Genomic DNA, 72,089 nt, shown 5'->3' with positions numbered 1-72,089 from the left:
AGTAGTTGGCGGGCTATGAGTTCTGACAAGCCAGCCGTCAACCGTTGGGCAAGAGGGTTATCCGGCGTCATCATTTTTTTACGCTCCAACATTAGGCCCACGGAAGCCTGCCTTTTTGCAGAAAAACGTGAGCTTGGCGTGATGGAAGGTGGAGTGGAGGACAATTGTGAGGAGAGAGGAGAAGGAGAAGTAGAAGACGAGGCTGGACGGTGAGAGCCTGGAGTGTGGCTTTGTGTGTTCCGTTGCTCCCACTCGGCTCGGTGATGGCTGCTCATGTGCCTTCTTAAGGCGGTCGTCCCTAGGTGAGTGTTGGGCTTACCGCGACTAATGCGTTGACTGCAAAGATTGCAGATGGCAACGCTATTGTCAGCAGCGGACGCGTTAAAAAAAGCCCACACTGCGGAGCCATGTGCCGGTGTCCTGGGAGTGCGAGATGTGACTGTACATGGTCGATGACTCGCTCCTGATACATTTGCAGTCTGCTTTGTCCCTCCTGTGCAATGTAAGTTATTCCTGCTTCTCCTCCCTATCTGCTGGTCCATATCTCCCTCTGAACTCCCCTCCTCTTCCTCTCTTGTGGGCACCCACGTGACTAGACACGTCATCATCAACATCATCTTCCCCACCGCTATAAGTAGAGATCTCGGAGTAGGCAGCAACACCGGGGACCAACCTCCTCCTTGGGCTGATCTGGGTACTGTCGTCAGACTGCTGAGTAGCGGTTGTTGCTGCCTCCTCTTCCTGATCCAATACCAAGAGTGGCTGCGCATCAGAAATGTCCTCTTGATATGGATCGGAAAATAATTCCTGTGACTCAAGCGGAAGGTTTGTGGTGGTGGCAGATCGAGAGGATGAGGAGGGTGCAGAAGAGTAAGGCTGAGCGAGCCATTCAACCAAGTCTGGTGCGTCCTTTAAAGTAATTGAACGCACCTTCTGCAACTTCCCACTTTGGCTCAAGCCTGTTGCTCCTGCCCTACCCCTACCACCCCTGCGGAAGAGCCTGCCTCTTCCTCTGCCTGTCATTTTTTAAATGACCCTGTGACAAAGCTCTCAGTCCCTATACTGATGAAGGACTGCTGCAGTATAGGGCAGCGGTCAGCAGTAGTGCACCTCAACCCTATGTATTGTGGACCGATACCAGTCCTTATAGAATAGCAGACTGTACCTCACTCAACCCTATGTACTGTAGCACCCTAGACCAAGTTACCAGTCCTTATAAGGACTTTTGTGGACCAAGTAGGTTGTGTGTGAGTGATTAGCAGACTGTACGTCAGTCCCTATACCAATGAAGGACTGCTGCAGTATAGGGCAGCGGTCAGCAGTAGTGCACCTCAACCCTATGTATTGTGGACCGATACCAGTCCTTATAGAATAGCAGACTGTACCTCACTCAACCCTATGTACTGTAGCACCCTAGACCAAGTTACCAGTCCTTATAAGGACTTTTGTGGACCAAGTAGGTTGTTTGTGAGTGATTAGCAGACGGTACGTCAGTCCCTATACCAATGAAGGACTGCTGCAGTATAGGACAGCGGCCAGCAGTAGTGCACCTCAATCCTATGTATTGTGGACCGATACCAGTCCTTATAGAATAGCAGACTGTACCTCACTCAACCCTATGTACTGTAGCACCCTAGACAGACCAAGTTACCAGTCCTTATAAGGACTTTTGTGGACCAAGTAGGTTGTGTGTGAGTGATTAGCAGACGGTACGTCAGTCCCTATACCAATGAAGGACTGCTGCAGTATAGGGCAGCGGTCAGTAGTAGTGCACCTCAACCCTATGTATTGGGGACCGATACCAGTCCTTATAGAATAGCAGACTGTACCTCACTCAACCCTATGTACTGTAGCACCCTAGACCAAGTTACCAGTCCTTATAAGGACTTTTGTGGACCAAGTAGGTTGTGTGAGTGATTAGCAGACTGTACGTCAGTCCCTATACCAGGGATCCTCAAACTACGGCCCTCCAACTGTTGCGAAACTACCCATCCCATGAGGCATTGTAAAACTCTGACATTCACAGACATGGCTAGGAATGATGGGAATTGTAGTTCCTGAACAACTGGAGGGCCGTAGTTTGAAGACCCATGCCCTATACCAATGAAGGACTGCTGCAGTATAGGGCAGCGGTCAGCAGTAGTGCACCTCAACCCTATGTATTGTGGACCGATACCAGTCCTTATAGAATAGCAGACTGTACCTCACTCAACCCTATGTACTGTAGCACCCTAGACAGACCAAGTTACCAGTACTTATAAGGACTTTTGTGGACCAAGTAGGTTGTGTGCGAGTGATTAGCAGACTGTACGTCAGTCCCTATACCGATGAAGGACTGCTGCAGTATAGGACAGCGGTCAGCAGTAGTGCACCTCAACCCTATGTATTGTGGACCGATACCAGTCCTTATAGAATAGCAGACAGTACCTCACTCAACCCTATGTACTGTAGCACCCTAGACCAAGCTTCAGGACATAACATCGAATTTGACTTGAACTGCTTTATCTCTAATTATTAGTTCGATTATTATCACCTGATGTTCCTCGATGTTTTTATACATTACCTTCCATAATTCTATATTTTTGATGATGGCAGTGTTTTAGATTTTGTTTTTTAAAAAATACAAATTTTTGTTATTTTGGCTATTAATATATGAGCCCTGTAGCCATCTCTGGGGGTATTTATATACATTTCCCCATTTTTTGATATATTTTAGATATTTTATATATAGTACTTTTATGTTCAAATAATTCTTCTAGATGCAGTCGATGAATAGATCTATTTATTAAGGGCCCACTGGATGGCGTTATTATTAGGCCCTTTTCTTTATTTTATATTTTTTATTGTTGAAATTCATTTTATGATTCACCCACGAGATGGCCACATTGAGCGCTCAGTTGGATTGTTAATTATTATTTTATATAGTTGTAATGCATTCTACATTTTATCCACAAGATGGCCACATCGAGTATTTATTTACCAAGTTACGTTTTTACATTTTAAACATGGCTAATTTTAATATTAAGTACAATGATATTATAATTTAATTTTTATGCCGAAATGGGTATCATAAATATAAGTTAAATAGAGAATGCCGAAAAGTATGTGATATGTGTATTGGGCCTGCTCCACTGCCGCATGATTAATGCGACAGCTGGGCGGACCATATAAAAGGAAGAGCGACACCTGACCCCTGGTATGTGACGCAACACGTCAGGGAGGAGCTAGGTGTCGATCGTCACTTCCGGCCGCGGCCGAGACCGGAAGTATCATTGTTTACATTTTGCAAATCACTGGATCTATATGTAGGTGTGGATATTTTTATTAATAAACATTTCTCGATTATACTACACATTGGAGGCCCCTTTATTCTCTTTCCCCATTATGATAAAACTCGGATTGGGAGTTGTGGAGATTTGAGTTGGTGTCCTGGAGGTTATATCTAAGAGGAGGTCGAAGATTACCAGCCCATTATCCCTGAAGTGCAATCCGGTCCTTAGGGACCTTATTTTGAGGTGAGAGGCTGGGGGAAACAAGGGGTGCACCTTAAGCACTGAAGTGTGGAGGAACGGAATAGTCTGCACCTTTATTCACTTGGCATGGTCATTATTATCCGTTGGACTTATTGCACAATTTGGATACATCTGAATGGACTGATTTGCCTTTGCACTTTACAGTTTTAGTTTGCTTGGAGCAACACGATTTTCTATATATGTTTTCTTTGATTGTTTGCTTTACGATTTGCACTTCTGCACATTTGCACATATTAATTTATTTATACATATTTATTTTTTTCTTTACGTTTGTGATACTGTGTATTTTTTATTGGGAGCAACACTATTTTCTGGTTTGATGGTGTGCTTTATGAATTACACCTTTGCACATATTGACTTATTTATACAATTCATTTTGAAGTTTGTGATATTGGTAACATTCCCTTTGCATTTTATACCTTTCTGAAAATTGATGCACTATATGAGGTTTTATATATAGATTAGGTTTATTTATGATAATTTATTTATTTCACTGAGAATTCACATTTATTAGAAACCATTATAGGATTTATTTATTTATTATCTAGGTAGCGCTACATAAACACTTTCTATACTCCTACTTCTAAACTTCTGATGCCTTGTACACACGGTCGGACATTCTGTCTACAAAATCCGTCTGATTTTTTCCGACGGATTTTGTCCAAAACTGGTGTTGCATACACACGGTCGGACAAAGTTATCGGAAAATCCAATAGTTCGGAACGTGGTGACGTCCAGTGCATACGACAGGACTATGTAGAGGCTAGTAGCCAATAGCTTTGGTCTCGTAATTTGATCTGAGCATGCGTGGCACTTTGTCCGTCGGAATTCTCTACAAACGATCGGACAAAAGTTCGATCGGGTTTTTTGGTCAGAAAATTTTAGAACCTGCTCTCAAATTTTTACCGTTGGATTTTCCGACGGAAAAAGTCCAATAAAGCCCACACACGATCGGATTTTCCGACAATATAATCCGATCAAACCTTTTCCGTCTGAATTTCCGACCGTGTGTATGGGACATTAGTCTAACCTATTCATTTGACCTGAAGCAATGGGTACAGGCTTCTACTCACTCTGATGGCAACACCCTTGACCTTGTATTCTCCTACCTATGCACTCCATGCAACTTCTCCAACAATCCTTTTCCTCTCTCCGATCATCACCTTATTAGTTTCTTGTTTCTAGTTTCTCCTTGTCTTCCACCACCTTTCCCTCCAATTGCCTAACCATCACCTGTAGAAACTTTCGCAACTTCAACCCTTCTCTCCTCAGTTCTGCTACTGACCACCTCTATGACAAAATCTCTGCCCTGTCCTGCCCCAACCAAGCCATTTCCATCTACAATAAATCTCTGTCCTCCACCCTAGACAAGCTTGCTCCCCTCACTACACGCAGAATCAGGCCCCGACCCCTACAACCCTGGCAAACAGATGACACTAAAATTCACAAAAAACTTAGTCGTGCTCTTGAGCGTCTGTGGCACAAGACCAAGTCTCTCAAAGACTTAAACAAATCTGCCCTCCAAAAATATTATTCTTTCCTCCACACTGTCAAGCAGACCTATTTTACAACTCTTATTAACACCTTGTCATACAGTCCCCGTAAACTTTTCTCTACCTTCAACTCTCTACTTCATCCTACACCGCCACCACCGACTGACTCACTCACTGCCCAGGAGATTGCCAATCACTTCAAAAACAAGATTGATACAATCCGTGATGAAATCTCCACTCTACAGGTATCTCCCCCAGTTAAGACCCCATGTCAACAGGTACAATTGACACTCCCCTTATTCAAATCTGCTACTACAGACGAAGTTGCTAAACTCCTTTCTAATGTCCACCTAACCACCTGACCCCTGGACCCTATTCCCTCTCAAATATTACGGTCGCCCTCTGACTCTATCCTACACTCTCTAACCCACATCTTCAATCTCTCCCTCACCTCTGGCATTTTCCCCAATGCTCTAAAACATGCACTGGTCAGCCCCATACTTAAAAAGCCATCCTTGGACCCTACCAATCTTAACAACCTACACCCCATCTCTTTGCTCCCCTTTTCCTCTAAACTCCTTAAACACCTGGTTTACAACCCACTGAGTGACCACCTCATTAAGAATTACCTTCTTGATCCCCTTCAATCTGGATTTCGCCCTCAATACTCCACAGAAACTGCTCTTTTAAAAATCACAAATGACCTACTAACTGCAAAAAACAACGGACACTATTCTGTACTCCTACTTCTGGACCTTTCAGCAGCCTTTGACACGGTTGACCACCCCCTCCTCCTCAAAAAACTTTACTCCCTCGGTCTTCATGACTGTGCTCTTCAGTGGCTCTCATCTTATCTATCCCAACGCACCTTCAGTGTCACTTACAAGTCTACTTCCTCCACTCCTCTTCCCTTCTCTGTTGGAGTCCCCCAAGGTTCTGTTCTTGGACCTCTTTTATTTTCAATCTACACCTCTTCCTTGGGTCAGCTGATAGCCTCTCACAGCTTTTAATATAATTTCCATGCCGACGACACACAAATCTATCTCTCCACCCCTCAACTCACTCCATCAGTCTCCTCACACATCACCAACTTACTAACAGACATATCTGTATGGATGTCACAACACTTCCTCAAACTCAACTTGTCCAAAACCGAGCTTATAATATTTCCTCCCCCACGCACCTCTTCCCCTGACTTCTCTGTCAAGAGTCATGGCACAACCATCCACCCATCCCCACATGTTAGGGTACTCAGTGTTATCCTGGACTCTGAACTCTCCTTTCGGCCCCACATCCAAATACTTTCCAAAGCTTGCCGCCTCAACCTCCGAAACACCTCCAAACTACGTCCCTTTCTAACCAATGAAACCACAAAGCTCCTGATTCACTCCCTGGTTATCTCTCGCCTTGACTACTACAATTCCCTCCTCATTGGCTCACCTTTATATAGACTATCCCCCCTTCAGTCCATCATGAATGCTGCTGCCAGACTCATCCACCTTACAAACCGCACAGTGTCTGCTACCCCTCTCTGCCAATTCTTCGATTGGCTGCCACTTGCCCAACAAATTAAATTCAAAATACAAACACTCAAAAAGCCATCCACAATTCTGCCCCCAGCTACATCACTAGCCTAGTCTCAAAATACCAACCTACTCACCCTCTTTGTTCCTCCCAAGACCTCCTGCTCTCTAGCTCCCTCATCACCTCCTCCCATATCCGCCTCCAGGACTTCTACCAAGCCTCGCCCATCCTCTGGAATTCACTACCCCAATCTGTCAGAATGTCTCCAAATTTATCCACTTTTAGGCGATCCCTGAAAACTTTCTTCTTCAGAGAAGCCTATCCTGCCTCCATCTAACAACTGCACTATTTTCTCCATTAGCTCATCCCCCACAGCTATTACCCTTTTGTATAACTTGATCCTCCCTCCTAGATTGTAAGCTCTAACGATCAGGGCCTTCTGATTCCCCCTGTCTTGAATTGTATTGTAATGTCTGCCCTAATGTTGTAAAGCACTGCGGAAACTGTTATATAAATCCTGTATAATAATAATAATAATTTAAATTGTTTTCTAACTGATTTTTGATTTTACTACACATTACCATGTTAAGAATCTTTAGACATTCACTTTTTGAATTTTATATATAACTTGTTTTATTTGGAATTCATTTTTATATATGACCTGTTCTAATTGGAATGAGTATGGATATAAGAATGTGGATGGTCCTTTTAGTGAGCAGACATGCATGTGTTTATAACCCATGATATGTCTGGGCTCCAATACCTATATGCATACAGGTTTATGTGTTCTTGCAATATGTAATGGCACCACTAGATGGTACTGCTGTATAGCAGGCTCATGGATGACATTTATAACAGCCTTATGACTAAAGACTCTGTACATATTGCTTACAATCTGTGTCTAATTAGTTCGATTATATGGATTAGGTATAATCGATATGAGAACCATGAGTTTATTATCATCTAATAGACTCAACATTAGCAATTTTTTCTGGTTCCTGATTTCTCAACCACGTAGTAGGGTTCATATTCATGCCGTTTTTTTTTGTATTTTTATTTGCTTTTTATATTTGCATTTTCATTTTTAACATTAAAAGTTATTTGTTATCATATGGTTTTAATTGTGAGGCCAGTACGGATGAGACAGAGGCCTGTCCTTTTATGTATTTGGAATCTCTACGAAAATTTCTATTCTACCCCATGTGATCGCCACTGACCAATGGCATTGTATTGTGTGGCATTTGAGCTCCAGTATCATGGTGGCGGCTCCATTTTCCTGATGACGCACGCCTGAGCACGAAATGCATTGAAAACGAGTCTTGAGATGCTTGATACAGGAGTTTTTACTTCCACGCCGCGCTTCCTGCTTCACACACCGAGTGACCGACCGGCTGCTGCCTCATCCCTCAGCTGTGCTGCTATCCACTGCACCTTATATAGGCATGCAAGTTCTTTTTAATAAAGACAGTATTACACTATATTGCCTCTTTGTGGCTCGTTTATGGGGGAGCCAATTTCCACAGATTTAAGGAGAAGGAACGTTGGATTTATACTTCAGAGTGTAATATTTTGAGGCATTACCATTCACCATCTATGATTGAATAAAGTTTGATCGATACTGGAAACAGTCGATTGGAGCTACATGTGGCTTGGAAGATCCTAGCTAACTGAGGAAGGTTTCTCTCTGCTATATGCCTGGTGGTCACTAGTGATGGACGAACTTCCGACGGGACGTTTCGCGAAAGCGAAATGCGAACGGACCCAAACGTTCGCGAAACCGAACGTTCGCCGCGGGCCCCATTGACTTCAATGGGAGGCGAACTTTGCAAACCTTCATGTCGAATTTGCGGCCACGTGGTAATTATTAGGGGGTAAAACGTAGTCCCACCATCTGGACAATGACATAATACATGTATGAGGTGAATTTGGGATCGATAACTACAAGCATTTTTATTTTATTTGGGAAATTGTTCTAACAATTCAGGACTATGGAGCTAATGAAGGCAATGGAGGAGAGGGAAGGTCAGGGACCAGGGTAGGCAAAGAAGAGGGTGCAGGAGATGATCACCAGCAGCGTGACATACCGGAATGACACATGCACCGTGATAGAGGCATCTGACAGCAGCACCGTAATACAGAGCACTGACAGCAGCACCGTGACATACAGCGCTGACAGCAGCACCGTGACATACAGCGCTGACAGCAGCACCGTGACATACAGCGCTGACAGCAGCACCGTGACATACAGCGCTGACAGCAGCACCGTGACATACAGCGCTGACAGCAGCACCGTGACATACAGCGCTGACAGCAGCACCGTGACATACAGCGCTGACAGCAGCACCGTGACATACAGCGCTGACAGCAGCACCGTGACATACAGCACTGACAGCAGCACCGTAAGCAGCCCCAGGAGGAAGTCAGCACAGCACAGGGATGGTGTGATCCCCTCATAATAAGAACCCCCAGGAGGAAGTCAGCACAGCACAGGGATAGTGTGATCCCTTCATAATAAGAACCCCCAGGAGGAAGTCAGCACAGCACAGGGATATCATAAGCAGCCCCAGTAGAAATATGACACCGCTCAACCTCTTCAAAGAGGAGGGTAGGGGCATATAGTACGGTGTGCTTTTTTGGGTCAAGGAAGTGAGCCAAATGAATTAAGAAGGTCTGTGTGCTTGATTAAAAAAATTGTTTATAGACATATACATGGTCTACTGGTCACATGTGTTGAATTCCTCCGAGATCCATGCCTCATTCATTTTTAGAAATGTGAGGTAGTTAACACTGTCGTGAGCTAGGCGAGTACGCTTATCGGTCACAATCCCCCCTGCTGCGCTGAACGTCCTTTCGGACAGGACACTGGATGAGGGGCAAGCCAACAGTTCGATTGCAAATTGGGCAAGCTCTGGCCAGAGGTCAAGCCTGCCCACCCAGTAGTCTAGGGGTTCATCACTCCTCAGAGCGTCCACATCGGCCGTTAACCCAATGTAGTCGGACACCTGACGGTCTAGGCGTTCCCTGATGCTGGATCCGGATGACACCTGTCGATGGGTCGGCTGAAAGAATGACCTCATATCCGAAGTCACCAACACATCTTCAAACCGGCCTCTTCTTGCAGGCGCTGTTGGATTGGTACCCGCAAATCCTTCTCTGGGAGTGGGAATTGCTCCTCTGCCAGCGCACGCAAAAGCAGAATGCAGCATTTCTCGAAGCAAGGCCTGGAAGTGCTGCATTCTGACAGCCCTCTGCGACGGCGGTAACATTTCCGCCATTTTGTGTTTGTACCGGGGGTCTAAGTACGTTGCCACCCAGTACTGGTCCTTGACCCTCATGCTTTTTATACGGGGGTCCCTATTAAAACACTGGAGCATGAAGGCCCCCATTTGCACTAAAGTGGAAGCGGTGTGGTGGCCTGGCTCCTGCTCATCATCCAGGATAATGTCGTCCTCTTCATTCTCCTCTCCCCATCCTCGCACAACAGGGATCCCAGAAAGGTTTAAAGCATGCTCTTCTTGCTCCTGCTCATCCGCCCCGGCACCATCCTCCTCTGACTCCTCATCAGACTCCTGTTGTTGACTTGTCTCAGATAGAGTAGCCCCCCCTGGGAATTCATCCAGCATTGCGACTTCCTCATCTTCCCGCTCCTGCTCCTCCACAGCCTGATCAATGACACGACGCAATGCACGCTCCAGAAAGAAGGCATAAGGTACCATGTCACTGATGGCGCCATGGCTGCGACTGACCAGTTTGGTGATCTCCTCAAATGGCCGCAGAAGTCTGCATGTGTCGCGCATGAGCAGCCACTGGCGCGGTGAAAAAAAACCCAGCTCCCCAGAACCGTTTCTTTCGCAGAGTTCATACAGGTAGACGTTAACTGCACGTTTCTGCTGGAGCAGCCTATCAAGCATATAGAAGGTTGAGTTCCATCGCGTCGGGCAATCGCAAATAAGACGTCTGACCGGCAGATGGTGTCGCCGCTGAATGTCAGCAAGGCGAGCCATGGCCGTGTAAGATCTTCTGAAATGGGCCGAGATTTTCCTTGCCTGCCGCAAGATGTCCTGGACCCCAGGGTATTTGACAAGGAATCGCTGCACGACCAAGTTTAAGACGTGTGCCATGCACGGCACGTGCGTGATTTTGCCCTGTTTCAATGCGCTAAGCAGATTGGCACCGTTGTCACACACCACTTTACCAACTGTCAAATTGAGCGGTGTTAGCCACTCATCTGCCTGTGAACGCAAAGCTGAAAGGAGTGCCGGGCCAGTGTGGCTCTTTGCTTCCAGGCACAACAGACGCAGCACGGCATGGCAACGTCTCACCTGGCATGTGGAATAGGTTCTGGGGAGCTTGGGCGGTGCAGCGGAAGAGACGCTAGCAGCGGAAAAGGAGGAGGCAGCTGAGGAGGAGAGGGAGGAGGATGGAGTAGGAGGAGGAGAAGAAGAGTCAGGCCTGCATGCAATCCGTGGCGGTAAAACCAAATCTACACGGGTGCCACGGGTTACATGCTTGACGGCCGTCAGAAGGTTCACCCAGTGGGCAGTAAAACTGATATACCTTCCCTGCCCGTGTTTGCTAGACCACGTGTCTGTGGTCAGATGTATCTTGGCACCGACACTGTGTGCCAGAGATACATTCACTTGCCGCTGAACATGGCCATATAGCTCTGGGATGCCCTTCTCTGAGAAATACTTCCTTCCTGGGACCTTCCATTGTGGTGTTCCAATGGCCACAAATTTGCGAAAGGCCTCCGAGTCCACCAGTTTATATGGCAGTAGTTGGCGGGCTATGAGTTCTGACAAGCCAGCCGCCAACCGTTGGGCAAGAGGGTTATCCGGCGTCATCATTTTTTTACGCTCAAACATTAGGCCCACGGAAGCCTGCCTTTTTGCAGAAAAATGTGAGCTTGGCGTGATGGAAGGTGGAGTGGAGGACAATTGTGAGGAGAGAGGAGAAGGAGAAGTAGAAGACGAGGCTGGACGGTGAGAGCCTGCAGTGTGGCTTTGTGTGTTCCGTTGCTCCCACTGGGCTCGGTGATGGCTGCTCATGTGCCTTCTTAAGGCGGTCGTCCCTAGGTGAGTATTGGGCTTACCGCGACTAACGCGTTGACTGCAAAGATTGCAGATGGCAACGCTATTGTCAGCAGCGGACACGTTAAAAAAAGCCCACACTGCGGAGCCATGTGCCGGTGTCCTGGGAGCGCCAGATGTGACCGTACATGGTCGATGACTCGCTCCTGATACATTTGCAGTCTGCTTTGTCCCTGCTGTGCAATGTAAGTCATTGCTGCTTCTCCTCCCTATCTGCTGGTCCATATCTCCCTCTGAACTCCCCTCCTCTTCCTCTCTTGTGGGCACCCACGTGACATCACTAGACACGTCATCATCAACGTCACCTTCCCCACCGCTATAAGTAGAGATCTCGGAGTAGGCAGCAACACCGGGGACCAACCTCCTCCTTGGGCTGATCTGGGTACTGTCGTCAGACTGCTGAGTAGCGCTTGTTGCTACCTCCTCTTCCTGATCCAATACCAAGAGTGGCTGCGCATCAGAAATGTCCTCTTGATATGGATCGGAAAATAATTCCAGTGACTCAAGCGGAAGGTATGTGGTGGTGGTGGTGGTGGTCGTGTTGTTGGTGGTAGTGTCTTTGGGGGTGCACATAGCAGAGAGTGAAGAAGAGGGTGCAGATCGAGAGGATGAGGAGGGTGCAGAAGAGTAAGGCTGAGCGAGCCACTCAACCAAGTCTGGTGCATCCTTTAAAGTAATTGAACGCACCTTCTGCAACTTCCCACTTTGGCTCAAGCCTGTTGCTCCTGCCCTACCCCTACCACCCCTGCGGAAGGGCCTGCCTCTTCCTCTGCCTGTCATTTTTTAAATGACCCTGTGACAAAACTCTTAGTCCCTATACCGATGAAGGACTGCTGCAGTATAGGGCAGCAGTCAGCAGTGGTGCACGTCAACCCTATCTATTGTGGACCGATAGCGGTCCTTACAGAACAGCAGACTGTACCGCACTCAAGCCTATGTACCGTAGCACCCTATACCAAGTTACCAGTCCTTATAAGAACTTTTGTGGACCAAGCAGGTTGTGTATTAGTGTTTAGCAGACTGTACGTCAGTCCCTATACCGCTGAAGGACTGCTGCAGTATAGGGCAGCGGTCAGCAGTGGTGCACGTCAACCCTATCTATTGTGGACCGATAGCGGTCCTTACAGAACAGCAGACTGTACCGCACTCAAGCCTATGTACCGTAGCACCCTATACCAAGTTACCAGTCCTTATAAGAACTTTTGTGGAACAAGCAGGTTGTGTGTTAGTGATTAGCAGACTGTACGTCAGTCCCTATACCGCTGAAGGACTGCTGCAGTATAGGTGAGCGGTCAGCAGTGGTGCACGTCAACCCTATCTATTGTGGACCTATAGCGGTCCTTACAGAACAGCAGACTGTACCGCACTCAAGCCTATGTACCGTAGCACCCTATACCAAGTTACCAGTCCTTATAAGAACTTTTGTGGACCAAGCAGGTTGTGTATTAGTGTTTAGCAGACTGTACGTCAGTCCCTATACCGCTGAAGGACTGCTGCAGTATAGGGCAGCGGTCAGCAGTGGTGCACGTCAACCCTATCTATTGTGGACCTATAGCGGTCCTTACAGAACAGCAGACTGTACCGCACTCAAGCCTATGTACCGTAGCACCCTATACCAAGTTACCAGTCCTTATAAGAACTTTTGTGGACCAAGCAGGTTGTGTATTAGTGTTTAGCAGACTGTACGTCAGTCCCTATACCGCTGAAGGACTGCTGCAGTATAGGGCAGCGGTCAGCAGTGGTGCACGTCAACCCTATCTATTGTGGACCGATAGCGGTCCTTACAGAACAGCAGACTGTACCGCACTCAAGCCTATGTACCGTAGCACCCTATACCAAGTTACCAGTCCTTATAAGAACTTTTGTGGACCAAGCAGGTTGTGTATTAGTGTTTAGCAGACTGTACGTCAGTCCCTATACCGCTGAAGGACTGCTGCAGTATAGGGCAGCGGTCAGCAGTGGTGCACGTCAACCCTATCTATTGTGGACCGATAGCGGTCCTTACAGAACAGCAGACTGTACCGCACTCAAGCCTATGTACCGTAGCACCCTATACCAAGTTACCAGTCCTTATAAGAACTTTTGTGGAACAAGCAGGTTGTGTGTTAGTGATTAGCAGACTGCACGTCAGTCCCTATACCGCTGAAGGACTGCTGCAGTATAGGGCAGCGGTCAGCAGTGGTGCACGTCAACCCTATCTATTGTGGACCGATAGCGGTCCTTACAGAACAGCAGACTGTACCGCACTCAAGCCTATGTACCGTAGCACCCTATACCAAGTTACCAGTCCTTATAAGAACTTTTGTGGAACAAGTGAGTTGTGAATGTTTAGCAGACTGCAGCAGAAGGGCAGCAGTCAAGTATAATATCCTTTCTATATTTGGAAGAAAGAATATTATACATGTACAAGCCTATTACTGTACCACTGATACCAGTCCTGAAAAGAACCTTTGTGGAACTAATAATAACAGCAAGTCTTTAAAATTACCCTCACTGCCTGACAACACTGCTTCCTTCCTGTCCCTATACAAATTGGCAAAAAAAGAGAACGATTAGTGGTTACTGGAACAGCTCTTTTGTGGACCTTGATAGTAACAGCTAATGATGATGATGATGATGATGATGATGAAAGACTAATCTGGCTGTCCCTGTAGCATACACCGTCCTTTCCCTTTCTCTAAACTAACAAAAGACACTCGGGCTGCTGCAAGAATCAGCAGCACAGCAAACCTATCAACACCTAACACCTATACCAGTCCTGAAAAGAACTTTTGTGTACCAAATAGCTAGTGGTTTATCTCTCCCTACTCCACACAGGAACCTGTCCCTATCGTAACAGAAGAAAGAATGTAAAATGGCCACCGGATCGGGTGTATTTATAGGTTAGGGGGAATGTCCAAGTGTCCATGTGCTGTCATGTCTCAATTGGCTGTCCTGTATCACATGATAAACGTGTCACCAAAGGTTAAAGTTCTTGTATACATTAAACACGTAAGTCCGCCGCGGCGAACGACGGAAAAAGGCGTTCGAACGTGCGGACCGCGAATGTCGGAAATTCGCCGCGAAACGACCGCCGGGCGAAACGTTCGTCCATCACTAGTGGTCACTTAGTGGCCAGAGATATCTGGTGAGCAGATTTATATGACACTTCCGGTGAAGCAACATCTTGTTTTTTGCAAGATTCAAGCACACTGCACTTTAGGAAGGCACGGTGTTGAAAATATAATACACACAGAAGAATTGAACTAACATATAGTTTTATTCATATCTATATTTATGTTGGACTGGTTTGACAACTATATTTACGGTATATTTGCTGCTACATATGTTACACTCACCTAGGTTTGGGTGTTTTTGATATATATGTAGCACTAACCCCCGAAGGAGCTGCTGGTTATTTCTGGGCTTACGGTTATCATCTGTTCTCCTTACGGCTCGTCTAGGGGATGTCCCGTGGTAGATGGCCCAGTAACTTGAGACTGACAATACATCCACTTGAATGGATTTTATTTGCAAAACTCAAACCATTGAACAGTCTTTCAACTTGGGATCAGAGGGTTGGAAAAGGAAGTTCAGGTACTCTCAATGTCAAAGTTCAAAAAACGCTAAAGAACTTGCCTACTTTGACTGCATCCAGAGAATAGCCATTCGCAGTTGGATGATCACTCAGGTTGGACAGTCCCTCTCTCACAAGGCCTAGCAGCCAACAAGGTGCTTACTCAGGAACAAAGTTTTTGTCACAGACGTTGCAGAACACATAGGAAACTAAGCTGTAGAAGACTTGTAGGATACCTGGATCTTTCAGCCCACTTGGCAATATCCACAAGACCGGATTCTCTCGGTTACTTCAGCCCTTCCAGGCTCTTGTTGAGAAACCAACCCGTACGTGGTGTTCTTCTAAAGAGTCCTCCCCTGGAATGCTTGAAGTACACTGGGTCTCTGGTGAACCGGAGATGACACTCATCCACCTCAGAATCCTCCTTTAGTTTCCTAGCCTCGGGCTAGCCAGCCCCGAGACATTAAAGTCAGGTGGATCCGCACCCCAGGCCATAGCTTTCCTGGGGGCTGGTCAGGAGGACCAAAGACCATGAAGTCAGCACCTCATACTGGACTGGAACCCCGAACCCCAGAGGGCACAGCGAGAGGGCCACTCCCACTGACCTGACTCCGAAAGAGAGTAACTTAAGCACCCGACCAGACCATAGTTCCACGCCTGCCACAAGAGACAGTGCCCCCTGTGGCCAGGCTGAACATCTCACAGTCCAGTCAGACTGAATGCCGAAGCCCAATTTAGTCAAATATACCCAAACCAAACTGCAGTTTGGGCAAAGTTTAATTTTGAAAAACGCATAGCACATGCTTTTCAGGAGCCCGCCGCTACACACACACACACACACATATATATATGTGTGTGTGTTTGTTTTGTGCCCAATCTCTCATTACTTTATGCTTTATTCGTTTTTACAAATTTTTTGGTGCGGCATCACAATATTGTTTGTAATTTACTTTGGTGCCATTTTTCATTTCATATTTTGACAGGTGGTCACTGACTCAAACTTTGGCAATTGGCGTCGTGTATAGAGACATAATCGAATTAAACATCTGGTTTCAAATACTGATGTGCCATAAGACTGCTCCCAGATAGTCCCAGGCTAGCCTGTGGAATGCCTTCTCTGCATCCAATGAAAGGAAGAATCCTTTGAGTTTATGGGTAGTCAACCAGTGATGGATGTTTAAGGCTTTAATGGTGTTATCCCTTGCCTCTCGCCCTGGAATGACACCAACTTGGTCTTTCATTATTAAGGAAGGCAAAAGTGGGAGCATGTGATTTGCTACGACTTTGGCCAAGGGTTTCACATCAACGTTCAATAGGGAAATCGGCCTGTAATTACCAACGGATGTAGCATCCTTACCTTCCTTCGGTATGACCAAATTTTGACAGGTGGTCATTGAAAAGAACTTTGGCAGTTGCCATCGTGTATAGAGACATAATCAAATTAAAAATCTGGTTTCAAATACCGATGTGCCATAAGACTGCTCCCAGATAGTCCCAGGCTAGCCTGTGGAACGCATTCTCTGCATCCAATGATAGGAAGAATCCTTTGAGTTTACGGGTAGTCAACCAGTGATGGATGTTTAAGGCTTTAATCGTCTTATCCCTTGCCTCCCACCCTGGAATAAAACCAATTTGCTCTTTCCTTATTAAGGAAGGCAAAAGCGGGAGCATGCGATTTGCTACTATTTTGTCGAAGAGTTTCACATCAACGTTCAATAGGGAAATCGGCCTGTAATTACCAACAGATGTAGCATCCTTACCTTCCTTCGCTATGACCGTGATGTGTGCTTCTAGTAGTCTGTGGAAGGGAAGGGTGTTTTAAATGCAACTTTTTGGCAAAAGGGACACTTTCATGAATTTAAAAAAAAAGGAAACAGTAAAATTAGCCCAATTTTTTGCAGAATATGAAAGATAAAGTTACATCGAGTAAATAGATACCAAACATGTCACACTTTATAATTACACGCACTCGAGGAATGATGACAAACTACGGTACCTAAAAATCTCAATAGGTGATGCTTTAAAAAAAAATTCCGGTTACCAGCTTAGGCCGCGTACACACGCGCGGACTGTTCGCCCAACCTTGTTCGGCAAACAGTTTGTCAAACAGTCCGCTCAAAATTTGCATGAGCGGACTTGCCCACACACGAGCGGACTGTTTGACGAACAAGGTTGGGCAAACAGTTCGCTCAACTTTTGAAATGAACGGACTCGCCCACGTAAGGCGGAGGCAAGTCCGCCCATTTCGAGCGCGTGTACAGGTAGGCGGGGCCCGCGAAGGAGACGTCGCGGGCTCCGCCGCCTGGAATGGGCTTAAAGGGGAACCCCAACGCCGAAAAAAATCGGCGTGGGGGTTCCCCCCAAGTCCACACCAGACCCTTGTCCGAGCACGCTACCCGGCCGGCCAGGAAAGGGGGGCGAGCGAGCGCGCCCCCCCTCCTGAGCCGTACCAGGCCGCGTGCCCTCAACATGGGGGGGTGCCTTGGGGAAGGGGGGGGCCGCACGGCCCCCCCACCCCAAAGCACCTTGTCCCCATGTTGATGAGGACAAGGGCCTCTTCCCGACAACCCTGGCCGTTGGTTGTCGGGGTCTGCGGGCGGGGGGCTTATCGGAATCCGGGAGCCCCCTTTAAGAAGGGGGCCCCCGGATACCGGCCCCCCACCCTATGTGAATGAGTATGGGGTACAATGTACCCCTACCCATTCACCTGTGAAATAAAGTACAAATAAAAACACAACACAGGGGGAAAAAATATTTTATTGCACAGCCGGGGGTCTTCCGTCTTCGGGGGTCTTCTCGCCGGACTCCTCCGCTATGTGTGTGTAGCTCTTTTGCCAGCGGAGGAGTCCGGCTTTCTTCCTCCCCGCCGCCGGCCTCTTCTCCCGACTTCGGGGGTCTTGTCCCCCTCTTCGGTTCTTCTGCCGGGCCACCGCGCCTGGTCCGGTGGCCCGGTCTTCTGTCGCCGTCTTCCGTTCTTCTGTCGCCGCCTTCGGTTCTTCTGCCGGGCCACCGCGCCTTCTTGTAGCTCTTTTACAGGCGGTGGCCCGGTCTTCTGTCGCCGTCGCCGCCTTCCGTTCGTGTTCTTCTTCTTGTTCTTCTTGTTCTTCTCCTGGAGATGTTGACTCGACGAGCTCTCCGGCCGGAATGCCGGGGACGCGCTGTGCGGTCACTTATATAGTGACAATGGGGCGGGGTCACATGGTATATGTCACATGGGTTGGTCACATGGGTTGATGTCACATGGGGACTATGACATCGTAAGGGGGCGGGGTCACCATGTGACATCAACCCATGTGACATATACCATGTGACACCGCCCCATTGTCACTATATAAGTCACAGCGCAGGGCGGCTCTGGCATTCCGGCCGGAGGGAGCGACGTGTCAACATCGCCTGGAGAAGAACAAGAAGAACAAGAAGAAGAACACGAACGGAAGGCGGCGACGGCGACAGAAGACCGGGCCACCGCCTGTAAAAGAGCTACAAGAAGGCGCGGTGGCCCGGCAGAAGAACCGAAGGCGGCGACAGAAGAACGGAAGACGGCGACAGAAGACCGGGCCACCGGACCAGGCGCGGTGGCCCGGCAGAAGAACCGAAGAGGGGGACAAGACCCCCGAAGTCGGGAGAAGAGGCCGGCGGCGGGGAGGAAGAAAGCCGGACTCCTCCGCTGGCAAAAGAGCTACACACACATAGCGGAGGAGTCCGGCGAGAAGACCCCCGAAGACGGAAGACCCCCGGCTGTGCAATAAAATATTTTTTCCCCCTGTGTTGTGTTTTTATTTGTACTTTATTTCACAGGTGAATGGGTAGGGGTACATTGTACCCCATACTCATTCACATAGGGTGGGGGGCCGGTATCCGGGGGCCCCCTTCTTAAAGGGGGCTCCCGGATTCCGATAAGCCCCCCGCCCGCAGACCCCGACAACCAACGGCCAGGGTTGTCGGGAAGAGGCCCTTGTCCTCATCAACATGGGGACAAGGTGCTTTGGGGTGGGGGGGCCGCGCGGCCCCCCCCTTCCCCAAGGCACCCCCCCATGTTGAGGGCACGCGGCCTGGTACGGCTCAGGAGGGGGGGCGCGCTCGCTCGCCCCCCTTTCCTGGCCGGCCGGGTAGCGTGCTCGGACAAGGGTCTGGTGTGGACTTGGGGGGAACCCCCACGCCGATTTTTTTCGGCGTTGGTGTTCCCCTTTAAGCCCATTCCAGGCGGCGGAGCCCGCGACGTATCCTTCGCGGGCCCCGCCTACCTGTACACGCGCTCGAAATGGGCGGACTTTCCGAGCGGGAACAGTCCGCTCATTTCGAAAGTACAGCGGACAGGCCCACACACGGGCGGACTGTTCGCTCAAACACAGTTTCAGCGGACAGTTTTTCGGAATTTCCGAAAGACTTTGTCCGTCCAACTGTCCGCTGAAACTGTCCGCTGAAAGCCCACACACGAGCGGACTGTCCGCCCAAACACTGTTCAGCGGACAAGGTTGGGCGAACAGTCCGCCCGTGTGTACGCGGCCTTAGAGTTACAGAGGAGGTCTAGTGGTAGAATTATAGCTCTTGCTCCGACGATCGCGGCGATACCTCACATGTGTGATTTGAACACCGTTTACATATGCGAGCGTGACTTCCGAATGCGTTTTCTTTGCTGCACGAGCTCACGGGGATGGGGGGGGGGGGCACTTTAAAAAAAATAAATATTTTATTTATTTTAAAATTTAATAAATTGTTTAAAAAAAAAAAAAAAGATCACTTTTATTATTATTATTGTATTATGTATTGTATTATTATTGAATCCCTCCTTTACACTTCAAAGTATTCAGATCGCCGTTTTCGGCGATTCTGAATACTGTATATATTTTTAAATCCAGCGCCATTGGCAGCCGAATAAACCGGAAGTGATGTCATGGAGTCGCTTCCGTGTTTACAATTAGGAGACTGGAATGAAGCCACTTACGGCTTCATTCCAGTCCCTCCCTAGCCACCAGAAGGGGCGGATTGTGCATCGGTGCTCCCGATTGAACGGAAGCCCCGGTAAGAGCGACGGGAGGCAGCAGGAGGGGAGGACGTCCCCTCCCGCTCCTCCGGCATAACAGCCGAGCAGCTTTTAGTGGCATCGGTTGTTATGGCTGGAAAGCCAATCGCCCGCTCTAAAAATCAGTACCAGGATGATGCCTGCAGGTGCGGGCATCATCCCGGTATAACCCCCGGAAGCCAAGTACGCACATCTGTGTATGCTCGGCGGGAAGGGGTTAATTGTGATTGATCCGGTGCACTTGTGTAGATTATTGATGCAATTGTCCAAGTTTCCAGCTGTAAACGTGAAGTCACACTCTTGCTCCCGTTTATGTATATAGGGGAGTTTGTTTTGTTTTATGTTATTAATAAGATTAGACTATATTTTTGATATCAGTCCTGTTCTTGGTGATTTTAGACAAATGCTTTTGAAGGATGATGGTGGATGTGAGTTTGTTGTTTGGAAATGTGCTAAAAAAAAGTGTGTCATTTGGAGGAATTTATTAAATTCAGTATTGGGAAACTGATGCCTCGATTTTAGTGAAGAGAATGAGGCAAAATTGTGTTCTATAAAATTAGAGATGTATGTCAGGTTGTTATTTATCCACCATTGAGAAGTCTCCAGTATTATGTGTATTTAGGGGGAATTTTGGATCTCCAACAAAAGAAGCATGTGGGGGGTTTGTATTTTTTGTTTTGTAGTTTCCATAATTGGTATGATTGTGCGACTAGTTGGTTGAGAGTGTCTAAAGCAGGCTTTCTCAATCTTTTAACCCCAGAGGAACCACAAAAATAATTAATTAATTAATTAATTATCAAGTCTTGAGGAACCCTTACTAAAAACAATTCATCAGGGGTCAATAGAACAATGCCCCTTATACTGGTGGCCAATAGGAAGAATGTTCCCCTTAAAATGGTGCTCAGAATGCCACCCTTAAAGACAGCTAAAAATATATTTTGTGTCATGCTGCTGGCTTTGCTAAGTGATGCTGAACCTTGAACTCTGTAGGCACCATCAAAAAGGTGGTTCATCAGCCACAGCTGAAGGAACCCCTAGCAACCTCTGGAGGAAACCCAGGGTTCCACAGAACCCTGGTTGAGAATGGCTGGTCTAAAGTATGAATTGAAATCTTATTTCCCCATAATATTCCAGAGACAGACTCAATTCTACCATATTCTATCTCAAACCTAACCCATGGGACCATGGAGTTGGGAATATGCCATTGTGCAATTTGTGACTATCTGGCAGCTAAGTAATATAACAAAAAATCTGGAAGGCCAAGTCCTCCGTACTTTTGTGATTTATATATGTAGCCCCCTGTTCTTAAAATTGGGGCAATAGTGTAAATGTAGTTTTCAGCTGAGCTGTAAACAGCTCAGATTGATTGTACATAGTTTATTTGGTTCCGTTCTAAACTTGGCTGTGTTGTGCATTTCCCGCTGTTTCCAGTAGGTGTCACTGGTACCACAGGACAGTGTGAGAATTACAACTAGGTTCAGCTGTAATGAATATTCTTTTTCCGGAAACAGCCCAATAGGAAGTTCTTTGGCGCTGTGCATTCTGGGAGGGGGTATTTATAGGACAAAGGCCATGTGCTCTAGTCAGTCCTCACCTCGTGGCCCTTCTGGCCAGAGGCTACGTTGCTGCAAGCTCTGCAAGTAGGCCCAGAAGCCTGTCTGGGGCCTACTAATCCTGGGATGGTCTTAGGCTGTCTTGCCTGTTTGGAAGAAGGCGAGCCAAGCTGAGGAGATCCAGGGGAGGACCCTTGCTGGAGAGAGCCAGGATAAAGGTTGGTCTCTCGGAAGGACCTGGTAGCTCACTTGAAGGACGCACTTGTATCTGACTACCCTTAGAGTACTGCTGGATTGGCTTAAAGGTTCTGGTACTGTCAATCTGCTCTACCATCTAATCAAGGTAATACACTCCTGGCTGCTAAGTTTGTGAGAGGCTTATCCAGACATCTTACTGGTTGCTAGGTCTATATGAGAGACTTAACCAGGTATTCAAGATCTGCTGAAAGAAAGTTGTTTGTCCTTTGATTCAAGGAATCTGTAATGGATCTGCTAAAAAGGGTATGTGAAAACTTCCCTCGACCTCTTTGCTACAACCTTTATCAAGTTATAATTAAAGCATTGAACAAAAACCTAAAGTGACTGGCGCCCACATTTCTGCTAACTTCCCATTTAAGCCCTGAACTCAGCCCTGGGGTGAATGTAAGCCCGCTCCCTGTCTCTGGAGGTACCTCTTTGCTCCCAGCAGTAGTGTATTTAGTTTTTGTGCTGCCTTAGGCCTGACTAAACTTATGCACCCCCTAATTTATATATCACCCACCTGTGATGGAACCGACCCCACACTCCAATTGAGTGCTTCCGTCAGTATATTCCGCTTCCTCCAATCTGACTCCAATCAGATATTCCAACCGCTTACAAGCCCAAAACAAGGCGACACTTGCTTAGCTGGTCAACATGGAATGCTTTATTAGAACCAAAAAGACAAGTATTTATAGTCCAGTAGAAGACTAAAACCTAACCTAATTAACATGAGCTAATTATCTAATCATGGACCCAGACTAGTTGTGTGAGAGATAGGACTTTTCATGGTAAGACTTTGTCTCCTAGCTCACTGATTGACTATTCAACACACATTACCATAAACATAAACACAGGGTTAATTAGCACAACCAACAATGTGTGAAATATTCTTACAAGCCAGGCTAGACTAATTTACACAACAGACAGGTGGCTGGAGTTGATGACATTAGCATCTAACAGTTTGTGTCCAAACAGTGTGATTCAGTCTATTGCTAATATGGCAAATACATATCCAGAGTCTGTGTCTTGGGGGGGACATGGATCTGAATCCAAGTAACACCACCTCAGGGGTCCCAAGGCATACAGCTCACAAAGAGCACCGTTCCCCCAAATGCCAGGACCCATAATCGCAAGGCAAGAGGCTTGCATTCTGTCCCCTCCAACAGATTCTGTCCCGACTAGGTCTGTCACACAGGTGTATAATGCGCTGGAGGCAAACAACACCCACTAACTCCTGCAGATGGCTCAATTAGAGAACAGCAATATAGGTAGATACAGGTCTATACTGTGCTGGAAGCACACAACACCCACTAACTCCTGCAGATGGTTCAATTAGAGAACAGCAATATAGGTAGCTAAAGGTGTATACTGCGCTGGAGGCACACAACACCAACTAACTCCTGCAGATGGCTGTATTAGAGAACACCAGCAATAAAGGGTAGATACAGGTCTATATTGTGCTGTGCTGGAAGCACGCAACACCTACTAACTCCTGCAGATGGCTCTTTTTGAGAACTTCAATAAAGGGTAGATACAGGTGTATACTGCGCTGGAGGTACACAACACCCACAAACTCCTGCAGATGGCTGTATTAGAGAAAACCAGCAATAAAGGGTAGATACAGGTGTATATTGTGCTGTGCTGGAGGCACACAACACCCACTAACTCCTGCAGATGGCTGTATTAGAGAACAGCAGTATAGGTAGATGCAGGTGTATACTGCGCTGGAGGCACACAATACCCACTAACTCCTGCAGAAGGCTGAATTAGAGAACAGTAATATAGGTAGATACAGGTGTATACTGCGCTGGAAGCACACAACACCCACTAACTCCTGCAGATGGCTCAATTAGAGAACAGCAATATAGGTATCTATAGGTGTATACTGCGCTGGAGGCACACAACACCAACAAACTCCTGCAGATTGCTCAATTAGAGAACAGCAATATAGGTAGATACAGGTGTAAACTGCGCTGGAAGCACACAATGCCCACTAACTCCAATAGGTGGCTCAATTAGAGAACAGCAATATAGGTAGATACAGGTGTATACTGCGCTGGAAGCACACAACAACCACTAACTCCTGCAGATGGCTCAATTAGAGAAAAGCAATATAGGTAGGTACAGGTGTATGCTGCGCTGGAAGCAAACAACACCCACTAACTCCTTTAGATGGCTCAATTAGAGAACAGCAATATAGGTAGCTACAGGTTTATACTGCGCTGGAGGCACACAACACCAACTAACTCCTGCAGATGGCTCAATTAGACAACAGCAATAAAGGGTAGATACAGGTGTATACTGCGCTGGAAGCACACAACAACCACTAACTCCTGCAGATGGCTCAATTAGAGAACAGGAAAATAGGTAGATACAGGTGTATACTGCGCTGGAAGTACACAACACTCACTAACTCCAGCAGATGGCTCAATTAGAGAACAGCAATTATATGTAGCTACAGGTGTATACTGCGCTGGAGGCACACAACACCCACTAACTCCTGCAGATGGCTCAATTAGAGAACAGAAATATGGGTAGATACAGGTGTATACTGCGCTGGGAGCACACAACACCCACTAACTCCTGCAGATTACTCATTTAGAGAACAGCAATATAGGTATCTACAGGTGTATACTGTGCTGGAGGCACACAACACCAACAAACTCCTGCAGATTGCTCAATTAGAGAACAGCAATATAGGTAGATACAGGTGTAAACTGTGCTGGAAGCACACAATGCCCACTAACTCCAATAGGTGGCTCAATTAGAGAACAGCAATATAGGTAGATACAGGTGTATACTGCGCTGGAAGCACACAACAACCACTAACTCCTGCAGATGGCTCAATTAAAGAAAAGCAATATAGGTAGATAGAGGTGTATATTGTGCTGGAAGCACACAACACCCACTAATTCCCTCAGATGGCTCAATTAGAGAACAACAATATAGGTAGATACAGGTGTATACTGCGCTGGAAGCGCACAACAACCACTAACTCCTGCAGATGGCTCAATTAGAGAAAAGCAATATAGGTAGATAGAGGTGTATACTGTGCTGGAAGCACACAACACCCACTAATTCCCTCAGATGTATCAATTAGAGAACAACAATATAGGTAGCTACAGGTGTTGTCATGGTTGTCCCGGTAATCCTGTGGTATATGGGATACCTGCCCGCAGAATCCCCATGCTAAGAACTAACCGGTATCCAAGGGTGCGCGTTAGTGCGAACGGGCGCACGCGGGTGCGCGATGACACGAATGGGCGCACGCGGGTACGCAAGGTCACGAACGAGCGCACGGTTACACGCGGGTGCGCGCAGACGCGCCTTGCGACCGTTTTTGGCACCCAGAAGGCTACTTAAGGGAATCTGTCACTGTGCCTCCTTGCTGTCCAGTCTACAGCGTGCCCTGTGATCCTGCTATCTGCTAACTAGTTGACCTTGATTCCTGTTTACCCGGCCTGTTCCTGACGACGTCTGTTTGCTGCCTGCCTCCAACCCTCGGCTTGTCTGACTATGCTTTTGCCTCTTCCTTGGGACTGTTGCTGCCCGTCTGTTACTGACCCGGCTTGTACCTCAACTACCCTTCTGCCACCTGCTGTTCCAGCCTGACTGCTGAGTGCCTTCTGCCATCTGCTGTTCCAGCCCTCTGCCGTACTAAAGGACACCTCCTCGCTGTCAGCTGCTCCAGTGTCCCTGACAAGTTCCGTGCATCACCTGCTGCCTGCTGATCCTGCGCTCCTGTGGTACTTCTGTTTCTCCAAAGGTCCGGACCAGTCCTACACTTGCTTGGCACTTGTGCCCTCTGAACTCTTGAGTCCCTGTCTCCACTACCAGGGGTTCTCGAGCCAGAGGCTTACGAGAGGCCGCTCCCTGCATTCTGGGCTCCTATACCAGGTACGTGACAGTACTGGACAGCCATGTCTGAGCCCACGCAGGGAGCCTCTCCTATGGACGAGCTCTGCCGCCACCTTGCTGGACTTACTCAGGCGGTGAAGAGCCTGCAGGAGGGCTATAGCCAGCTGGAGGAACGTGTCCAAGCCCTGTCTGCATCTACACCTGCTGTTTCCGGGACTACTACTGCACCTTCGGTGGTGATGTTGCCGCCAGAACCCAGGGTTCCCACACCTGAAAGATTCTCTGGCAACCGGGGTAAATTCAGGGCATTCTGCAATTCCTGTGAACTTTTCTTTGCCTTGCAACCAAGGACCCTTTCTCTTGAAGCTACCAAGGTGGGATTTGTCATTTCTCTGCTGGCAGGTAAACCCCAGGCCTGGGCTCATCGTCTCCTGGAAAAGAAGGATCCCTCTCTGGATACCTTGAGCACCTTCTTTCAGTCTGTCCCGGTTGTATGAGGATCCACAGCTAACCGCCACCGCAGAGGCAGCTTTGCACACGCTGCAGCAAGGCCGCAGACCCATGGAGGACTACGTGTCGGAATTCAGACGCTGGAGTTCCGACACAAACTGGAATAATGCTGCTTTACGGTACCAGTTTCGTATGGGTCTTTCGGAGTCCTTGAAAGATGAACTGGCCCGAGTGGGCACCCCTGAGACTTTGGAAGCCCTCGTTGACCTGTCCATTCAGATAGACAGACACCTAAGAGAGCGTTGCATGGAACGTTCCTCTGCAACCTCTTGTCCTGTCTGGATGTTGCCACGAGTGCCTAGTTCCCCCCATTCTGCCTCTTCTGCTCCCGCTACAGCCGCCCTGGATACTCCAGAACCTATGCAGCTGGGTTTGCTTCGACCTTCTTTGACACCTGAAGAATGCCAACGCCGTCGGGCTGGTAACCTTTGCCTGTATTATGGAGAACCGGGACATTTTGTGCGCACTTGCCCTGCAAAGCTTCGTAAGTGCTTTTCCATTTCTCCTGCTCTTACTCCCGTTTTGCCAAACAGTGTTACTCATCTGGCTGTTCCTATTCTCTTGCAGCTCCCAGGAGGGAATATTTGAACCAACGCAATAATTGACTCAGGGAGTTGTAGTGGCTTCATGGACTTGTCCTTTGCTTTAAAATATGACATTCCCCTTCGTCCCAGGGCAAAAGGACTTTCTGTGTATTTGGCCGATGGCTCTACCCTTAAATCTGGGCCGGTAACTCAGGAGACTTTACCTCTGCTTACCACCATTGCCGGGACTCACCAGGAGTTACTGTGCTTAGATGTCATCAAGTCTCCTCTATTTCCGATCATATTAGGCATGCCCTGGCTGAGAGCTCATAATCCACGAATCGATTGGATTTCGGGGAAGATGGAATTTATCTCACCTTACTGTCTTCAGCATTGTCTACCGGGAGTCAATGAAGCCCCTTCTTCTCTACTTTGCCTGGAAGTAGATGCTGAGATCTGTCAAGCTGTACCCGAAGTCTATCACAGCTTCCTGGATGTTTTTAGTAAAAAGGCTGCAGAAACCCTACCTCCACATAGACCGTTCGACTGCCCGATAGAACTGCTTCCCAGAGCGGAGATTCCTTTTGGAAGAATTTTTCCATTGCCGGAAAGGGAATTAGGGACCTTGAGGACTTATCTGGATGACAACCTAGAAAAGGGATTCATCTGACCCTCCACCTCCCTGGCGGGTGCGGGAATCTTCTTTGTAGAGAAGAAAGATCACTCCCTACTTCCTTGTGTTGATTATCGGGCACTTAATAAGATCACCATCAAGAACCGATATCCTCTGCCTTTAGTGCCCGAATTGTTCCAAAGACTGGGATCAGCAGTAGTGTTCTCCAAGTTGGATCTTCGGGGTGCCTACAATCTCGTTCGCATTCGGAGTGGAGATGAGTGGAAGACCGCCTTTCGCACACGTTTCGGCCATTTTGAATATTTGGTTATGCCTTTTGGTCTTTGCAATGCCCCTGTCACATTCCAACACTTCGTGAACGACATTTTCAGAGACTATCTTTATTTATTAGTAATTATCTACCTGGATGATATTCTGATCTTTTTCTCCTCCCTAGCTGAACATCGGGAACACGTTAGAAACGTTTTATCGCGACTCCGACTTCACGGTTTATACGCCAAACCAGAAAAGTGTATCTTCGAGCAATGAAGCATCCAGTTCCTTGGTCTGATCATCTCAGTGGAAGGCATTAAAATTGACCCCCAGAAGGTTTCTGCCATCCGGGACTGGCCCGCTCCTACTGACAGGAAGGGTATCCAATGGTTTGTGGGCTTCGCAAACTTTTACAGGAAGTTCATAAGGGGGTTTTCCACCATCATTTCCCCCATCACAGGATTAACCAAGCAGGGCCTAAAGTTCCAGTGGACTCCAGAAGCTCAAGCGGCCTTTACAACTTTGGAAGACTTGTTTATCTCAGCTTCAGTTCTAAAGCACCCTGCCATACATCTTGGAAGTAGATGCCTCAGAGAAAGAGGTTGGGGCAGTGCTTTCTCAGAGACAAGGACCTAAGGTCCCTTCTGCACCCGGTCGCGTTCTTTTCTCCTAAGTTATCCGAGGCAGAGAGGAACTACAACGTTGGTGATCGTGAACTATTGGCAATCAAGGCGGCAATCGAAGAATGGCGCTATCTTCTGGAAGGAGCAGCTCACCCGATCCTTGTTTATACTGATCATAAGAATCTGGAGTACCTGAAGACTGCCAAGAGACTGAGACCACGACAGGCCAGGTGGGCACTTTTCTTCACCAGATTCTCGTTCCATATAACCTATCGCCCCGGGTCGAAGAACACCAAGCCTGACGCCTTGTCACGAATTTACAGTGAACCTGAAGCTCCTTTGTCCCCAAACACCATCCTGTCTTCAGGAAACTTCCTCCTGCTCCAAGGGGACTTACTGTCCCAAATCAAGCAAGCTTCCACTAGTGCTGTTTTCCTGCCTGATACCACTCTACTGGCCAGGGACGACCTTCTATGGTATAAGGACAAGATTTACGTCCCCCAGGAAGTGCGAGTTTCAGTCCTTAGTTCTTGTCACGACCACTTGCTGGCTGGCCATTTTGGGGTGCATAAGACCTCTGAACTGCTTCAACGTACGTTCTGGTGGCCACAGTTAAAGAGGGAATGTAAGGAGTATGTGGAGGCATGTGTTACCTGCATCCAGAACAAGGGCAGCAAGTCTAAGGCATGGGGTCTGTTGAAGCCGTTACCCATCCCGGAGAGACCATGGAGGATGATCTCCATGGACTTCATTGTCGAGCTGCCACCCTGGGAAAATTATTCTACAATCTTTGTGGTGGTGGACAGATTATTTAAAATGGCCCGCTTTCTGCCAATGAAGGGCACTCCCTCTGCCGCGGAGATGGCCAAGACGTTCATCAAGGAAATAGTGAAAATCCATGGCATCCCCGCAAATATCATGTCGGATCGAGGAGTGCAATTCGCTTCCAAGTTCTGAAGGGCACTTTGTGGGACCCTGAAATTAGACCTCTGCTTCTCCTCTGCCTATCACCCCCAAACCAATGGCCAAACTGAGAGAACGAATCAGGCGCTGGAACAGTATTTGCGCTGCTTTTCCTCGTTCTCTCAGGATGATTGGGCCCCTCTTCTACCCCTTGCCGAATTTGCATATAACAATTCTGTTCATTCTGCCACGAAACAATCCCCGTTTTTTGCAAATTACGGTTTCCATCCTCTGTTCCTGTCCAACAATCTCCCAGAATGTCTGGTACCAGCTGTCCAAGAAAACCTCAACTTCAAGTCAAAAAATAAGCTTCTGCAGGAGACCATGACAAGGACTCAGAACTAAAATAAAGAGGTGTTTGACAGAAAAAGAAGGGGGGAACTTGATCTCAAGGTCGGGGATCAGGTCTGGCTATCCACCTTGAACTTGAAACTGGCTTGCCCGTCCAAGAAATTGGGTCCAAAATTTGTGGGTCCCTTTCTGGTTGTAAGGAAGGTTAATAGTGTGGCGTATGAGCTGAAGTTACTAGTGATGGACGAACTTTCGACGAGACGTTTCGCGAACACGGACCGCGAACGCGACCGATAGTTCACGAACCGGAGCACCGCGATAGAGTCATCTGACACCAGCATCGTGATAGAGAGCACTGACATAAGCAGCGTGACATAAAGCACTAACACCAGCACAGTGATATACAGCACTGACAGCAGCACCGTGATAGAGAGCACTGACATCAGCAGCGTGACATACAGCAATAACACCTGCACCGTGATAGAGTCATCTGACACCAGCACCGTGATAGAGAGCACTGACATCAGCAGCGTGACATAAAGCACTAACATCAGCACCGTGATATACAGCACTGACACCTGCACCGTAAGCAGCCCCAGGAGGAAGTCAGCATAGCACAGGGATGGTGGGAGCCCCTCATAATGAGCATAGCACAGGGATGGTGGGAGTCCCTCATAATGAGCATAGCACAGGGATGGTGGGAGCCCCTCCATAATGAGCATAGCACAGGGATGGTGGGAGCCCCTCATAATATGCACAGCAGAGGTACAGCGCCAGGAGGAAGTCAGAACAGCACAGGGATGGTGGGAGCCCCTCATAATATGCAGCCCCAGGAGGATGTCAGCATAGCACAGGGATGGTGGGAGCCCCTCATAATAAGCAGCCCCAGGAGGATGTCAGCATAGCACAGGGATGGTGGGAGCCCCTCATAATAAGCAGCCCCAGGAGGAAGTCAGCACAGCACAGGGATGGTGGGAGCCCCTCATAATAAGCAGCCCCAGGAGGAAGTCAGCACAGCACAGGGATGGTGGGAGCCCCTCATAATAAGCATAGCACAGGGATGGTGGGAGCCCCTCATAATATGCACAGCAGAGGTACAGCCCCAGGAGGAAGTCAGCACAGCACAGGGATGGTGGGAGCCCCTCATAATAAGCAGCCCCAGGAGGAAGTCAGCACAGCACAGGGATGGTGGGAGCCCCTCATAATAAGCATAGCACAGGGATGGTGGGAGCCCCTCATAATATGCACAGCAGAGGTACAGCCCCAGGAGGAAGTCAGCACAGCACAGGAATGGTGGGAGCCCTTCATAATAAGCAGCCTCAGGAGGAAGTCAGCACAGGGATGGTGGGAGCCCCTCATAATAAGCAGCCACAGTAGAAATATGACACCGCTCAACCTCTTCAAAGAGGAGGGTACGGGCATATAGTACGGTTTGCTTTTTTTGGACAAGGAAGTGAGCCAAATGAAGAAATTCTGTGTGCTCGATTAAAAAAATTGTTTATAGACATATACATGGTCTACTGGTCACATGTGTTGAATTCCTCTGAGATCCATGCCTCATTCATTTTTAGAAATGTGAGGTAGTTAACACTGTCGTGAGCTAGGCGAGTACGCTTATCGGTCACGATCCCCCCTGCTGCGCTGAACGTCCTTTCGGACAGGACACTGGACGAGGGGCAAGCCAACAGTTCGATTGCAAATTGGGCAAGATCTGGCCAGAGGTCAAGCCTGCCCACCCAGTAGTCCAGGGGTTCATCACTCCTCAGAGCGTCCACATCGGCCGTTAACCCGATGTAGTCGGACACCTGACGGTCTAGGCGTTCCCTGATGCTGGATCCGGATGACACCTGTTGATGGGTCAGCTGAAAGAATGACCTCATATCCAAAGTCACCAACACATCTTCTTGCATGCGCTGTTGGATTGGTACCCGCAACTCCTTCTCTGGGAGTGGAAATTCCTCCTCTGCCAGCACACGCAAAAGCAGAATGCAGCATTTCTCGAAGCAAGGCCTGGAAGTGCTGCATTCTGACAGCCCTCTGTGACGGCGGTAGCATTTCCACCATTTTGTGTTTGTACCGGGGGTCTAAGTACATTGCCACCCAGTACTGGTCCTTGACCCTTATGCTTTTTATACGGGGGTCCCTATTAAAACACTGGAGCATGAAGGCCCCTATTTTCACTCAACTGGAAGCGGTGTGGTGGCCTGGTTCCTGCTCATCATCCAGGATAATGTCGTCCTCTTCATTCTCCTCTCCCCATCCACGCACAACAACAGGGGTCCCAGAAAGGTTTAAAGCATGCTCTTCTTGCTCCTCCTCATCCGCCCCAACACCATCCTCCTCTGATTCCTCTTCAGACTCCTGTTGTTGACTTGTCTCAGATAGAGTAGCCCCCCCTGGGAATTCATCCAGCATTGCGACTTCCTCATCTTCCCGCTCCTGCTCCTCCACAGCTTGATCAATGACACGCTGCAAAGCACGTTCCATAAAGAAGGCATAAGGTACCATGTCACTGATGGCGCCATGGCTGCAACTGACCAGTTTGGTGATCTCCTCAAATGGCCGCAGAAGTCTGCATGCGTCGCGCCTGAGCAGCCACTGGCGCGGTGAAAAAACCCCAGCTCCCCAGAACCTGTTCTGCCGCAGAGTTCATACAGGTAGACGTTAACTCCACGTTTCTGCTGGAGCAGCCTATCAAGCATATAGAAGGTTGAGTTCCATCGCGTCGGGCAATCGCAAATAAGACGTCTGACCGGCAGATTGTGTCGCCACTGAATGTCAGCAAGGGGAGCCATGGCCATGTAAGATCTTCTGAAATGAGCCGAGATTTTCCTTGCCTGCCGCAAGATGTCCTGGACCCCAGGGTATTTGACAAGGAATCGCTGCACGACCAAGTTTAAGACGTGTGCCATGCATGGCACGTGCGTGATTTTGCCCTGTTTCAATGCGCTAAGCAGATTGGCACCGTTGTCACACACCACTTTACCAACTGTCAAATTGAGCGGTGTTAGCCACTGATCTGCCTGTGAACGCAAAGCTGAAAGGAGTGCCGGGCCAGTGTGGCTCTTGGCTTCTAGGCACAACAGACGCAGCACGGCATGGCAACGTCTCACCTGGCATGTCGAATAGGTTCTGGGGAGCTTGGGCGGCGCAGCGGAAGAGACGCTAGCAGCGTAAAAGGAGGAGTCAGCCGAGGAGGAGAGGGAGGAGGATGGAGTAGGAGGAGAAGAAGAGCCAGGCCTGCATGCAATCCATGGCGGTAAACCAAATCTACACGGGTGCCATGGGTTACATGCTTGACAGCCGTCAGAAGGTTCACCCAGTGGGCAGTAAAAGTGATAAACCTTCCCTGCCCGTGTTTGCTAGACCACGTGTCTGTGGTCAGATGTATCTTGGCACCGACACTGTGTGCCAGAGATACATTCACTTGCCGCTGAACATGGCCATATAGCTCTGGGATGCCCTTCTGTGAGAAATACTTCCTTCCTGGGACCTTCCATTGTGCTGTTCCAATGGCCACAAATTTTCGAAAGGCCTCCGAGTCCACCAGTTAATATGGCAGTAGTTGGCGGGCTATCAGTTCTGACAAGCCAGCTGTCAACCGTTGGGCAAGAGGGTTATCTGGCGTCATCATTTTTTTACGCTCGAACATTAGGCCCACGGAAGCCTGCCTTTTTGCAGAAAAACGTGAGCTTGGCGTGATGGAAGGTGGAGTGGAGGACAATTGTGAGGAGAGAGGAGAAGGAGAAGTAGAAGACGAGGCTGGACGGTGAGAGCCTGGAGTGTGGCTTTGTGTGTTCCGTTGCTCCCACTCGGCTCGGTGATGGCTGCCCATGTGCCTTCTTAAGGCGGTCGTCCCTAGGTGAGTGTTGGGCTTACCGCGACTAATGCGTTGACTGCAAAGATTGCAGATGGCAACGCTATTGTCAGCAGTGGACACGTTAAAAAAAGCCCACACTGTGGAGCCATGTGCCTGTGTCCTGGGAGCGCCAGGTGTGACCGTGCATGGTCGATGACTCGCTCCTGATACATTTGCAGTCTGCTTTGTCCCTCCTGTGCAATGTAAGTTATTCCTGCTTCTCCTCCCTATCTGCTGGTCCATATCTCCCTCTGAACTCCCCTCCTCTTCCTCTCTTCTGGGCACCCACGTGACATCACTAGACACGTCATCATCGACGTCACCTTCCGCACCGCTATAAGTAGAGATCTCGGAGTAGGCAGCAACACCGGGGACCAACCTCCTCCTTGGGCTGATCTGGGTACTGTCGTCAGACTGCTGAGTAGCGGTTGTTGCTACTTCCTCTTCCTGATCCAATACCAAGAGTGGCTGCGCATCAGAAATGTCTTGATATGGATCGGAAAATAATTCCTGTGACTCAAGCGGAAGGTATGTGGTGGTGGTGATGTTGTTGGTGGTAGTGTCTTTGGGGGTGCACATAGCAGAGAGTGAAGAAGTGGGTGCAGATCGAGAGGATGAGGAGGGTGCAGAAGAGTAAGGCTGAGTGAGCCACTCAACCAAGTCTGGTGCGTCCTTTAAATGAATTGAATGCACCTTCTGCAACTTCCCACTTTGGCTCAAGCCTGTTGCTCCTGCCCTACCCCTACCACCCCTGCGGAAGGGCCTGCCTCTTCCTCTGCCTGTCATTTTTTTAAATGACCCTGTGACAAAACTCTCAGTCCCTATACTGATAAAGGACTGCTGCAGTATAGGGCAGCGGTCAGCAGTAGTGCACCTCAACCCTATGTATTGTGGACCTATACCAGTCCTTATGGAATAGCAGACTGTACCTCACTCAACCCTATGTACTGTAGAACCCTAGACCTTACCAGTCCTTATAAGGACCTTTGTGGAACAAGTAGGTTGTGACTGATTAGCAGACTGTACCTCAGTCTCTATACTGATGAAGGACTGCTGCAGTATAGGGCAGCGGTCAGCAGTAGTGCACCTCAACCCTATGTATTGTGGACCTATACCAGTCCTTATGGAATAGCAGACTGTACCTCACTCAACCCTATGTACTGTAGCACCCTAGACCAGTGATGGCGAACCTTGGCACCCCAGATGTTTTGGAACTACATTTCCCATGATGCTTCACTACACTGAAGAGTGCATGAGCATCATGGGAAATGTAGTTCCAAAAGATCTGGGGTGCCAAGGTTCGCCATCACTGCCCTAGACCAAGTTACCAGTCCTTATAAGGACCTTTGTGGAACAAGTAGGTTGTGACTGATTAGCAGACTGTACGTCAGTCCCTATACTGATGGACTGCTGCAGTATTGGGCAGCGGTCAGCAGTAGTGCACCTCAACCCTATGTATTGTGGACCTATACCAGTCCTTATGGAATAGCAGACTGTACCTCACTCAACCCTATGTACTGTAGAACCCTAGACCTTACCAGTCCTTATAAGGACCTTTGTGGAACAAGTAGGTTGTGACTGATTAGCAGACTGTACCTCAGTCCCTATACTGATGAAGGACTGCTGCAGTATAGGGCAGCGGTCAGCAGTAGTGCACCTCAACCCTATGTATTGTGGACCTATACCAGTCCTTATGGAATAGCAGACTGTACCTCACTCAACCCTATGTACTGTAGCACCCTAGACCAAGTTACCAGTCCTTATAAGGACCTTTGTGGAACAAGTAGGTTGTGACCGATTAGCAGACTGTACGTCAGTCCCTATACTGATGAAGGACTGCTGCAGTATAGGGCAGCAGTCAGCAGTAGTGCACCTCAACCCTATGTATTGTGGACCTATACCAGTCCTTATGGAATAGCAGACTGTACCTCACTCAACCCTATGTACTGTAGCACCCTAGACTAAGTTACCAGTCCTTATAAGGACCTTTGTGGAACAAGTAGGTTGTTAATGATTAGCAGACTGCAGCAGAAGGTCAGCATTTAAGTATAATGTTCTTTCTATATTTGGAAGAAAGAATATTATACGTGTACATGCCTATTACCATACCAGTCCTGAAAAGAACCTTTGTGGACCTAATAGTAACAGCTACTGATTAAACTGACCCTCACTGCCTCACACAGCTTCCTGCCTGTCCCTATATAAACTGACAAAACAGGGGCTGCTGGAACAATAAATTGAATAGCACTTTTGTGGACCTAATAGTAACAGCTAATGATTAAACTGACTGTCCCTGCAGCACACAGCGTCCTGTACCTTTCAATAAATTGAATAGCACTTTTGTGGACCTAATAGTAACAGCTAATGATTAAACTGACTGTCCCTGCAGCACACAGCGTACCTGTACCTCAATCAGTAGCACAGCACTTCCTCAAACCTATATCATGAACTACACCTAACACCTATACCAGTCCTGAAAAAAACTTTTGTGTACCAAATAGCTAGCGATTTGGGTCACTGTAATCTCTCCCTGCTCCACACAGCAACCTCTCCCTATAGTGACAGAAGAAAGAATGTAAAATGGCCGCCGGATCGGGTCTATTTATAAGTTAGGGGGAATGTCCAAGTGTCCATGTGCTGTAATGTCTCAATTGGCTGTCCTGTACCCCATGATGGATGTGTCATCATAGGTCAAAGTTCTTTTACACAGTAAACACGGAAGTGCGCCGGGCGAACGGCGGCAATAGTCCACGGATCGGGCGGACCGCGAACAGCCAAAATTCGCTGCGAAACGACCGCCGGGCGAACCGTTCGGCCATCTTTAGTCTTATTGTATAGTCCAGTAATTCCAGGGTTCTGTGGAACCCTAGGGTTCCTCCAGAGGTTTCAAGGGTTCTTTCAGCATTGGGCCATTTCTGCCTCTTGGGATAAGTTCCCACCGACACCATTGATCTTTTTAGCTCTCTGTAAGGAGGTAATTATTCCCACTGACCATCACTCTAAAGTATCATGAGTTGTAGACTTTTAGCAGGGGTTCCTCAAGACTGGAGAACTAATTCAAAGGTTCCTCTGTTGAAAAAGATGGCTACCAAGGTTGCTCAAATCATGGGGATTCACCATACCCTGACCTATCAGATGTGCCTTTTTGCAGAACTCCCAGAGGCCCCCCCCCCTCCAGCACAGAAACTCGCCCACACACTCTTCAGTGCAGTACACTGGGCAATAGCACTACACTTGCGTTGGTCAAGTGTTAAGATGCATGGAAGTGTTCTCTTATGGAAAGTCCACCACACTTTGATGGACACTATACTGGTATTCAAAAGAAAGTGGGCCCCTTGGTCATTATATGGTCTATAAGTTCACGGCAATAGTCCGCCGATTGGGCGGACGGCGAACGGCCGAAAACCGCCGGGCGAACCGTTCGCCCATCACTAGTAGTGAGGGGGCCCAGGCCAGAAAAGAGGGAAGATCTGCCCCGCTGCTCTAACAAGGTAACAGATATTTTCTTAAAAAGGGGAACATTTTTCAGTTATGTAAGGGGGAGGAACCAGGATAAATTAGTTGGGGGCTCAGATAGTTTAGGGTTAGGATTTGCACTTTTAGAGGGACATTGATGCATAAGGCGACGTTACATGCATTTGTAGATGTAATAAACAAAAGACTGTTTTTATTTTCAAATATTTTATTGTATTTCTCAGTTTTTATTACAATGATGGAGATATAACATTGAACAAGATTTTACAAATAGGACAATTATCAATGTAGTGTTCAGGTTTAAAGTCAGGAGTCCTCAGTCCATAAAATCGCTGTGCGTTGTCAGCCAAAAGCATTTCTGGCAGATCAGATTTTTAGCTACTTTCGGATCCTTTAAAGCGGTATTGAACCCAAAAGCAAACATTTACTATATTGCAGCTGCATTTATTTTCCTTTTTTTTGGTTTTCTTTCTTTTATTTTCTTCTTGTGATCTGGCCAGTAAGTCTGTTGTTTTTGAACAGAACAAGCTGTCCTGAAAACGTATCAGTTTGAGTGTTGAGCCAAACCATTTAAGGCTCGGTTCACACTAGCCCGCCCCCCAAGGTCACGACTTTCAGAGCACCTTTGGAGTCTGACTTTGATAGGACTTTGATGTGACTATTTTACACTCCGTGGCACTGAAGTTGTATCAAAGTCGGACCAAAGTAGTGCAGGAACTTCTTCTAAAGTCGGACGGACTTGTGTAGTGTCCGTTAAAGGGGTTGTAAACCCTTAAGGTGAAAAAACTCCTGTGATTCGGCTGCCCCCCAGAGCCCCTCTTTTACTTACCTGAACCCGGTGCCGGTGACGCGCACACCAGCTCCAGCTGGTTTCTCGGGTCCCGATTCGATAGATTTATAGCAACGCAGCCATTGGCTCCTGCAGCTGACAATCAAATCCAATGGTGAGCCGGAGGCCAAGTCCTGCTGTCTCTGTCAATAGGCACAGCAGCAGGACACGGGAGCACACCCGCACGAGTGCCCCCGAGGGAGAGTGGCTCTCCAACAGGGCACTCGGAAAGAGGAGGGGCCAGAAGTGCAACTAAGGGACCCCAGAAGAGGAGGATCGGGGCCGCTATGTGCAAAACCAACTGCACCGAGGAGGTAAGTATAACATTTTTGTTTAAAAAACAAACAAACACCTTTACATATCCTTTAAGATGGTTCTCATAAGGAAACATTGAATTTCACATGTCATCTGACTTGGAGTCTTACAAGACAGATCCTATGTTGCATCGGTGTGAACTGAGCCTTCAACTGACAAGGGGTACTTACAATGATAAGATTTTATTTATTCATGTACATTCCAAAAGAAAAAAAAAAACAGTTTGCCGTATCTGCTCATGTAACAGCCATGTTAGCTGGAGTTTGGCTTATTTTTTCCTGTGTATCCAAAGCTGCCAGTACATCCAACACTCCCCTGCCCCTAGATGGACAATGCTGCTGTCCAGAGGTGCCTCCTGTGCTCCTTCTTCCTGTGATACAGGAGGTGTGTTGCTGGCCAGATCACCAGGTGAAAACAGACGGGGAAAAAAAGCCTAAAAAAAGAAAACGAATGCAGCTTTTTTTTTCAGAAAATAGGTGCAGGAACTCAATAAAGACCCTCCACAACTCATCACATAGTGGGTTAATAGCGTGGTTAAACTTCACTAATGCCCTGTACACACGGTCGGACATTCCAACAACAAAATCCTTTGGATTTTTTCCGACGGATTTCGGCCCAAACTCGTCTTGCGTACACACGGTCGCACAAAGTTGTCAGAAAATCCGATCATTCAGAATGAGGTGACGTACAACACGTACGACAGGACTATAAAGAGGCCAGTAGCCAATAGCTTTCATCTCGTAATTTATTTTGAGCATGCATAGCACTTTGTGCATCTGAATTGTCTACACACGATCGGAATGAAAACGATCAGATTTTGTTGTCGGAAAATTTTAGATCCAGCTCTCAAACTTTGTGTGTTGGAAATTCCGAAGGAAAAAGTCAGATGGAGCCCACACATGATCAGAATTTCTGACAACACAGTCCGATCGCACATTTTCCGTTGTAAAGTCTGACCGTGTGTACAGGACATAACAGTGGGAGGATCTTAAGGGGCATTAAACACCAGGAGTGCATTACATACAGAGTGCAGAGTTTGGGGGTGCACTACAAAGAGAGTGCAGAGTTCAGCCTTCTTCCACAGCCACTTACCTCTGCATCCTACTTTCACCTATCTTCAGCTCTGACCCCTCTATGCCACCCCCTTCCTTAAAAGCTCCACCATCGTCCACATATCTTACTTTTGTTGCTGTATTAAGCTGAAGCACCCAGCTGGCCCTAGTGCCTCCACTGTAGGTGACTTCTGTGTTGACAGGTGATAGAGGTAGGCAGAGAGCCTGAGCCAGAGGTGGTGGAACTGAGCTCCACCAAGTTCCAGCTGGAAAAAGAGGAAGCATTAAACCTCCTTTTTATAGTGCCATCATACGTGTTGTACGTCGCCGCTTATTGGCTGTTGGAATTTGGTGTGACCGTGTGTATGCAAGACAGTTTGAGCTGAATTCCATTGAAAAAAACCTTCGGACTTAATTTCCAATGGCAAAACCGGTCGTGTGTACACAGCAAAGCACGTAATGGGTTGAGTTGAATACTGCATTAACCCCTTGTTGCTGGCTGCTGCTGGCCCTTTAAGGCATTTGATGGGAGGTGGAGTTCCTACTAATGCGACCCAGTGATTGGCTGTTGCAGCAGTCACATGATCATAAGCGCCACCCACCAGCTCTCTTTCATTAACAGTGAGGGGGAGTTGTTGGTGGAGAGCCGTTCTGCATAGAATGTTGGAGGCGACCGACAGATTTATACAATCAGCGTTAGGACCCATCCGCTGTGTGGTCACATATGTGCATTATACCAGCGGGAAGAGGTTATAGAGATAAACATATGGAATGCATGTATTGTAGAGATGTGATGTATACTTTATTCTCCATGACATATCATATAATTAGGAATTTTGTGATGACTGACTAAAAAGTGAATTGGGGAATATTTGTCCTATGAGGATTCTTCATCTTCATTCTCTGGTGTCATTCGCATCTCCCTTTTTGATAATCAACGGCTTCTCATATATTTTCTCAGCCGGCAGAATTTTCTCCAAAATTGGTTCCGGATCCGGAACTGCATACACAGGTAGGATCACGTAAAGGCAGATATTAGTGGACTCTCCAATGTCAACCTGAAAAGATGAAGAAAGTTCAGAAAACAATTCCACCATTTTAATTGTGTATTTTTACTGATATTCTACTTATATTGGTAAGTATTGGTAAGCGTTCTATCAGGAATAACTTTTCTGAGATACTATGGGGACCACTTTAAATTGCAAACTCATGAGAAGCCCCTATAAAAATCATTAGTAAGATCTCATCTGGAATATGTAGTTCAGTTTTGGGCTCCGGTTCTCAAAAAAGATATCAGGGAACTGGAGAAAGTGCAGAGAAGGGCAAACAAACTGATAAGAAGCATGGAGGAGCTCAGCTATGAGGAAAGATTAGAGGAACTGAATTTATTCTCTCTTAAGAAGAGGAGATTAAGGGAGCATATGATCACCATGTATAAATACATAAGGGGGATATGATATATATGATGTGTAAATACATAAGGGGGATAGGATATCCATGTATAAATATTTAAGGGGGATATGATCTCCATGTATAAATATTTAAGGGGGATATGATATCCATGTATAAATATATAAGGGGGATATGATCGCCATGTATAAATGCATAAGGGAGGGATATGATCACCATGTATAAATATATAAGGGGGGGTATGATCGCCCTGTATAAATACATAATGGGGGATATGATCGCCATGTATAAATACATAAGGGTGATATGATCTCCATGTATAAATACATAAGGGGGATATGATCACCATGTATAATATATAAGGGGGGATACGATCTCCATGTATAAATACATAAAGGGGGATATGATCTCCATGTATAATATATAAGGGGGGATACGATCTCCATGTATAAATACATAAGGGGGGATATGATCTCCATGTATAATATATAAGGGGGGATATGATCTCCATGTATAAATACATAAGGGGGGGATACGATCTCCATGTATACATACATAATTTCCTCCGCCGTCACTTGGATATATATGGTGTAGCGCTTTAAAGTGACTAAAACAATAACATAACTGAACACATGTCAGTGCGATCGTGTGTAAAAAAGTAACAGAGTCTGGTAGTCAATATTATGGCACACTAGGTAGTGGCAAACAATAGCAACCACTCTTATGACACACTGAATAGTGATAGGTACTGGCAACAAATCTTGTGATAAGAGGATGTCAGAGAAAATGATAAACAATGGAAAAGTGACTGGTGTGATAACACTGAAATTATATATATATATATATATATATATATATATATATATATATATATATATATATATATATATATATATATATACACACATATATATATATATACACACACACAAAAATAAAATGAACAAAAATTGAGCCGTCCGAAGACGGATTACAACATTCAAGCAAAAAACACAAAAAGAAAATTAAGTGGCAAAAAATAAATATTTAGGTGAAAAAGTCCATTGAAGATCGTGCCAAAAGTCCCAAAAAGAAGTTTGCACACTCTTCAAACGGCCAAAAAGACAAAGTGCCTGGCAATCATCAGCGTGACAAGACCATCACCAGAGAAGATGTGAGCTTACCAGATAGCTTAGACCCACCAGAGCGTACGTTCTGTGAGTCAATAGAGCTTAAAATGTCAGCAGACAACCAAAAAACGATCCCTGCAGATGTGTCCCAAAACTTTTGGAGAGGCATCCCAAAACTTTTGGAGAAAGGTCCATCTTAGCATAGGTAAGTATAGTTTCAGGATACAACCGATATATAGAAAAGGATAGAGAAGACCATATAGTGTAATTCCATATTACAAAAGGAAATGTATTAAAAGGTTGTACACTTACATTAAAAAAGTGTTTCAAGGGCTTGTATAAAACAAAAGGTGGCGGCAGTGGAGTCCTCCCGATGCGTTTCGTGTCAATACACTTCGTCTGGGGTGTCTCTGCACCGCAGCATTACTTACATTTATAGAGAATATGACCCTTCTAACCAGAATCTAGCTCATAGTGTCACCATGTGAATGTAAATGTTACTTCCGGGTTAAGCCAAAATGGCGGACCGGCGTGCGTTCCACACCTCTATATCAAGGAGTGGTAGGCGTTCCACCGGCCGTCCAACTTCCGGTTTGTGTGAAATAGACGGCCATCCCAAGCCTCAATGTAATAGCAGGGCTTGCGCTCCACAGCCCGTCTCAAATACAGTATTATGTTGAACAAAGCTGATATATAGCAAGAAATACTCTGTGTCTGCAGAACAGTTATGACATATTCTACAAACCCAGACTTGCAATTTACAGCCACTGGTTCATGATTGGGCAACAGGGGTATTATTTCAGAGTTTAGTAACTATGGACAGCCGACTATAATTTAAAACCCCAAATACAATGTGTCAAAAGTTTTGAGACATATGTCAGAGATGGGTTCTTTTAAAGAGGTCTTACATTAGTAATAATCTTATCGTGATGTTTAGATACATACAGCCAAAAGGCAAAAAACATATATTATAATTCAATGTGACTGAATGAAAATTATAATACCAAATTCAAAAACAAAACTTAAATAAATAAAAAGGAAAAGAAAATGCCCACTAAATTGTATAGAAGATGAAAATCGATCTGAAAATATCAATAATGACTACCACTCCTAAGACTCATTAATGAAAGCATTAATGTCCCACTCCACATTCATTCCGAAAGGGGAGTAGAACTGGAGCACATAGATCCAGAACGTCTCTAAACGAGACACTCCTCTAGTCATAGCACCCCCTCTCCATGGGGGAACATACTTGTCGATGGCAATAAATTGTAAACCTAATGGATTACTGTTATGAAATTCTTTATAATGTCTGGGGACATTATGCTTAGAATCTTTGCTTTTAATAAGAGCAATATGTGCACCCACTCTCACGGAAAACATCCTGATCGTGCGGCCATCATACTGTTGGCCGCAAGGGCAAGTGATTAAATATACAATATACTTGCTGCTACAAGTGCAAAATTGTTTGATCTTATATTTTTTATTTGTTACAGTCGTTGTAAATTCTAAAGTTTTGCATCTCCCCAAAGAGTTGTGTTGACACACAACACATTTCTTACAAGGAAAATGGCCTATTAGATCATAAAAAAAGGAAGAACGAACTGGCAGGTTCACTATATTCGATGCTATGCGGTTATGCAAAGAAGGTGCTCCCCTAAAAATGATTTTAGCCCACTCAGGTAGTGACGTGCTGAGAATATCCTCATTTCTAAGAACATTCCACTGTCTGTTGACAATATTTTTTATTTGTTTGGATTGCGTTGAAAATTATGTCAGCATGGCCCATTCTCGTCTGGTTCTTGTTTAGGTTTAATTACAAGGAGAGATTTCCTATCCAAGTTCGCCACTCTCTAAAGTTCTAGATCTAAAGACCTATCATCATACCCCTTATCAAGAAAACGCCATTTTAAGATGTTAGCCTGTGTGTTAAATGTATCCTTGTTGGTACAATTTCTGCGGAGCCTCAGGAACTGACTACGTGGAACTGAGTTCAGCCATGATTTATGATGGCAACTGTCTATAGGGACTAAACCATTACGGTCTGTGGGCTTAAAGTACGTTTGGAATCTGAAGTGGTTATCAACCATCTCAATTTCCAGATCTATAAAAAGTATCTTACTTGTACTAGCCTCGTACGACAGTACGATACCCCTATCGTTAGAATTAAGGCAGTCAAAAACCATTTCAAGAGATTCTCGAGTGCCCCTCCACAGGAGGAGGGTGTCGTCTATGTATCTTGCCCAAAGGACCAATGATGGGTTCTGTTGGGCATAGACGACATCCTCCTCCCACTTGGCCATGAAGAGATTCGCAAGGCTGGGAGCGAATTTGGTCCCCATTGCTACGCCCCTTTGTTGGAGGTAGTAACGTTCATTGAAGCAAAAATAAGTATGTCTGGTAGCTAATTCTAAAAGTTCAATGAGGTATTCACACTGAAAGGGTGCCAGAGAGTGTTCCCGATTAGGGATGAGTTTCGTGTTCAAGTTGAACATACGTTCGACTTGAACATCGGCTGTTCGACCGTTCGGCGAATTCCGAGCGTTATGGGCCGTTCGCGCCAAATTTGTGTGGCGCTCACGGCCCACAATGCACTGCGCCATCGCAGTGCATTGCTGGCTCATGATTGGCCAAGCATGCACTGTGACCCCGCATGCTTGGCCAATCACAGCGCCAGCAGCGAGGAGAGCCATGATTGGCCACAAGCAGGATGCCTATGGCCAATCATAGCTCAGGCTGTGTAGTACACGCCCCACACTATATAAGGCCGCCAACGCGGCGGCCTTGTGTAGTGTGTTGGCGTCTGTAGGAGTTAGTGGGTGTTCTGTGTACCTTCAACACAGTATACACCGATCGTTATCGGCCGATTTTTTTCATTCTTGCTCTTCTGTAGTGGTTGTTGTCTGCGTGGCCTGACCGCATTATACACTGCTATATCCACCTATATAGCTAGCTATATTTCTCTTTTTTAATAGAGCTTGTAGTCAGTGGTAGGAGATTGTGCGTGCTGTTTGCGTGCTCTGAACCCAGTATACACCGCTATATCCACCTATATAGCTAGCTATCTTGCTCGTTTTAAATAGAGCTTGCAGTCAGTGGTAGGAGATTGTGCGTGCTGTCTTTGTGCTCTGAACCCAGTATACACTGCTATATCCACCTATATAGCTAACTATCTTGCTCGTTTTAAATAGAGCTTGCAGTCAGTGGTAGGAGATTCTGCATGCTGTCTGCGTGCTCTGAACCCAGTATACACCGCTAAATCCATCTATATAGCTAGCTATCTTGCTCGTTTTAAATAGAGCTTTCAGTCAGTGGTAGGAGATTGTGCATGCTGTCTGCGTGCTCTGAACCATGTATACACCGCTATATCCACCTACATAGCTCTTCTCTAATTGAGACATCTGCCATCTGCAGGAGTTAGTGATTGTTGTGTGTGCCTCCAGCACAATATAGACTACCCAATTGCTGGTTTTCCCAACTCCCTTCAGGCCATTACCATGTCTGGAAGGCCAGCAAGGAGAGGCAGACAGGCGCGAGCCGATAAAAGAGGGCATGCCGGCTCTGTGTCTAGAAACAACAGTGCTGGTCGTGGACGCGGTGCATGGTCATCATCAGCACGTGGCCATGGGACACGCTTGTCCTTCTTTTCGGCAGCTGGACATGTTGAGCCGCAACATACCAACGACTTGGTAGAGTGGATGACCAAGCCCTCTTCATCCTCCTCATCCTCTCTCACCCAGGCTCAGGGTACTAGCAAAGCAGCTGCCAACGCATTGTCTTCCCTCCTCTCAATGTCATCATCAGTGACTCCTTCCCTAGACCCACCACGTCCTCCTGAGGAGTCTCCTGAACTCTTTGAGCACAGTGTTGGGTACATGCTCCAGGAGGATGCCCAGTGTTTTGTAGGCTCTGATGATGATACTCAGCTAGAGGAAGGCAGTAGCGTGAATGCAGAGAGAGGGGATGCTCAAGAAGGACAGCAATCTGGCAGTCATGTTCCACAAGCTGCAGCATATTGCCAGGTTTGCTCCAGCGATGAAGAGGGAGGGGATGATGAGGGCACTGACTCCACGTGGGTGCCTGGTAGGAGAGAGGAGGAGGAGGAGGCATATGTCCAACGAGGCAGGATGCCCTCCGGGGGCCAGCTTAAGGGCAGCACACCGACTGAATCACACCGCAGAGCTCCGCCTGTGCAGGGCGCTGCCTCTGCGCGTTATTCTAAAAGATCTTTGGTGTGGGCCTTTTTTGAGACGAGTGCATCAGATCGCACCGCTGCTATTTGCAACATATGTCTCAAGCGTATCTCGCGTGGCCAAAACATCAGCCGCCTGGGAACCACATGCTTGACCAGACATATGTTGACCTGCCATGTAGCTCGTTGGCAAGCGTACCTCAAAGACCCACACCAAAGAACAAAGTGGACCTCTCCTTGCTCCTCATCAGCTGGGATCTCCAACCCCACTAGACCTTCAGTCCTCTCTGAAACCTGCTCGGAGAGGAATGAAGGTGTAGAATTAGGTGTGTCACAGCCAAGTGCTTCCGGGCACTCTGCTAGCAGTACACCCACCTCCGATTATAGCAAGCAAATGTCCCTGCCCCAGCTGCTGGACCGGCGAAAGAAGTTCACTCCCATCCATCCACATGCCCAGCGGTTGAATGCTAGCTTGGCTAAATTGTTAGCACTTCAACTGCTGCCTTTTCAGTTGGTAGACTCGGCCCCCTTCCGTGAGTTTTTACAATGTGCGGTTCCTCAGTGGCAGGACCCCAAACGCCACTTTTTGTCACAGAAGGCGATTCCGGCTCTCTACCGGCATGTGGAAGGCAATGTCCTTGCCTCGCTGGACAGGGCGGTCAGCGGTAAGGTGCATATTACCGCTGACTCATGGTCCAGCAAGCATGGACAGGGACGTTACCTGTCTTTCACGGCCCATTGGGTCACTCTTCTGGCAGCTGGGAAGGATGCAGGACAGGGTGCAGTAGTGTTGGAGGTTGTTCCGCCACCACGCCTCCAAAATGCTAATATTGGTTGTGACACACCTCTCTCCTCCACCCCCTCCTCTTCTTCTTCCTCCATGGCCTCTTACAGTGCTCTGTCCTCAGAACCAGCGGTGCTCCGTAGGTGTTCCAGGGGCTACACAAGTACACAGGCAAAACGATGCCATGCGGTGCTTGTGCTGGTTTGTTTGGGGGACAGGAGCCACACTGGGGCGGATGTTTTGTCAGCTCTGCAGGGGCAGGTCGAGAGGTGGTTGACGCCACGCCAGCTTAAGCCAGGAATGGTGGTTTGCGACAATGGCACCAACCTCCTCTCCACCCTCCGACAGGGACAACTGACCCATGTGCCCTGTGTGGCTCACGTCCTTTACCTGGTGGTACAGCGGTTCTTGGGCAGGTACCCGGGCTTACAGGATGTCCTGAAGCAGGCCAGGAAAGTCTGTGTGCATTTCCGCTGATCATTTAATGCCTGTGCACGGCTGGCTGAGCTCCAAAAGGAATTAAACCTGCCCAAGAACTGCCTTATATGTGACATGCCCACCAGGTGGAACTCAACGTTGGCCATGCTGCAGCGGCTGCACACGCAGCAGAGGGCCATCAATGAGTACCTGTGCAACTATGGCTCCAAGACAGGGTCAGGGGAGCTCGGTTTTTTCTCACCACGCCAGTGGGGCATGCACTGTCACCGTTTGAGGAGGCCACAAGGATGGTGAGCAGTGACAGTGCATGCATCAGTGACACTGTACCTCTTGTCCACCTCTTGGAGCATACGCTGCGTGGAATAATGGACAGGGCACTTGAGGCAGAACAGAGGCAGGAAGAGGAGGACTTCCTTGCCTCTCAAGGCCCCCTTTATCCAGACAGTGTTCCTGTTGTGCCACCCATCACAGAGGAAGAGGATGATGAAGAGGAGGAGGAGGATTGTGTCAGCATGGAGGTGGAGGCTGGCACTCAGCATCAGCAGCAGTCTTGTAGGGATGATTTAGAGTCCCAAGAAACCCGTGGACTTGTACGTGGCTGGGAGGAGGTAGCTGCAGATCATGTTGTCCTTATTGACCCAGAGGACTCCAGACCGAATGCCTCAGCTAACCTACCCTGCATGGCCTCCCTGATCCTGCAAAGCCTGCGGAAGGATCCTCGTATTCTTCGGATCAAGGAGAGGGACCATTACTGGCTGGCCACTCTCCTTAATCCACGGTACAAGGGTAAGGTTGCCGACCTTATCTTGCCGTCGCAGAGGGAGCAGAGGATGAGACATCTCCGGGAGGCCTTGCAGAAAGGTCTGTGCAACGCGTTCCCAGAGACTGGGAGGTTACAAACTCCTGGTCCTGGACCACGTGTTGCTGAGGCATCAGTCAGAAGGAGCGGTGGAGAAGGTGGCCGGCCGTCTGACCGATTCTTTAAGACAATTTTTTAGTCCGCAGCCCCAAGGTATGATCGGTTGCAGCAACCATCGCCAGCGTCTGATTCACATGGTGCAGGAATACCTAGGGGCAAGGTCAGACTTGGAAACCTTTCCCACCGAAAATCCTCTGGCTTACTGGGTCTTGAGGATGGATCACTGGCCAGAGCATGCACAGTATGCAATTGAGCTACTGGCCTGTCCTGCATCCAGCGTTCTTTCGGAACGCACCTTCACACTGCTGGTGGCTTTGTTACCGATCACAGGGTGCGCCTGTCCACGTAATCAGTTGATCGACTGACCTTCATCAAGATGAATCAGTCTGGGATCACCCACAGCTACCAAGCACCTGAAGCTGATGTAACCAAATAATTTTTTTTGAAATATCACATCCCTTCAAGATTGCCTATGCTAATGCTGAGTGACTGTCCTGTTATGTTGATTGTCTATCCTCTTCCTCCTCCGCTGATATGTTGGAAGAACATTTTTGGTTCTGGTTGATGCCATCAGCCCAAGTTTTCTGCCCCTGTTTAACAGGGACATTTAATTACAATTTTTGATGCAATGCTTTGCAGCAGGGCTAATTCCTGCGCTAAAACTAGAGTATATGGGAGAGGTTGCAGTGTCGTGGCACCAGCACCAGTGCCTAAGGCCCAATTTTTCTGCCCCTGTTTAACAGGGACATGTAATTACAATTCTTGATATAATATTTCACAGGAGGGCCCGTTCCTGTGCCCACCAAGAGTAACTGTGAGGACTTATAGTGTTGTGGCACCAGCACCACAACCACCAAATGTCAATTTTTCTACCACTGTTCAACAATGGCATGTAATTACAATTCTTGATATAATCATTCACAGCAGGGCGCTCCAGCGCCCACCAAGAGTCACTTTGAGGTCTTACAATGTGGTGGCAAAACCAACACCTTGCTCCGCCATTTCTGCAGAGCATATAGGGCAGGCCCCTACTTTCAAACATCCAACTTACAAACATCTCCTACTTGCAAACGGAAGGAGACAACAGCAAGTGAGATGAAAAAAGACGGACGGCAAAACAAATTATACAGGGGTAATAACCCTTCCCTATGTTTTCCAAAAAGCTTAAAAATAGTTTTTTTGACTGGGGCTACACTTTAAATATGTACCAGTTGAAAATTACAAACAGATTCTACTTAACACAACAAACCTACACAGTCCCTGTCTTGTTCGCACCGCCTGTATACTGCTGTTCTGAGTATATAGGGCCTGGGGGCCACACGCATTTCCTTTTTTTAATATGGGTACGGGGTTCCCCTTAATATCCGTACAAGACCCAAAGGGGCTAGTAATGGGCAGGGAGGGCTACCCATGCCATTTTTCTCAATGATTTTCAACCATATTGCAGGAACCAGATATAACATTAAAACCGCAAGCAGTTTTAAATGACGTTATTTCCGTTAAATGTCATTTTGTGCAGGGACTGTTCTAAACATGGGAAACACGTGGCACTTCACAGCCATACTATAGACACCCCCCAGGCACGATATTTAAAGGAATATTTCACTTTTTTTTCACTTTAATCGTCATTAATATCAGTGCAAAACGGCCATTTTTAAAAACATTTTAGGCATTGACCCGTGTCCCCTGGGGCAGGAGCCAGGTCCCCAAACCCTTTTTAGGACAGTATCTTGCATAATAGCCATTAAAATTAGCACTTTTAATTTCGAACGTTCGAGTCCCATAGACTTCAATGGGGTTCTAACGTTCGTACGAATTTGGGGTCCGTTCGAAAGTTCTGGTGCGAACCGAATCGGGGGTGTTTGGCTCATCCCTATTCCCGATCCAAAAAGTGGTGAACAGCCTCTATGCCCCTTTCGTGTGGTATAAAAGTGTATAGGGACACCAGGTCTGCTGTGGCTATAATGTAATTCTCCTGTACTTTGATATTCTCTAGTAGTCTAATAGTGGAAAACGATAAAAAATAAAAAATCAAAAAACAGCGCAACAAAGAGACTTGTCATATGGTGTAAGAAAACACATAAAAAACATTTATTAAATATGAAGAAAACAATGGCAAAGACATCTGATCCTCCTGGGATCTTAAAAGCATAAAAATCATCAGTCATTAATCATAAAAAGATATATAAACTGACAGATGTTTTGTGACGAATCACCCCTGCAGTCTTTGTTTGTGACTTTAAGATGATAAAAAAGCTGCACTGCCACCAATCAGCTGGAATATGGGGACTTGGTAATTGTGAACAATCCTCTAGGAAGGAGAGAGGAGAGAGTTAATGAAGTGCAGGTAAATGGAACTATGTTCCTGGAGTCACTCACTGTTAGTCGATGGACTGCGGCGCCGCCGCTCTGAGCCTGTGTAGTGGAGGGGAGATGTACAGTCCTGCTCCGTATGTTAATGCAGACTCTGGGATGGAGGTGCGGTGCACGCTGAGTGGTGTAAACTAAAGTTGGGCGCGAGGTGGCGTCCGCCTGGCGTGACAGAAGACCTGGAGCGCAATGCACTGGTCTGACGTGTCGTGCCTTCTGTTCGAACGGCTGGGTGTCACGTGAAGAGCTCCGTAGTGAGGAGGGTTGCCATGCCGACTGCCTGCTTACATGTTTCGCGCGCATGCGCTTTTTCAAAGCTAGGGCGGCATACGGCAAGGCAAGGAATAAGAAGCATTGGGTTGTGTAAAGGGGGCGGAGGAAATGAGGTGGGCTGGATTAACCCTGTGTGTGTGGATTTGGGCTGGAAGTGTTTAAGCTTTGATTTGTGTCTATGTGGAAAGCAGTTAGCTGGGAGAAAGCTGAGGAATGGATGGATGTATGGGATGAATTATATATATATATATATATATATATATATATACACATATATATGTGTAAAAGGAAATTTTTATTTACATGGAAAATATAAAAAAAATTATATAAAAATGGAAAAATATATGAAAAACGAGGAATGAAATTGTATTAAAAATGTATGAATATGTAAAAAGTATTTGTATATCAAGCAAATAATTAAGTAAAAATAGAATTGGATAAAAATAGAAAAATTTGAAAAAATTAATAAAAAATATATAAAATAAAAAATAAAAAATGATGAATAATAAAAATTTAAAAATAAAAAATAAAAAATATTTTAATTTATTTGAATAAATTGTATGTGAATGAATAAATAAATAAATAAATAGATCAATGGAGGGCCCCTTCTGTATATAGTGATTGGGGCTTATACTTGAAGGACTGCCCTCAGTTTATCGCATCTGTGTATTAATGGAAAAACTACAAAAGATGAATAATATTGGTATGTGGGTGGCTTATATCAAACCGTTATACTTAAAACATCAATTTCTTCATTGAGGCCGTCCGGCGAAAGGGAACCCGTCAAATATATCCAAAGAGTTTCCCTTCGGCAAAGGAGGGAAAACCTTTCATTGTCCGTTAGGGTTCCCTTCGGGACAGACTCAATGGCGAAAACCTCAATTTTTTAAAAATCTTTATCATGGAACTGGCGAAAATGGCACGGGATGCTGTGTTTGATGCAACCCTTTTTGATCAGGCGGCGATGTTCCCCCACTCTGACACGTAGAGCCCGTATGGTGCGACCTACATAGAGGAGGCCGCAGGGACAACGTAAGACATAGATCACGTATTCCGTGGAGCACGTAATGAATTGTTTTATTTTGAAAGTTTTACCTTTAGGTGTAGTAATGATGGATTGGCCATGTGGGATGGATTGGCAAGTTAGGCAGCCTCTTTTGCGACATTGGAAAATCCCATGTCTATTGTCGAAATACATCCTAATGACAGAGAATATTTTATTATGATTTCTATTGGATTTAGTGAGTTTGCTCGGAGCGATGATGTTTTTGATTGTGCGGGATCATCTAAAGGTGATTTGGGGTTTGGGCGGAAGAGATGGTGCTAAAATTGGATCAAGTTTTAAGATATCATAATGTTTAAAAATTATTTTAGAAATGTGTTTATACTGTGTGTTGAAAGTAGAGATGAACCTGACCGTAGTGAACTCGTTTTTGGAATTTTTAGAGTCCTTTTTGGTGGGTGAGTGCTTGATTATATGTCTTGTAAAGGCCTGTGTGATTAAGTCTTCTGGATAGCTTTTTTCTATAAACTTTTTTGCCATCTGTTGGCCTTGTTGTATATAGTCATTTGTTGAGGTACAGTTTCTGCGCAGCCTCTGAAACTGCCCACTGGGGATGTTTTTCTTCCATACCGGATGGTGGCAACTCTTGTAATGAAGGTAAGAGTTGCCAGACGTGGGTTTGATGTGGTTACTAGTGGTGACCTTCTGTTCATCGTGAGATAAAACAAGATCCAAAAAGACCAACTGGTTATGGTCGATAACTGATGTAAAGGATAAACCCATCGGGTTATCGTTGCAAAAACTGACAAAGGAGGAGAAAATCTCAACTCCGCCGCTCCATATGAGCAAGATGTCATCTATATATCGACCATAAAACACAATATGCTCGGCAAAGGGATTGTTTCTCCAGATTTTTTGTTCTTCCCAGAAGCCCATGGTGAGGTTGGCATATACCGGGGCAAAACTGGCTCCCATGGCTGTGCCTTGGAGCTGAAGATAGAATTGATCTAGAAAGGTAAAGTAATTAGGTAAAGGTAAAGTAATTATGTCTGAGACAGAACTCTATACTCAATAGTAAAAACTCGGTCTGTTTGGAATTCATATCTTCATTACTGCTCAGAAAGTGTTGTACTGCGGTGAGTCCAACTTCATGAGGTATGGAAGTATAAAGAGAATTCACATCCAAAGAAGCCCACATATAATCATCAGACCATTTATAATTTCCCATGATTTCTATCACGTGGCTGGAGTCTTTAATATATGAGGGAAGTTGAACCACCAGGGGCTGTAGGATGTGGTCTATGTAGGCCGATAGACCACTGGTGAAACTATTAATACTGGCCACTATTGGTCTTCCTGGAGGATTGATGAGAGACTTATGAACCTTGGGAAGGTGGTAAAAGTATGGAGTGCTGCAGACTTTGGGCAGAAGAAAACCCTAATAGTGGAGCCTGAATCTTTCAAATATGATGGAGTGTTTAAGACCTTAGGGTGCAAGTAAAAGTCTATATAACGACCTATACGTAATGTGACCGAATTGATGCCACTCACTATAGGCCGTCCGGGGAGGTTTAATGGGATCTTTGTGGATTTTGGGTAGGTAATATATGGTGGGTATACGTGGAGCTGTGGGTATCAAGAAATTATTTTCCTTTTTATTTAAAATCTTAAGGTCATGACCTTTTGATATAAGGTCAACAAGTTGTTTTTTATACAAACTGGTGGGATTGTTCAGCAATTCTTTATATGTGCCTGGTTCACTAAGGATTCTATACATTTCTATTTCATACTGGTTTTTGTTTAAAATGAAAATCCCACCCCCTTTATCGGCCAGGCGTATGACCAAGTCCTTTCGATCGCACAAGGACTTGAGTCCTACGTCCGAAAAAGTGTTGGTGGCGAATGGGTTTCTCTGGAAGTTTAGCTAGGTCTTTGAGAATCTAAAGATCTTAACAGCCGGTGCTACCACCGTCACTTGCCACTGTCAAAGCATTTTCAGGCGTAGGGCAACATAAGGCAGGAGCTCACCATGTCAGGCCCTCAGGCTTTTTACTGGCCCACCATTCTCCCAGCTTTACAGAAAAGGCCTAAACCAGGACTAAAAAATACCAACCCACCTTGGCGGTTCCTTTACCAGCATGTTAGCAAAATTCTGTTTAAAAAAACATCAGAGAAAAAAACAAAACACTGGGTTGACCATACCTAGGCCACCCATCTGCCTGGGAAGGTAGGTTACAGACCTTTTGACAAGTTTCAGTTTGTTCCCCCATAACAGTTGGAAGAAACAGCTGTAGATTCTCGCATAGAGAGACACTGGCAAAACACAGACAAAGCTGACATACAGAAATACTGGGATCAGGTCCATCCTTTCCCTGTAAGAGAGATTCCAATCCTTTCAGGGGGCAACCTTGGCATCAGCATCTTGTAGCCTACTTTCCCAATTTGCAAGGCCATAATCACCGGGACCAAATTTGATGCCTAAAACTTTAATTTCCGGTCAGGGCTCTGAGAAGATGTCCAGAAGCTTGAAGCCATCACCTTCCTCACCCATCCAAATAACTTCACTTTTACCCTGATTGATCTTTGAGCTAGATGCCTCAGCATACTCAGCATACTGCTCCATCACCAAGACCACCTCCTCTGCTTCCTCTGTCACATAAATGAAAATAGATACATCATCAGCATAGGCCATGACCCTCAGAGAATGCTCACCAGGAATGCCCAAAGGCACTCCGCACAACGGCCTGCTCTCTAACTTCTGGATGAAGGGATAGTTTACGAACGTATAAAGCAGAGGATTCAAAGGACACCCCTGACGCACAACCTCAAAGAGCTGTCCTATCCAACCATTCACAATCATGAAGCTTTCAGCTCCTCTGTACAAGGTCTTCAGCCAATCAATAAAGCCCCCCTCCAGGCCATACTTGCCAGAAGGCAGCCATAGGCACTCATGATTGACCCGATCAAAATCTTTAACTTAATCCAATGCCAGCAAGTACTTTCTCGAGCCTGCACCCCTGCACCACTCCAAGGTCTCCCGGACAGTTAACACTGCTGAAAAAGTGCTTATACCCTGAACCGAACAGTGCTGGTGGCTGGAAAATAGATTGCCCGCTACAGACAATAAACGCCAGAAACTTATTTTTGGCAGTATCTTCCTATCAACATTGAGAAGGCTAATGGGCTGCCAATTCTCAATTCTTGAAGAATCCTTACCCTTTGACAGAATAATCACCGCAGATTGTTGCATGGAGGGAGTGAGTGAACCCTCTCTCAGACAGCCATTAAAAACCTCCACCAAATATGGGGTCAGAGTAACGTTAAAGTGCTTATAAAACTTGGCTGTAAATCCATCTGGCCCAGGCGACTTCTTAATGGCAAGCTTATCAATAGCCTTAACCACCTCATCTGCTGTGATGTCCGATGTCAAACTCGCAAGAGAACTGCCATTTCCCAATCCTGGAATAGAATCCAGAACACTTGATATGCCTGTCTGATCAAGGTCCCTCCTGCCCAGGAGGTCAGCATAATATGACCTGGTGGTTTCCAGGATCCTCGACTTGGACTTTGTCAAGGAACCTGTACTGTCAACCAGGCCTACAACTGACTTAACTGCTTTACCTTGTTTGCAATTCTGGTAAGGGTCGGGCGAGTGATATTTCCCATAATCCCTTTCCAGAACCAAAGAGGCATGCCTGTCATATTGACACTCCCTGAGCAAGAGTTTAACCTCAGATATCATCCCCGGATCCTCATTATTCGACACAAGCCTATCAAGCTTTCTCCACAGACTCTAGTAGGTGACATACTTATCAAGCTGTTTATTTCTTCCTTTGGTCTTGAAAAACCCAACAATGCTTTGTTTTGTAAGCTCCCACCAATATTACTTATTGCGTCAAAAGTCCATGAATGATATCTGTGCCTGAAAAAAATCCTCAAAGGTTTGACTCACGTTCACATCGTCCAGAAGAGCCGAATTTAGCTTCCAGGTACCCTTCCCCCTAGGTGGTGTATTGGGGCTATTCAGAGCCACAGACAGAATACAGAGATTGGAAAACTCCACTGCCTGACACATTGGTGCTAAGAAGGCAGAGTTCCCCTTTAAAAAAAAAAAACCTATCTATTCTACTCTGACTACTACCTCGCTGAAAAGTGAATCCCGTGTCATCTGGGCAGCAATGAATGTGCACATCAACCAAACATGCCTCTCTAGCTATTTTGTTCAAGAAGAAGCCGTCACAGTCCAGCCTGGCTCCGGTACTCTTCCTGTTCTTAGTCCTAGTGACGGTGTTGAAATCACCAAAGAAAACTTGTCAGGCTGTAAAAAGAAAGGGCTTGATCTTCATGAAGAGGCATTTCCTGTCCCACTTTGTCTGGGGCCCATAGATGTTGATCAGGCTCAGGTCCTGCCCCCCCATGGAGACGTCAAAGACCATGCATCTCCCCATTTATACCTCAATAATACGCCGACAGGTTAATATGCCAGAAAAAAGTACTGCAACTCCAGTGTAAGGCTCAGCCACAAGGAGCCAGAAAGAGGAGCTGTGCCTCCACTCCTTCGCCAGATGAATATCAGCCAAACTAGACAACCAGGTCTCTTGCAAAAAGAAAATATCAGCATCAAACCTGCTGAGTAAAAATAAGGCCATATTAAGAGCACTTACTGATTTTATGCTGGCGGCATTAATGGTCGCCATCTTCAGTGGAGTGGGAACTGCCATCAGGATGATAGAGGTATACGTTTCTTAGCCTGCTTACCCCCCTCCCTACCTGGAGACCCTACACACTTCAATATCCCTTGTGATTCCTCCTCCATAGAAATCACTGACTCATCACCAGAAGAACTTCCACCCTTCATTTCAGAAAACACCTCAAAAGCAATTGCCACCTCCAGCCTCCTAGGTTCAGGAGCTTTGACATCCTTCCTCTTTGTCTACCTCTTACTCTTTTTTTTTCTTTTAGCCTCCAACCATTCCATATTTTCATTCAACAATCCCAATGGCAGAACCCCCTCCCCCCTGCTCCCCAGGACATTCTCAGCCAAAACCCCCCCCCATTAACCCCTCCCCCCATATCATTCACCCGAACTTCCACATTTTTCATCCTGACTTCCACATCATTCACCTTGCATTCTGCACCAGCCACTTCCATTTCCTTCCCCTTCCCACCTCTCCCTCCCCCATCATCCAATCCATCACTCACTCAACCCCTCTGTCTGCTGACCTCGAACCACAGCACTTCTGCCACACTGAGAAGGAGGTATTGGCACAACCATAAACGCTGGTCCAGCACCCTCCACTACACTAGGAGAAACAATAGGTGCAGACACAGGGTCCTCAAAAAGTTGTATTCTCCATATGATGTGTGTGGTAACACAGAGTAGGGCTCCAAAGGAGTCTGAAAAAAGGGGGGTTATACTGAGAACTATTATGGAGTAGGGATGGTGTGAAGCAAGTAAGGGGAGGAGAGCTGGTGAGGGGAAAATGTGAAAGTGGTTAAAGGAGATAAGGTTATACCAGAGAGAACCATAACCGGAGGGATAGATTAAGGGGTGAAAAGTGTATATGGCGGTTTTATATATATATATATATATATATATATATATATATATATATATATATATATATATATATATATATATATACATACACATACATACTATATACACACACACACCTGAAAATTGTGCATAGCAAGAAAAAGTGCCAAATGTAACAAGATAAATACCTCATGTGAAAATGTATCAGATGACATTTTGGATAGAAAGTGTGGCGTAACCAAAGGAGCAAATAAAGTCATGATCATAGCGCCCAGTTCACCTGCAGATAGCCTCCATCATCATGCTGGGCATGATGGAGGAAGAGAAGCATCCCTCTCTGGGCAGCAGGGTCATCCGTGATGGTGCCAGAAAGCTCCCCCTATGTATCAGCCATAGCATGGAAAGGCACACACGTTGTGACGTCAGGATGACAACCAGGGTGACGCCGATGCGCAGCGAGCAATCCCACATGCTCTCCCGCCCCCTAACATGAGGAGGGGAGGGGGAGGGCGATGGGCATCTCCCTAGTAACAGGTGGCCAGGCGGCCCCACAGGCGCAAAACACGCACAGCTGCAAGCCAGGCCACCAAATCAACAAGGAGGGTTAAAGGGTAGCAAATATAGACCTCTACACATCCTGTGCGTGTGGACGAGATCCGTCAGCCACACAGGATACGCAAGTAAATATGGGTAAATGGGAAGAACTGTATATTGGTCTGGCCAGGTGCCTCCATCCCTAATGAATATGCATAGCAAGGGGGGAAGGGGAACTCCTTGTTGATTTTGCAGCTGTGTGTGTTCTGCGTCAGTGGTGCCGTCTGTTACTAGGGAGCTGCGATGCGTGCCTGGCACCCTCCCTCTCCCCTCCTCATGCTAGGGGGTGGGGGAGCAGGTGGGATTGCTCACTGCACATTGGCGTCACGCTTGCCCCTTCACACCGGGTGTCAACCTGACGTCACAACGTGTGTGCCTTTCCACATTATGGCTGATACATAGCTGGAGCTTTCTGGCGGCATCACGGACGGCTCTGCTGCCCAGAGAGGGATGCCTCTCTTCCTCCATCATGCCCAGCGCACTTTTTCTTGCTGTGCACAATTTTCAGTTCTCTTTTTCACTTTGGCTTATATGATTGCCATATACACTTTTCACCCCTTGATCTGTCCATCTGGTTATGGATCTCTCTGGTATACCCTTATCTCCCTTCACCATTTTCTAATTTTCCCCTCGCCACTTTTCTGGCCCTTACTTGCTTCACACCATCCCTACTCCATGAGAGTTCTTCATAGTATAACCCTCCCTTTTTCACAGACTCCTTTGGAGCCCTACTCTGTGTTACCATACACACCATATGGAGAATCCAACTTCTTGGGGACCCTGTGTCTGGGCGTTCCCCCCTTGCGTGGTATAGCCTCCTCAGCTCCCTTGACAGACGACTATCCTAGCCTTTCCTCATTAGGTGCAGTACCACATACTCCCGTTTTCCAGTCCTATGTAAGTAATCAGACTGCAATATTCTTTCCTCTTTCTTTGCTGGCGTTCTTACCAGATATTATATATATATATATATATATATATATATATATATATATATATATATATATATATATATATTTACAGACTAATGGATGCATTCACTCCCGGTGAAGTGTCTTCACACGAAACGCGTTGAGCTCTGCCAGCATGCACCTTTTTTTAGTCAATCATCACTGAATTTATTCCTAATTTTTTTAATTACTTGTTTCCTTACGCGGAGTAATCACTCCATACATTGCTACTGGAATGGGCTGCCATTTTCGTTTTTAAGGTTGTAAATACATGAATTATTTGGATTATGTATTTGTATTCTCTGATTTTTATGTGTTCATGAACTGTACTTTACTCAACGTTTACATATATGTGGTGCCCTTTAAGTTCTTTCATACTGAGTGTGATTCTATACCCTCTTTATTTTAATAAACTCATTAAGTCACCATGTATGTATTACCTTGTCTAATCACCATTTGCTTCACACAAAGTCCCAACTTCCTTTTTATGTTTCTTTAATCAAAGGTTGTCATGAGATAACTTTGGGGACAAGCCCCATCCAGTCCAGCTGGCCCCTATACACATGCTCATATCGCTCCCAAAACAGATCCAGTGATTCTGGACGCACAAATGATAAATCATATTCATAGGAACCTGCCGGACTGATGAGAGCATAAATATCCTTCACTTTAAATCCCATGACTAGGATTCTCCCCACAACCACCCTCCTGATAGGAAGGAGGAGGTATTCCACCTACCTGAGCGGTACCACGTTCCTGCGTTTAATGGAAGAAGGTGTGCTAGGTGAAAGTCTCACAACTGGTTCCTTTCCACCAGCAGCATGACTTTGTCCCAACACAGCCTTAGCATAGTTCCCAACTGGGAAAGATGACACATTAACTGGCTGCATAGGAATATTAACTGGCTGCATAGGAACCTTTGAAATCAGGTTTGGCAATTTACCCACCATCTGATCCCCCCTCCTGCCCTCCAGCACAGCAGTCCCACTCACCATAGTCCCAGAAGTACCACAATTACCAACAGTCCTTTTATTAGGTAAAATCTTATGCTTAGAAAAAACACCAGCTGTTTTAGCATCCATGCGGCACTCTGGCTCTGTAGTCTTGGTGTTCATGCGGGACTCCTGCTCCTTGATCTAACAGCCAGCAGGAACATCTTTGTCTGGATTCCCACCATCTCCTCCTGCTTTCCTTGCCAATTGCAAAGATTCGTTGGCAGACGCAGTCTCTTTGTCTGTAGCAGTAATCACAGGAAAGGCATCCATACACAGATATTCTGAACAAGCACTCCTTCACCAGCATTTTCCTGAACTGAAACAGTATGTCTGCCATTTGCAGACACTGCAGCACTGATCAAACTTCACAAATGAAAATTTTTCCACAACTTTCTCCCTTACTGGCTGAGGCATGACATCCTCCTCCTCATCTTCATCTGACGAGTCAGTGAAAAAACAAAATTTCCTGCCACTCAATGGAGATTCCATTTCTGTAATGGCCTGCAGCAATCCACCATTTGCCTCAACCGCCTCCTGAGATGACCCAGGCTGCTGGGGAGGGAGTAGGGCAGATACTGACTCAAACATGACAGATCCTGAGACAGGGGTAGTATTGGAGCCACCATGTAAAGACACTTACTTACCCTCCATCCATACTGTCACTGTTGCTCTAGCATCCACCCTCTGGCTGGTACTTACACAGGCACTCTCCATCTGCTTTCAGGACAATAAGCTTCTGTTCTTCCTTAGTAATATGGTGAAGTCTATTCACCACTCTATCCTGGAATGCTGGTAAGGACTCTCCTTGCATAGGGACAAGCCCTGGATTGCAGCATGAGCACATGGTGTAGGCCTTCGTCTTCACCCACCCACTGCATGGTGGTTCAGGGAGAAGCCTGCAGCACAGGCCCAGGCTTGATGCTTGTGCCAGCTGAAATCAAAGCAGAGTGAGCCAGCAGCACATTGCAGAACAGCACAACCTGATGACTGATGTGACTGGCTCAGTGTTCTCTGTACAGCACTGCAGTATATGTCAGAACTATATAAATGTATAATAATAATAATAATAATAGTATGTGAGAGTGGGGAATATTACTATGTAAGCTTTTTTGGTGCATAGACTGATGTGACTGGTTCAGTATTCTTTGTACAGAACTGCAGAATATGTCAAAGCTATATAAATGTATAATAATCCCATTCCTGCTTCCTACAGCTGATCCACTCCATGGTTATCATGCCTTAGGTTTCTTTACCGTGTAGCTACCACACATAATGCGCTTATCATTATAGGAACACCCCAAGCTGTCAATATTGCTTAGAACACAAAGCCTTACCAAGAAAAGGTAATGTGTGCCGCCACAAAGCCTCAGAATACGGACAAGGAGTGCCAGAAATTTGCTGGTAGGAACGAGCGAGTTTCTACGCCTCTCAAACTGTTCTTTTACCTGAAAACAAGAAAAACTGTATCAGGTTTGGAGAGACTCAAATCTAGACCCGCACTCAGTAACAACTGTAATACAGTAATTTCTGCAGAGGATCAGACTAACCAGATAGTCACTACAATTATATCCTATAATGAGAAAATGTATACACACATATATGATCTATAACCAATTGATCATATAACTTCTAGTGACATAATTCATGTACAGTAAAACCTTGGTTTGAGAGTGTTTTGCAAGACAAGCAAAATTGTTTCATAAATTTTGACTTGATATACAAGTGACATCTTGATATACAAATAGCGTCATATCATAACTGAGTATAAAAGAGAAGAGAGGCGCCTCTAAGTGTAACAATTACAATTACATTTAATGAAGATACAACATTTAGCAACATATTGCTACACTTAGTGGCGCCCTCTCTTACTCTGGAGTAGTGATGGCCCAACGGTTCGCCCGGCGGTCGTTTCGCAGCGAATTTCGGCTGTTTGTGGTCCGCCCGATCGGCGGACTATTGCCGCCGTTCGCCCGGCGGACTTCCGTGTTTACTGTGTAAAATAACTTTGACCTATGATGACACATCCATCATGGGGTACAGGACAGCCAATTGAGACATTACAGCACATGGACACTTGGACATTCCCCCTAACTTATAAATAGACCCGATCTGGCGGCCATTTTACATTCTTTCTTCTGTCACTATAGGGAGAGGTTGCTGTGTGGAGCAGGGAGAGATTGCAGTGACCCAAATCGCTAGCTATTTGGTACACAAAAGTTCTTTTCAGGACTGGTATAGGTGTTAGGTGTAGTTCAGGATATAGGTTTGCTGTGCTACTGATTGTTGCAGCAGCCTGAGTGTCTTTTGTCAGTTTAGAGAAAGGGACAGGACGGAGTGTGCTGCAGGGACAGTCAGTTTAGTCATTAGCTGTTCCTATCAGGACCACAAAAAGTGCTATTCCAGTTATTGTTCCAGTAGCCTCTGTTTTGTCAGTTTATATAGGGACAGGCAGGAAGCTGTGTGTGAGGCAGTGAGGGTCAGTTTAATGAGTAGCTGTTACTATATTAGGTCCACAAAGGTTCTTTTCAGGACTGGTATCAGTGGTATGGTAATAGGCTTGTACACGTATAATATTCTTTCTTCCAAATATAGAAAGAATATTATACTTGACTGCTGCCCTTCTGCTGCAGTCTAATCAGTCACACACAACCTACTTGTTCCACAAAGGTCCTTATAAGGACTGGTAACCTGGTGTAGGGTGCTATAGTACATAGGGTTGAGTGAGGTACAGTCTGCTATTCTATAAGGACTGGTATAGGTCCACAGTACATAGGGTTGAGGTGCACTACTGCGGACCGCTGCCCTATACTGAAGCAGTCCTTCATCGGTATAGGGACTGACGTACAGTCTGCTAATCAGTCACACACAACCTACTTGTTCCACAAAGGTCCTTATATGGACTGGTAAACTGGTGTAGGGTGCGATAGTACATAGGGTTGAGTGAGGTACAGTCTGCTATTCTATAAGGACTGGTATAGGTCCACAATACATAGGGTTGAGGTGCACTACTGCTGACCGCTGCCCTATACTGCAGCAGTCCTTCATCGGTATAGGGACTGACGTACAGTCTGCTAATCAATCACACAACCTACTTGTTCCACAAAGGTCCTTATAAGGACTGGTAACCTGGTGTAGGGTGCTATAGTACATAGGGTTGAGTGAGGTACAGTCTGCTATTCTATAAGGACTGGTATAGGTCCACAGTACATAGGGTTGAGGTGCACTACTGCTGACCGCTGCCCTATACTGCAGCAGTCCTTCATCGGTATAGGGAATGACATACAGTCTGCTAATCAGTCACACACAACCTACTTGTTCCACAAAGGTCCTTATAAGGACTGGTAACCTGGTGTAGGGTGCTATAGTACATAGGGTTGAGTGAGGTACAGTTTGCTATTCTATAAGGACTGGTATAGGTCCACAATACATAGGGTTGAGGTGCACTACTGCTGGCCGCTGCCCTATACTGCAGCAGTCCTTTATCGGTATAGGGACTGAGAGTTTTGTCACAGGGTCATTTAAAAAATGACAGGCAGAGGAAGAGGCAGGCCCTTCCGCAGGGGTGGTAGGGGTAGGGCAGGAGCAACAGGCTTGAGCCAAAGTGGGAAGTTGCAGAGGGTGCGTTCAATTCATTTAAAGGACGCACCAGACTTGGTTGAATGGCTCGCTCAGCCTTACTCTTCTGCACCCTCCTCATCCTCTCGATCTGCACCCTCTTCTTCACTCTCTGGAACATGAGCAGCCATCACCGAGCCCAGTGGGAGCAACGGAACACACAAAGCCACACTCCAGGCTCTCACCGTCCAGCCTCGTCTTCTACTTCTCCTTCTCATCTCTCCTCACAATTGTCCTCCACTCCACCTTCCATCACGCCAAGCTCAAGTTTTTCTGCAAAAGGGCAGGCTTCCGTGGGCCTAATGTTAGAGCGTAAAAAAATTATGATGCCGGATAACCCTCTTGCCCAACGGTTGACGGCTGGCTTCTCAGAACTCATAGCCCGACAACTACTGCCATATAAACTGGTGGACTCGGAGGCCTTTCGCAAATTTGTGGCCATTGGAACACCACAATGGAGGGTCCCAGGAAGGAAGTATTTCTCAGAGAAGGGCATCCCAGAGCTATATGGCCATGTTCAGCGGCAAGTGAATGTATCTCTGGCACACAGTGTCGGTGCCAAGATACATCTGACCACAGACACGTGGTCTAGCAAACAAGGGCAGGGAAGGTATATCACTTTTACTGCCCACTGGGTGAACCTTCTGACGGCCGTCAAGCATGTAACCTGTGGCACCCGTGTAGATTTGGTTTTACCGCCACGGAATGCATGCAGGCCTGGCCCTTCTTCTCCTCCTCCTCCTACTCCATCCTCCTCCCTCTCCTCCTCGGCTGACTCCTCCTTTTTCGCTGCTAGCGTCTCTTCCGCTGTGCCGCCCAAGCTCCCCAGAACCTATTCGACATGCCAGGTGAGACGTTGCCATGCCGTGCTGTGTCTGTTGTGTCTGGAAGCCAAAAGCCACACTGGCCCGGCACTCCTTTCAGCTTTGTGTTCACAGGCAGATCAGTGGCTAACACCGCTCAATTTGACAGTTGGTAAAGTGGTGTGTGACAACGGTGCCAATCTGCTTAGCGCATTGAAACAGGGCAAAATCACGCATGTGCCATGCATGGCACACGTCTTAAACTTGGTCGTGCAGCGGTTCGTTGTCAAATACCCTGGGGTCCAGGACATCTTGCGGCAGGCAAGGAAAATCTCGGCCCATTTCAGAAGATCTTACACGGCCATGGCTCGCCTTGCTGACATTCAGCGGCGACACAATCTGCCGGTCAGACGTCTTATTTGCGATTGCCCGACGCGATGGAACTCAACCTTCTATATGCTTGATAGGCTGCTCCAGCAGAAACGTGCAGTTAACATCTACCTGTATGAACTCTGCGGCAGAACAGGTTCTGGGGAGCTGGTTTTTTTTTCACCGCGCCAGTGGCTGCTCATGCGCGACGCATGCAGACTTCTGCGCCCATTTGAGGAGATCACCAAACTGGTCAGTCGCAGCCATGGCGCCATCAGTGACATGGTACCTTATGCCTTCTTTATGGAGCGTGCATTGCGTCGTGTCATTGATCAAGCTGTGGAGGAGCAGGAGCGGGAAGATGAGGAAGTCACAATGCTGGATGAATTCCCAGGGGGGGCTACTCTATCTGAGACAAGTCAACAACAGAAGTCTGAAGAGGAGTCAGAGGAGGATGGTGCCGGGGCGGATGAGGAGGAGCAAGAAGAGCATGCTTTAAACCTTTCTGGGATCCCTGTAGTTGTGCGTGGATGGGGAGAGGAGAATGAAGAGGACGACATTATCCTGGATGATGAGCAGGAGCCAGGCCACCACACCGCTTCCAGTTTAGTGCAAATGGGGGCCTTCATGCTCCAGTGCTTTAATAGGGACCCCCGTATAAAAAGCATAAGGGTCAAGGACCAGTACTGGGTGGCAACGTACTTAGACCCCCGGTACAAACACAAAATGGCGGAAATGTTACCACCGTCACAGAGGGCTGGCAGAATGCAGCACTTCCAGGCCTTGCTTCGAGAAATGCTGCATTCTGCTTTTGCGTGCGCTGGCAGAGGAGCAATTCCCACTCCCAGAGAAGGAGATGCGGGTACCAATCCAACAGCGCCTGCAAGAAGAGGCCGGTTTGAAGATGTGTTGGTGACTTCGGATATGAGGTCATTCTTTCAGCCGACCCATCGACAGGTGTCATCCGGATCCAGCATCAGGGAACGCCTAGACCGTCAGGTGTCTGACTACATCGGGTTAACGGCCGATGTGGACGCTCTGAGGAGTGATGAACCCCTGGACTACTGGGTGGGCAGGCTTGACCTCTGGCCAGATCTTGCCCAATTTGCAATCGAACTGTTGGCTTGCCCCTCGTCCAGTGTCCTGTCCGAAAGGACGTTCAGCGCAGCAGGGGGGATCGTGACCGATAAGCGTACTCGCCTAGCTCACGACAGTGTTAACTACCTCACATTTCTAAAAATGAATGAGGCATGGATCTCGGAGGAATTCCAGTAGACCATGTATATGTCTATAAACATTTTTTTTAATCGAGCACACAGACCTTCTTTCTTCATTTGGCTCACTTCCTTGTCCAAAAAAAGCAAACCGTACTATATGCCCGTACCCTCCTCTTTGAAGAGGTTGAGCGGTGTCATATTTCTACTGGGGCTGCTTATTATGAGGGGCTCCCACCATCCATGTGCTATGCTGACATCCTCCTGGGGCTGCTTATTATGAGGGGCTCCCACCATCCCTGTGCTGACTTCCTCCTGGGGCTGTACCTCTGCTGTGCATATTGTGAGGGGCTCCCACCATCCATGTGCTATGCTCATTATGAGGGGCTCCCACCATCCCTGTGCTATGCTCATTAGGAGGGGCTCCCACCATCCCTGTGCTATGCTCATTATGAGGGGCTCCCACCATCCCTGTGCTGTGCTGACTTCCTCCTGGGGCTGCTTATTTTGAGGGGCTCCCACCATCCCTGTGCTATGCTGACATCCTCCTGGGGCTGCTTATTATGAGGGGCTCCCACCATCCCTGTGCTATGCTCATTATGAGGGGCTCCCACCATCCCTGTGCTATGCTGACATCCTCCTGGGGCTGCTTATTATGAGGGGCTCCCACCATCCCTGTGCTGTGCTGACTTCCTCCTGTGGCTGCTTATTATGAGGGGCTCCCACCATCCCTGTGCTGTGCTGACTTCCTCCTGGGGCTGTACCTCTGCTGTGCATATTATGAGGGGCTCCCACCATCCTTGTGCTATGCTCATTATGAGGGGCTCCCACCATCCCTGTGCTATGCTCATTATGAGGGGCTCCCACCATCCCTGTGCTATGCTCATTATGAGGGGCTCCCACCATCCCTGTGCTATGCTCATTATGAGGGGCTCCCACCATCCCTGTGCTATGCTGACTTCCTCCTGGGGCTGCTTACGGTGCAGGTGTCAGTGCTGTATATCACGGTGCTGATGTCAGTACTCTCTATCACGGTGCTGCTGTCAGTGCTGTATATCATGGTGCTGGTGTTAGTGCTTTATGTCACGCTGCTGATGTCAGTGCTCTCTATCACGGTGCTGTTGTCAGATGACTCTATCACGGTGCAGGTGTCATTGCTGTATGTCATGCTGCTGATGTCATTGCTCTCTATCACGGTGCTGCTGTCAGTGCTGTATATCACGGTGCTGGTGTTAGTGCTTTATGTCACGCTGCTGATGTCAGTACTCTCTATCACAGTGCTGTTGTCAGATGACTCTATCACGGTGCAGGTGTCATTGCTGTATGTCACGCTGCTGATGTCAGTGCTCTCTATCACGGTGCTGCTGTCAGTTCTCTCTATCACGGTGCTGCTGTCAGATGACTCTATCACGGTGCAGGTGTCATTGCTGTATGTCACGCTGCTGGTGATCATCTCCTGCACCCTCTTCTTTGCCTACCCTGACCTTCCCTCTCCTCCATTGCCTTCATGCGCTCCACAGTCCTGAATTGTCACAACAATTTCCCATATAAAAAAAGAATGCTTATAGTTATCGATCCCAGATCCACCTCATACATGTGTTATGTCATTGGCCATGTGGTGGGACTATGTTTGCATAGCTATTAATTATTTTGTGGCTGCAAATTTGACCTGTAGGTTTGCAAAGTTCGCCTCCCATTGAAGTCAATGGGGCCCGCCGCGAACGTTCCGGTTCGCGAACTATCAGCCGCGTTCGCGGTCCGCGTTCGCGAAACGTCCCGTTGGAAGTTCGTCCATCACTACTCTGGAGCTCCTGCTGGATTTTGCTTCTAATCCCCTTGTGGAGGCTTCCATTTTTGGATGGACATTTTATGGTTACACAACCTGGTCACATTGCTATAATCTTTTAATATGGACTATAAACTGAAGGACCTATGAATAAATGGTTGTGGAACGAATCATCCGAGTTTCCATTATTTTCTTATGGGGAAATTAATTTTGTTATACAAGTGCTTGGATTACAAGCATGTTTCTGAAACTAATTATGCTCACAATCCAAGGTTTTACTGTATATGCAAAACATTAAAGTGCTTGTGAATAAACCACATATAAAATGAAAAAGAAATGTGTGAAGAATGAAGTCCATAAAAGATGTGTTACAAAAGAAAATATATTATAATAAATAATAAAAAAAAAATATATATATATATATATATATATATATATATATATATATATATATATATATATACATATATATATATATATATATATATATATATATATATACAGTATATATATATATATATATATATATATATATATATATATATATATATATATATATATATATATATATATATATATATGAGAGACAATGTAAAAATGTGAAACTGTGACAATAACACCCGAATGTGATCCTCCACCAGCCGTACCAAACTGACTCACCAGATCCAATAGCTGGTCAAATTATAAACCAGCAGCTGCTCCTTTTTGCGATCAATGCTTAAATCAGAGATATTTGTTAGCAAGTGCACCAGGTCCACTCCAGTAAATCATGTCATGATATCCATATGTATAAGGGAAGGAAGAAGGAAGCTCCAATAGGGTGATGCCATTGATAAAAAGATTTATTTAAAACATTAAAAGATACACTCACACTTTTCAGTGTCAGACCCGACACTGACATGGAGTTTTGGCATAGTAATACATCCAAACCGTCTCCAGCCACTGAGGTTCGTATGCGAGCTGCGAGTAAAATCCTGGACAGCGTGTCTGCGTCAGCATCCTGACCCCGCCCTATGCGCTTCGTCATATAGGCGTCCTACCGGGACGGCAGAACGTCTGAAGCCATACATGCCATTTTATGTATGGGCCAGCCACCCACGAGCTGTTGAACAACCCTCAGCAGTGAACATGTACCAACATTAAAAAGCCTAACAACTAAGCCATCTGTTATATATTATTATAGACCCTAACCAATAGCATGACACATTTTTATCGTTATTTTTATTCCTACACCACACCGTGACCGACTACTGACCAAATGTTTTTAAAGGGCCAATCGTCAACTATAGAAGGGTAACTCTAGACCACCACCAGGAAATGATATAAATATTACCATTGATGACCATTCTCTGTCTACTTCAAACTACTAAGAGGTTAATTTCCAAAAATGATCTATATTTAAAAATTTGTTAAAAAGCAATTGAAATTCTATCGATCCCATAAAATAGAAGCTGCCTAGGGTCACCATTGTGTTTCAATTTGAAGTGTTGTGACACGCTATGTTTTTCAAATCCTTTCACTATATTGCCGACATGTTCATTGATCCTTGTCTTTAGTTTTCTGGTGGTCCTACCCACGTATTGTTTTCTACATGGACACTCCAGTACATATACCACATGGGTGGAGTCACACGTGATCAAACATTTCATTTTATGATGTTTACCATCAGCAAATGAGGTCAAATTATTATTATTTTTTTCCTTCTACCCTCCTTTGTGTGTTTACTAGAGTTGCACGATTCTGGCTAAAATGAGAATCACAATTTTTTTGCTTAGAAGATAGATCATGATTCTCTCACGATTCTCGTGGCGCAACATCATCTTTCACATTAAAACAAAAAAAATTGTGCTAACTTTACTGTTTCAGTTTTTTTTTATTTATTGAAGTGTATTTTTTCCCCAAAAAATTGCATTTGAAAGACTCCTGGGCAAATACAGTGTGACATAAAATATTGCAGCAATTGCCATTTCATTCCCTAGGGTCTCTGCTAAAATTATATTATATTATATATGTGTGTGTGTGTGTGTGTGTGTTTGGGGGTTCCAAGTAATTTTCTAGCAAAAAAATATAGATTTTTAACTTAAAGTGGGGTACCCCTTATAAAAAAAAAATTAAAAGTCAGCAGCTACAAATACTGCAGCTGCTGACTTTTAATAATACAACACTTACCTGTCCCAGGGTCCAGCGATGCGGGGGAATGAAGCTCCGCTCGTTTGTGCCAGCATTCTTACTGTGGGCACCCGCCTGTGGCTTCACAGCCAGGCTCCCACTGTGCATTCGCAAGTGGTGCCGCTCGCCGTGATACGCCGTGCAGTCATCTGAGACCTGTCACATGTCCCAGATGACTAACTGTGCCAAGGGGAAGTGACGTCGGGTGCCCGGGCCCGAGTTTAAAAAAAAAATGTTTGCCAATTTTTATTTATTTTTTGGGAAATTTTACTCATATTTTTTTTTTTTGGGTGGAAACACCACTTTAAGAAAGAAGTGACAGAAAAAGATTTAGACTTGTGAAACACATCTGCGTCAAAGTCACAACGAGCTACCCATCACCTGGCTTTAGTAGGGTGATGTGGAAATCCTATATAGAGTATTATAACGATAATGTTGTCTATATCGGTACCAAGTTAAACTGTGTTTACAGAGGATGGCGGTGGGGGCAGCCGAGAGACGAGATTGCTCTTCATCTGCTGCTGACATCGCTGGACCCTGGGACAGGTAAGTGTCCATTTATTAAAAGTCAGCATGGAAGGAAAGATAAATGGCCAATTTCTCCCATCAATACAATCCGTGTTGATGGCGGAATGTCTCCCACAGTGCTAATATGTTCTGCCCGCAGAGAACCTTCCCCACCGGCAGAACAGAGCGATCGTTGCCGGCAGTGATCACATGGAACAAAAAAAAAAAAAAGAAGGTCAGACAGGCTGGTTGTAATGAAGTTAATTGATGGATCATCTTCAGTACAACCAGCCTGCCCACAAATGGATGGAATCTTGGCTGGTTCAGTTGGGACCTGACCAAGGATCGATGGCTGGCTTTAGATGGAATTGACTAACAGATTGAAGCTGAGCTCCAGATAACAGTTTCCAGCAACCGTTTTCCTTTTGGAATAAAGATTTTACACAAAAAGGAATAAAAGATGACCCTTGTAAGCACCCCTGTCACTTACTGGCAGCCTAAAAAACAAAAACTAATGCGGCCACCATACCCAAGGATTGGCTACAATATACAGTAATACATATTTTTGGTTTAATACCATTTTAGGGTCACTTTCACATCACTGCTTTGTGGGAACATCCATTGTGCTTCAATGCCGCTCAGGTCGGCTACATACCCCCCCGCCCATTGTTCACAGTGAGCCGCTCTGAATCTGACCATACACACATAATGCAACATGATTGTACTTTTAGCCAACTGAAAATCGTGTAGAGCCAGACTGAATACAATATGAATGGACGGGGTTCAACGGAGATACAATATACAATCAGATTGTAAGCTGTGTGGTCAGCTCTAGGGTGCCGATCTGTCCCAATGTGGCCTTTCAATTAATATTTTACCATCAGGAAGGCAGAGCGATTGCCGTATAGATAGAGATGTCCCTCTACACATTTGTTTATTTAATACATTATCGGAAATATGGAACAGTAAACACAGGAAGGTATAGAAGTTACATGCAAAATAAAGCATTGTGCAAAATACATAAAGAGGGATTTTATCAAAACTGGAGCAGTTGTGCATGGCAGCCAATCAGCTTCTAACATTCATTGTTAAAACTCAACTGAATGAGCTGATTGGTGGTAATGAGCCCTTAGGATTGGACCCCCCCAACTACTTACCTTGTCAAGTATAGCTTGATCTTCTGGACTAGGTGTCCTGGGGTCAGTCCATTCCCCAAGTATCGGATCCTCCCTCTTACCAGCGTTACTCATTTTTGCAAAGTTCTCAGCAGACTGAGTAGATCAGCCAATACCTGGACTTATATACCTGAGGACTGTACCATTCCACAGGGGAGGGGTGTGACATTCTCAGGAGAAAAATGACACAGGACTTTGGACATGACACGGCACAAAAATCCTGTGATTGCTGCAACAAAAGTCTGTGCTGAGATCATTATTTGTTATACCCCCCACTAAATCAGTGGAATGGTACAAGCAGCCTGCGGAATCCTGGAGGTAAATTTGAGGGTGGCACACAAGTCTCTGGTTTTACCACCCCCCCCCCCCCCCTTACCCCGACCGCCCACCTGAAGAAAACCATACAGTTGCTCAGGGCTGTACACATGATGCACCAAAAATGTAATCCCCCCATCACATTTTATCACTCAGTGACTGACCATTCAGGTGAATCCACATCCACCCTACAACCTTGTACATTGGTTTGGCCTTTCCAGGGTTAAAACAGGCAATGAAGCCGTGATATAAAAATTGATATTTTTTTTATATACGAGCAGTTTAAGTGACAGAATTTTACTTGGAGTCAGCATCTTGTAAACCCGATACAACAGAGCTCAGATGGTAAGAGGGAAAAGTGGCA

General features: G+C 46.5%; 1 protein-coding gene across 1 annotated transcript; it reads right to left on the bottom strand.

The window, feature by feature from the left end:
* Positions 1 to 37,190: 37,190 nt before the first annotated feature.
* LOC143981668 (uncharacterized) lies at positions 37,191 to 71,496 on the bottom strand. Its single transcript, XM_077479669.1, has 3 exons — positions 71,393 to 71,496; positions 61,107 to 61,217; positions 37,191 to 40,254 (listed from the first exon to the last, which is right to left on the bottom strand). Exons 1-3 carry the CDS (start codon positions 71,483 to 71,485, stop codon positions 40,093 to 40,095), a joined length of 366 nt encoding a protein of 121 aa, XP_077335795.1. The 5' UTR covers positions 71,486 to 71,496; the 3' UTR covers positions 37,191 to 40,092.
* Between the last annotated feature and the right edge of the window lie 593 nt (positions 71,497 to 72,089).

Source organism: Lithobates pipiens, unplaced genomic scaffold (assembly GCF_037356315.1).
Source record: "Lithobates pipiens isolate NorthernLeopardFrog02 unplaced genomic scaffold, aLitPip1_a1.2 Scaffold_16, whole genome shotgun sequence".
NCBI classification, from domain to species: domain Eukaryota; kingdom Metazoa; phylum Chordata; class Amphibia; order Anura; family Ranidae; genus Lithobates; species Lithobates pipiens.
Note: the sequence above shows the minus strand (reverse complement) of the source record. Positions and strands in the feature narration are given on the sequence as shown.

What these genes read in the sequence shown, in the direction of transcription:
- LOC143981668 (XM_077479669.1), bottom strand. Translation starts at nt 71,485, where the DNA reads ATGAGTAACGCTGGTAAGAGGGAGGATCCGATACTTGGGGAATGGACT. An exon ending in ATCAAGCTATACTTGACAAG is followed by an intron (nt 61,218 to 71,392) that starts GTAAGTAGTTGG and finishes TCTTGTTTTCAG; the next exon opens with GTAAAAGAACAGTTTGAGAG. An exon ending in GCACACATTACCTTTTCTTG is followed by an intron (nt 40,255 to 61,106) that starts GTAAGGCTTTGT and finishes TCATCTTTTCAG; the next exon opens with GTTGACATTGGAGAGTCCAC.